This window comes from Cygnus atratus, chromosome 2, assembly GCF_013377495.2.
Source record: "Cygnus atratus isolate AKBS03 ecotype Queensland, Australia chromosome 2, CAtr_DNAZoo_HiC_assembly, whole genome shotgun sequence".
NCBI classification, from domain to species: domain Eukaryota; kingdom Metazoa; phylum Chordata; class Aves; order Anseriformes; family Anatidae; genus Cygnus; species Cygnus atratus.
In genome coordinates, this window is record NC_066363.1 from 114,433,089 (window position 1) to 114,499,868 (window position 66,780).

The window sequence follows — 66,780 nt, forward strand, 5'->3', positions numbered from 1 at the left end:
AGTGTGGTTTATTCTCTAACATCAGGTCTAGGGAATTCCATAATAGGACTGGACTAAATATCTAAAAAGGAATAATAAAAATAATAATAATAATAATAATAAAACATTAAATTTCACTGTTGTTTGATCATTTTTAAGTAAACTAAGCAGTGTTGTCCATTTTTATCTCAAAAATCCTCCACATTTCCAAGGACAAAAACTGATCTTCTGATCCTGTTGATGCCTGAATAGAAGACCTTCCTTATTTTCAAGCTGGAGAACATGGTAAACTCTTCTCCTTGCACCTCTGCTCAGCAGTGATGGCTCCACCACACTGCATCCCAGGTGTGGTCCTGCCCAAGGAGTAGCGGGGCCAACCTGGGATGCCCCTGGTGGGGGGCAACCCCAAGTCCCCCTGCAGAAATGGCACACAGGAGTAGCACCTGCGGCTTTGCAGCTCCAGCAGTGTAATGCTTGCACTCTGCCATTGCCTGGGCTTGTTGTCAGGACTTGGACTCACAACTGATTCTCTGAAAATGTCCAACAAATTTCGCATCTGAGTGAGGTTTCAGTCAAAACCTCAAGTAGCATTTGTTAACATAAGTGCTGTGGTTTCAAATTCAGGCTGAGAAAACAAACACTTATTGGGCAATAATTTTAAGAGACTTGTAGGAGAATGTGGTTTTATTTGGCTACATGCTGCCTCTCAGTCTAAGATGTATAGAGTAACGTGTTCAGTGCGTGGTTTCTTTTTAAGACCTACAAAAAATGCTTTCAGTCAACTGTTACAGTGCTAAAATAATCCACTTCAGTTAGCATTTTAGGTTGGGATTCATGTATTCAAGAGCTCTAAAAATTTTGCTAACAGGGCTGGTGGCCATGGAAATGGAGGACTGGCTGATCTGTCCAAGGTATAGCTCAGAGCTAGGGTGCTGCCTGTCTCCTCATTAGCCTTGTTTCCAATCACAACAAACAACTTCTTTTTACTCTTTTTTTTTTTTTTTTAGAAAAAAAAAAAGTCTCTTGTTTATCCTGTGGGTATGGAGTGCTTCCCCATACATCAAGAATGGTTTTTAAAAGCTGTGACTACTCTCTTTATTTTTTTTTTTTTCTTTCTTCCTCATTTGCCCCATTCTGTTAAATCTCCGTCCTATACAGCTAGGCATTAGTACGGCACATGCTCCAGCAAGAGCCCTGAATGAAACACAGTTTACACATACGTACAGGCTGGAGAATGATGGTGCCCGTCAGCAAAAAAAAAAAAAAAAAAAAAAAAAATCCCAGTGGGAAAAAATGAGAAACCTCCACCATCAGAGCAGATGAACAAGACAGTAGAACATGCACAAATTTCTTCCCCCTCAGATTTCTCACAGAGTCAGCAAGATCAGGCCAGCATTTGGCCGTTGTAATTCGCGGTTGAGTGCATTAAGTGAGGCTGACATCGGTTTTGGTGTAAGTTAACATGCCGGGCTGTGGCCTACCGTGCTTGAGGAACTGGTTCACGCTCACAGTGGTGAGCTGCCTGCCACGAGCAGTGAGGTGGGGCCAGCCACCCTAGTGCCGGCTTTCTAAAATGTCTCCACACTTATTTTAGTGTGCCTCACACTTATTTAGCGCTTCCAGAACTGGCTAAAACTAGAAAGCACAACAGGACTGAGAAAATACAGGAAGAGGAGATTAGGCTTTCCGATCTCAGAGTAAACTTTACTTTTCATTCTAAACAGAATGGAACTAGTTAAACAAGCAAAGCTGTTGTTTTGTCCCAGCCGGTTTGCCTGTCTGCAGGATTCCCTGTCGAGGTGTGGCTGTAGGCAGCGTGCTGTGGTTAACTAGGCCACACGCTTCACGGCCCCGCTGTATGTGCTCAGCCTGGCTGCATGCTGTGGTCACTTCACAAAAGCACAGAGAGACAATCCCCAGGCCACACTTGAGGTTGCAGACGTGGGCTTCTCAGCATTCAGAGAGGCTCAGATTTCAGCCCTGTGCTGTTGGAAACAGATTAGGCATGCCAGGGATGAAATATTTTAGCATCGTGCCATGTTTGGTTTCCTTATGTGGTTATACCCTTCAGACGTTAAATACAGTATGCTCTTCACCTAGGTTACTTGAAAGAAAAAAATATTTTTTGTTTGGTTTGTTGGAAAGCATGTATTTTGTACATGGATTTTGTATGCCAGTGTACAAAAGAAATGCAATATATATGCAATATATATGTGTATAAATATTAAAATCACTATTATTATTTTAAGTGTAAGGATTCCTATCAAATGTCCATTAGAAAAAATAAAATTAAAAATCTTTATCTATTACTAAGCATGAATGATTTCCTCCAGCAATATATCTAAGTCTTTTTGGTACTGAACAGAAATCCTTTCTTCCAGAAATATTTCTTTGTAATCAGAAGAACAAACGGCAATAATGTTTTATTGGGTCATTTAGCTCTGATAAAGGAGGACCCCACCCACCCCATTCCTCAGGGTAGACTCAGCCTCCGTGCTTTTCTTCACCAGGGAGGCACGCAGACCCATAGCAGCTCCTAGTAGTACTGGGCTTGTCCCAGCCCACTGGAACACCTGGGCAGGGCTCAGGGCACATTACACCTGCACTGTGTCCTCAGGCGTCATCAGTCAAGTGAGGACTGCAGCCCTGCGTCAGACGTGCAGCGGGTTGGACGTTTGGGGTGACAGCTAGGGAAAAACAGTGCTCAGCAAAAACACACCAGCAGGTTGCTTCCCTCATCAGCATGATGCCAGCTTGGGCAAAAATGGAAATTCACAGGAATAATTATGAAAGCCTCTAGTTACTGCTGATGTGATGAGTAATATAGAGAAGGTGATCATATCCTTTTGGCCAGCATGTGAAATTTCTACAAATGCTAAATTGATAACATTGTGACTTTTTTTACGGCCTTTTGGATTGTGCATGTAATGCACTAATGTGTAGTGTTTTAGTCTTTATTTTTTGCCTTGATATATGTAATGTGAAAGCCCATCAGATTCTTTGGGTTTTTCTTCTTCCAAAGCGAATGGAGTGTGTGTTCAATTTATTGTCGATAACAAAAACAGTTGACAAAAACCTATTCTCTTTCTCTTTCTAGATAGGTAATGAACTGAAAAACAAGTTCACAATTGCTGTCCTTTGTGCAGCCTTTACATTGCTTTGTACATTGTTTTATGGTGTGGTTAATACTAATATTTGATAATTTGGAGTAGATAGTTCTTCTTTGATCTATATTACCATTTCAAGTCTTTTTGTTGTTGTTGTATGAGACTGTATTTGCTTCAGAAAACTTGTCAGCTTCTTTCTATTTAACATACATCTACTGCCTGGTATTGAAAAGATAAACATGTTTGTAAAAAATTGATTTTAGTGTTTATCTGGTTACCACCCAATACTATCTCAGTCCTTATCTATTGTTTGTTTATTTTTTGTCAGTCTTTAATTGTAGTTGTTTCTTGTCTCACTCTCATGGGGCAGCTCTGAGGCTCAGGATGCTCTCTCTTTCAGCTCCAATCATACTATTCAACAAAAGATTTTACTCCAAGTGTTGCAGGGCATTCTCTATAATCTGAAGCAAAAATGGCTGATGTCACAAACATGATTAAAGAAGACTCTCAAGATATGACTGATCTTAGGAGATAATAAACTGTCAAAATATTATATCACGAATTTAGAATTCCATTTAATTATGGAAAAAAAAATGTTTAATTTCTACCTAAGAAGACACTCTCAGGAAAGAGTTAATTACCGCTAAGTCTTCAGTAACACAATTTACATGAGAAATATTAGCTATTTTTCTCTTTATTATAATTAGTCACCTTTATGCATAATAAACAATTTTGAGCCAAGCAGGACACTATCATTCACACCTACTATATAAGTATGATCACGTAATATGTCATGTTCTGTATTAGTCATTTAGACAGGAAATTCTTTGGAAAATAAAAAGAAAGATGTCTCCAGAACAATTTAACTCCACGTGCAGTCCTTCAAAATGTTTTGATCGACAGGCAAGTACTGCAGCCTTTATTCAGTCAAAATGACCATCAAAATTAAACACTCTAGCTTCTGTAGTCATTTTTCCCTGTGGAAAGCAAGCAGAAAATAATTGTTGTCATAAAGACATATATAATAATATATAAATATATAATTGCTACTTCTCACTTTATAAATGATTATAAAAGGAAAGATGTGGTAGAGAGTAATGAAATAGATAGTAACTACTTAATGGCACCTCCTGTGAACAACTGTAAGCACAGTGGGCCTTGTTTACTCATCAATTACACCTTTTTACATCTGCATAATACTATTGATTTTTTTGATTTTTTTTTTTGAAACAGCTCTTGATAATGAAGTGAATTGAGAAACAAGCCGACTCACTGTTCTTGAAAAATATTGATATGCATAATGAAACACTTTGGATTGCATATCAATTAAGTAGAGAGTAACCAGTCAAGACTATTTTTCTGGCATTTTCTTGGACTGCTTTATTCAGTCAAAGCTAAGCAACAGGTAGTATCTTGGTCTCGACTTAAAGTGTGTATGCCATAAGGTTATGCAAAATCTCTGCAGTTCTCTAGAACTTGATGATACACTTCATAATTTACCATATTTACAACATATAAAACCACATCAAACCTAATGAAGACAACTTACCCTTGTCCCTGCTTATGTTTTTCTGATGTGTGTATCATTTTACTGATAACAATTCCCTCAAAGATCATATAAAATACAACTCAGATCTGAAACACTCAATTGCCCTTTGTGCAGTAAAATGAGATCCAGGAGGAATGATCTAGCAAAGCAAATCTACCTCCAGCCAGTTTTGCCCACCCTTACTTATCTCCTTTTTTTTTTTGCAAAGAGACCAATGAAAATCATACTCTGTAAATGAACGTTAAACAGTAAATGTATTTCACCTTCAGAAAACTGTATGAACTAAAAGCTTTCTTACCAGTTTAGGCTTCCTTTTCCATTTTTTTTTCTTCTCCCTCCCCCTCCCTCCCCTCCCCCCCCCCTTTAACAAGATATGCAGATGTGTTGTGCTCCTAAACAAGGCTAATAGGTACTGAAAAGAGCAAGGAATGCTCTGATCCATGTTAGTGGAATGCTATGAAAACCAAGATGCAACATGCATGGTGATATATAAATGCTAGTAGTGATTTATTGATGTGATTTCCACATACACAAATAGTCCATTCAACCCACATCAACACATACAAGCACAAAATGCACGTTCAATTTTATTACTAGAAAACTTGTCTCTATGGGAACAAATTCTATTCAGTGTAACAACAGTAAGTTTGGCTTTAATGTTATTCACCAATATATGTAGACTTTAAATTTTAAAGGAGCAAGGAATTCCACCTGTATGAGTTACGTCAAAAATATACTGCTTCTGGATAAAAATACTTAGCTTCACAAAAATGAGACATAACCAGGCAACAAATATGCAAAATAAGCTGTAAGCTTTTGAAGATCACAAGCTGAATTGGATCCAAGGATTTCAACTAGTGCAGAAAAACAACAAATAGAAATAGGAACAACAAAATTATTATCCTGATAACCCTGATTTATAAAGAGAAGCACTGTCTGCAATATGTACAACACAACTTTCTGACCTCCTAATCTCTGATAAGGCTTCATTTCATGTGGTCATTTAAAAGATGCCTATAGGAGAGCTACAAGGATGATCAAAGGCCTGAGAAACTTGGCCTATGATAACAGTTTGAAAGAACTGGTATTGCTTTGCCTGAAGGAGAGGAGACACAGAAAAGGCACCATAACATTCCAAGATGCCGCAGGAAGAAGGAGGAAGTTGAAGTCTAAGTTGAAGTAGAAGTCAAAGTAGAAGAGGAGGGAAGTAGTTTCAAAAAAAAGTGAAAGGATATGTGGGAGAATCTCTACAGAAAAGTAAAGTTGTCTGTGACAAAACAGAAGAAGACCCTTTTCCATGCCACTTATGAGCTTCCCCCAGTCCCTCAGCATGGGTGGTGTGCCTGCCTAGCCTTGCTTCCTTACCTTTACTCTCCTGAACAACCTCTCCCATCCCTTCTGGAGAGGCAGAGCTCTCTGAGAGCACCACTGGCCTCCCTGTGGTCCCCTCCACACAGGAACAGCTCAAACCACCATGGCCCTTCCTACCGCTAGTCCCTTCTCTCATCTGAAATCACTCTGAATTAAGGATATATTTTCAAAGAGCCTTGAACTGGCTCTCTGTGAAGGCCCTGAAGGACTTAAATAGTGAAGTTGCTTTACTCGTAGGACACCATAACTTGCTAGTATGTTTTTGGGGAAGCCTAAAGCGTTATAGAAACATTAAGTACTTTACCACTCACAACAGCATTTTAAATACAGTTATATGGTCAGTTTGGTTTTCAGAGGGAAAACATATCATGGGTACTGGTGCACCTTACCACACTTCTTCAGTCACAGAAGCAATTAAAATTGAGGGAGAGAATAAGAGGTGGGAACTCCAGGGCTTTGAGCCTCAACTTCTAAACTCCTAACAGTAAATTCATCTGTCTAGGAAAAGAAAAAAAAAAAAAAAAAAAGATTCATTTTATTATTTGGCAGATTTAATCTCAGTAGGCTATATCTTCATGAATCTGAAAACTGGTCTGAAATGTGTATGAAAAAGAGACTTACTTCAAGTGCCTCTACATTTGGACTGACTGATTTCAGTGACAACTTTTTTCTCTCATTTCTAACTAAGCTTACATTACCTGTTCACAATAAATTATTTTCTCCCTACTGAAACACAGTTTCATTCTCTACTTCATGAACTCGCTACTCATTTTTTAAAGACTCAAAACCAGGCCCCACATTCCTCTGTTATCAAATACTTGTTAAACTCTTCCACATTTTCTGAGATTCATAAACTTAAAGAAACTTTCCTCTTATCTATGAATATAATTTTTAATGTGATATAATTTTTTAATTTTGCTTTCTTTTAACCAGGCCAAATTACTGAACTACATCATGTTTGAATCCTTTTTTTAGCTTTCTGAGAGATGCATAGTGGCCAAAAAGCAAAATTGTGAGAAACACACATTTGTTTATTTATTTATTTATTTATTTATTATTATTATTATTTGTTTTGTTTGAATTTGTTTGCTTGATTGTTTAGTGGATGCAAGAATCAGTATTACTCCACATTTTGAATAAATCACACGTTTCAATATGACTGCAACTATCTATATTTTAAACTTGAATTGCTGTGCTGTACAAAATGAAACTTCGTCTGACAATATTCTTCATTCTTCATTATATATATGTATATATATATATTATTTTTTAAGTGACAATGATTGCTCCTCTTCTTGCAAAGTAAAAGAACTAAAGGGGAAGAAATATTTACATCCTGAAGACGATTGACTGGAGATAAAATTTCACCAAACTCTTCATACATTGGTTATTAGATATAGTGGCAGTATTGAGATGATTAAATGATGTTGTTGAGTTAATCCACTGTACTGTGTAGAACAAGACAAATATTGTTAGCCTTTCACAGTTTCTTCATAGAATTTGGAGTAGTCACTGTTATCATCAGAAACTGATTAATAAGATATTTATATCTAGCTGCCTAGTTTAAATGCTGTTTGTTTGTGTGTTTGTTTTTCTGTCTTTTGTTTATAACTCAGAATGCATTCATTTTATGAATTTGTCCTAAATTTATCTCAGTGTAGATAGCCTCCTGATTTATGTAAATTGAAATGAAAGCAGAAGAACAAATAAATTTTTATCTGCATTTAAATTAGGGAATTAATGGTTTTCATAATTTATTTTTTTAACTATATTTATCTATCCAAACCCAGTAGAGTAGTTGGATTAGAGTATAAATATTTTCATGGGACAGTATTTTCAAGCATGTTTCTTGATTCATTTCTGTATCACAAAGTACCTTGAAGGGATCTCTCATTTTCTGTTGGACATAGAAATTAGCCCTTACCATTGTAAAATTATTATTATTGCATGTAATTGTGAAACCAGAGAGCCATATTCCATGTGTTAAGTCACATCCAAGATTTCAGCACAACTTTCACATTCTTTATATAAATAAAAATAACCATTTATGAAAATGCACATAACTTTTGGGTTAAAATTTTGGGGTTTTGTGTCTTTGGCATACACTTCCCATTAATTCTTGTATAAAATATGGTAACTTAGAAATAATTATCTCTAGGTTTTGAGAAGTCAAAAACATTGCATATTAACAACAAATGTTTCCTACTGTGAAAAGATACTAAAATAAATTTTACCATTCCACAGGTTTTCCAGCTGAACACATTCCATTTCCATCTTCATTCACACTCTTTCTTAAATTTGCACATCAAAAAGAAAGAAAAATGCTGTTACACCTGAGGTGTAATACTGCCACAACAGAAGTGGTGGTCAAATGATAAAATAAATAAATAAATAAATAAATAAACAAAGCAATATTTGAAAACTTATACTGATGCCCTTTTGCTTCAGATCTAGAAGGAATCTTTAGTGAAGATGTGGCATGCATGTATTTACGCCATCAAGGCTCTTTGCTTGCCCTTGAAACTAACTCTTCAAACAGATATGTGTCTCAGGTTCCTATCAAGGCAGAGTGGTTGATGCCTGATAACATCCTCCCTTTCTTTTCTGGATCCAGTCCAATTCTACTGAAGTCATCAGAAAAAAAAATATATATATATATATATATATAAATAAAATCAAAAACCTCTGGCTTGAGCAAGACGTTAATTTGGGCTTTCTTGGGTTTGTGGTATAGGGTGAGACTCAAGCCCTCTGTCCCATAATTAATTTACCTGCATTCTACCTTCCAATATTATAGCAAGCCAAGCTAGTACTGCATCTGGAGTGTGCAATTCTTTTATGTTGTATTTCAAGCAGTTCAAAGCAAAGTCTTATTTTATGTACCTGTGTGTAATTATAAAACTGAGATCATCGTATGTTAAAAGCAGATAAAATCTGTGTGGTACACAAGGATATAACAAAGGGTTTTTCTTTTTTTTTCTTTTTTTTTTTTTCTTCTCTTTTTTTTTCCTTCCTACTGGATAACAGGCTTTCTGTTTATTATATTATCTGGAATAAGGACTGTGTAAGATAGTGACTGGCTAACAAGGAGTTACGATAGTATTCATGATGCTTACATTTTTTCCCTTATGTTAATAACTTCAAAGTTATGATACACTGATGTCATAATACTGTATTATAAGATTTGTTTTAAAAATAATAAAAGGAAGAATTAATTGTATTTCTGATATGAGGAAAAACATCTTTCATAAGCTGAAATGTTTTTCTTATGGTTTATACTCATTTTTAGGCAGGAAACTTTAAATTTTTAAGCAAATTTGAAGGAAAATTACATAATAAAAATACAAGTTTTTAGTTCAGCTGGAACATGGCTTAAAGAATAGCAAAAGAATTGGGGCATTTTTTGTTTGAGAGAGTCTGAAAATTTAAGAAAATATTTGATATGTTTTTCTATGTCAAATACACAGTCGCTAATAGCACTGAAGGAAGTGATCAGATTCAGTCACCAGTTCAACAGTCATCAGATATGGACAGTAAATAAAATGTAAAAACAAGTAATAAATTAAGTTTTATCACATTCTGAATCATGTCTGGACCATTTTATCTGTGCTTTAATGGAAGAATATTTAATCACAATCTTAACACGAAGATTAGCATACTCATCAAGTCAGAAGCCAAACATTTAATAACAGTTTTTGAATGTCTATCCTCTTCATATAAAGATCATGAATGATGCAAATTTTGATATCCAGAAAGGATAATACTACTTCACAAACTTTTTCATCAGGAGGAAATTTCTCATTAAAGTAAGATATAGGATAGATGTCAGCCTGTTGGTCAGGGTCATCTCCACAAAAATCAGGCTTGGTGACCAGCAAGTTTTTAATTGTTTTTACAATGTGGACCAGGTCTGATAGGTTAGAAGGGTGTGAAAAAAATTAGTAAAGGAAACATTCAACTATCGTTTGTAAACACCAAGGTAACTGACAGCCAATCCTTGAGATTTATTAATGTGGGAAACTGTGTGAGATACAGCTGAATAAATGTGTGTTTACTACACAGACACAAAACATCTGAGCTTAGATTTTTTTATAGTCAGCAGAGATCTGGCCAACAGTTGATGCATGTGTCTTATCCTAAACTAGATGCCTACATTTGGTCAGAATAATTTTGCCCTGTGTGGCATTGATCATATTTACTGTACTTCCACTGAATACAAAAGTTGACTAGGTGACCCTAGTTTTCCTGTGTGACTAGCTCAGGTGCAGATATCTACATCACAGACACCAAAAGATGGATAAATTAATATTGGCCCTTGTGATATTGTGAACAGAGTTTTTGTGAGATTCATTCATATGTTACGCAGATCTAATTAAAGAGCCTGAGCAAGGCACAGTATAAAATAAACAGTTTAGGCTATTTTCTTGGAATATGAAAAACTTTGGGACATATCTTTCTTCTTAATTATTCAAAGAAGCAACTGAAATCACAATACATTCTCGCAAACTGTATTAATTACAGGGCTACTGTAGTCCATATTTGATATGAATAGTACTTAAAACATTGGAAGATCCTCTTTTCATTCCAGTGCAGCAGTGCAGGATTTATTTGAAAAACCTCTGATAGTTCAAAGAGATGGAAAAAATATTTTGCTCATTTCAGTTCCACATTTTTTGCTATAGCTGTGCCTCTAAGGCACATTTGAATATCTAACCCTTTTGATCCATCTGGGGGAATATATAAACAGAGCCAGAGTAACTTAAAAGGGGAGCTGACTTACCTTCCATTACACATTCATAGAGCTTTTTGTTATCTGCTTAACATGGCACACCCTTATCTGGTCCCTTGGCACTTCACCTGAACCAGCCTTAAATTGCCATAGAATTGTCTTAACCTTAGACTATAAAGGCTAAATTCAGAGATGATCTGTCAGATGTAAAGGGAATCCACCGTGAATCTTGAGTGGTTTACCCTGGCAAATTACATAAATTTAGATTACCTCTAGTGTTATTTCATCTCACAACTACAGTTGTTTCAAATTTACATAATATTTAATTCCTGAAGGTGGCAGTATCATAAGCAAATCTATATATAGCCTTCAATGCACACAGAAATCCAGAACATGACCATGCAATTATAAGCGTTAATTTAATAGTAGTGCCTATGAACATGTATAGGTGAGAGTAAATTCTGTGCTAGCATTAGGTTAGAGGTTTGTGCTGAGTACTTACAGTGTGTTTCCCCTGAGCTGTAAAATGTAAAAAGTACATCCTTTCCCTTTGATATCTTTTAGCAGTTCATGCTACTGTTCTTCATGAATTATCATAAATATTGCATGCCAGAAACATTTTTGCCCTGTTTCTTTGTTTCACAAAGGTCATTTTACATAAAACGCATATAGAAAAAGGAGTCACAATGCCTCTTCAGAATGTAAAATGAAATCTGTAGGGAGTCCCCATTTGTCTGAAAGTGGTTTTATTTGACTTTATTGTTCAAAGTTGCTGGCTATGTCTGCATAGACTGGCTGGTTAGACAACAATGTGGGGAATAAGAAGTTTCACCTACCCATGTCCCTATATATACAGAAGCATGAATCACCCTTTTCTACATAAACAATTTTTTAAAAATAAATAATTTTTTTTAAAAAATGTCTTTGATAGCAAACACTTGAGATTGTGCTGAAACCAGGGGGAATAAAAATCCATTAAGCTTAATGATTATGTGAGAAACCTTTGATTTAAGTAGACTGAAAAGGGAAAAAAGCGGAGAAGAGGTACAGGCCACTCTTGCAAAGTCCCTAGGACAGTCAAAAAGTCTGACTATGCTCCCGGAGGAATGTAAGCTTGAATCCATCCCCATCTCCTCAGAAAAAGCAAGCTCTTCAGTGAGGGTAAGTCCAGCCTTTCACACTTGGGTAAAGCAGGGCAAACCACCCCATGCAATGTGCCATTGCCACAGAGAGGTAAAGCAGTATGCAGGCATGTTCCCTGGTGCTTCCTCCTGGAAGAAAGAATTTGCATCATTTCTTAATAATGGCTACACCTGAATGTTGCAAACTAGCCCTCAGTTCTTCCTTGCCATTATCTAGAGCACACAGCTCATTTTCTGGTTTAACAGGACTCTTTCCCCCCTGTAGCACAGGCCTCTCGTTGTGAGGCCCCTGGAGCAGAAGCCTCCAGGTCTATGCCATGTTGAGGGACCTGGTGCCCCTCACCTCTCCCACATCCTGCTCTCTTGGGGCAACCAGGAACTGGCTGGCTCCACAAAGCACATACTTTTTAACTAGAAAAAGGAGAAAATATATCTAAAATGTTGAAATAGCATGAATAATACTTAACTTACCTGCTTGTCACATGGTTTCCACATCAAAATCCTTTGGAGGGTTTACCCCTGTCTTGCTCAGCTTTACATCTGTCAGTGATCAGACGGGTGGTGTGCTTTTTCCCTCATGTCAGAACCCAGATTCTCTGCATTTTCACATCCTCCGTCTTCTAATGCTTCCCAAACCTGACTGAACTAGTCTAAGCAAGTCCCACAGGGCAATACTTCAAAAGACTTTTTTCTCCTTCATTTTAGCATTACAATTTACCCTCATTATTTTTAGTTCCTACAGCAAGCATTCCCTGGTTTAACAGATAAGACAGGAAGACTTTAGCTAGCTCTGTAAAAATGTGTAAGTAACCTCAGTAAAGTCAGGATTGTTGCTACTGAATCTTATATGCTGCTGTAGCATCTGCAAAATTAGCATAATTGAAATGAAACAGTTGAAATGCTAACAGCCTGTTATTTTTATTGGGGAGTTCCTGATGCAGCTTCTTTAGAATTTCACTTTAAAAAAAAAAAAAATCTGGCTCAAATGCAAATGTTAGAGGTCTACTGAATTGCCTGTGCTTCCGATACCTCCAAGGCAGAATTAGCTCATCTCTGGTGTGGTTACACTATAGCCAGTATTACATCTGGGGGATCGTTTTCACCAGAGACACTTTGCACTCCAGAGATGCTTGCAGACTGAGAAAATAGGACGTGTTGCAGTGTATCACAAAGAAAACTGGGGTTTCTAAGCAGTATTGCTTCAGCTAATGGCACGCATTACTTACCTGTCATTCTGAATAACCATCAGCATAAAAATAATAATTAGACTTAGAAATATATATAAAATGAAGAGCAAAATTTGAATGAAGTGGAAATGATGCCTATGACCCTCTAGTTTCTCTGAAATAAACTCAGACTTCTAGAAGAGCCATGGGTGTATCAGCTGTCTAAACGGGACTGTGCCCACCTGAGGCAGGCTCTCCCAAGCCTCTTCTGAAGCACAGCTCTTCCTAGGCACCTGTCTTGCAGTGGCATTTTGTCACCTGCTGCTATAGCCATTCATCTCTGGTGACTGTCACACAACAAAGGTGGGAATACCAGCTCCCTATACCTCCTTCTTTCTCTTTTTCTCTAAAAACCCATTTTATCTAAAAAGCAATACTCTCAGAAGCCATAACTGCTTTGCAAACCATTCAGATCTGGCTGAATGATAAAAAAATAAAAGGAAAGGAAAAAAAAAAAAAAAAGGGAAAAAATAAAAAACATTAACTAATTAGTTGCTGTACAAAAGCTTTTCCAGTGGTTGATTTTGATCCTTGTATTTTTAACTTAATTTAATGCTTTACCTTTTTAGAGATGATAGATGAAAGCACATCACATATTGAATGGAAATTAATCTGTATTTGGGAGGGAAAAAAAAGTCAATGCAAATTTTATGCCAAGAGCCTTGGAGCCTTTCCAGCATTGCCAAGTTAAAGATAAAAAGGTAAAAGGTTTTATGAAAAGGTAAACAGAAATGTACAAAATCTTTTAGTCATAAGTAGAAAGTTTCACCATTACATCTCATTGCTATGCCTCCAAAATATGTTGTTAATATTTTTCTGACAATGTCAAAGTAGCTGGAATTCATCAGAGAGATTTTCTCCAGTCAAAATTATAAACAGCACCTGATGTTCAAAGACATTGGAAGTACAATGCAGTCTTCATATCAAAAATCTTTTTAATGCACGTCTGTGCTTGATGATCTAATGCATGTAAACAGATACTTTCAATTTATAAATATTTCATTTTTGTAACCTACAAAAAAAACAGTGTGTGCTACACATAGGTTCATGTGTCCTAAAGCATATTCGTACTTCTGCTCTTACGGACTTTACTCAGACAAAGCCTCCAAATGAAGCATTTCAAATATATCTGAATTTCCAATTATAAAATAGATACCAGGCCTTCATGGGAACCAAGAGCTTCAGAAAAATGGTTTTTAAAACAGGGTGACTTGGCTTGGGAGTTTACTTTGGCTTCTGTCCAAGGAGAAAGATTCAAAAGAGCCAATTACACCTCCACGCCCACTTAGAAAGTCTGCAGGTATTAAGTTGTTTGTTAACTAGAGTCATTGCGTTAGTAATTTTAGCAGCATTTGTTCTTTGTGGAAGGCAACAGGCTCTTCCAGATAGTTTCAAAACATGGCAGGGCAAAACTTGATCTTATTAAAGCTAAGTTTCTACACATGCTATTTTTTCTCACTTTGCAGGTCTCCCCTACACTTTTCAGCCAAAATTGTTGTTAATATATCATTATCTGTGAAATATCTTTTTGACATTTTTTTTATTTTATATATTAGATAAAAATAATTTATTTTAGGGAAAACAAACAAACTCACAATGTTCACAGCAGACTCCAAGGCCTCATGGGCCTGTCTTCTTATGATTATTATTTTATTTTCTGCTCACTGGGAAAAAAAAATAAATAATAATAATAAAAAAAAGTACCTCTCTCCTCTCTCTTGCAGAAAAGTTCTGCTACTTTTTTTTTTTTTTTTTTTTTAACGAAAGAGAGAAACATGCTTGCACAAGATCAGTAAATCAGATAAATGCACTGTAAGCTTCCTTACTTCCTTAGACTTCCAAACCAAACGTTTCGGGATTACTTAAAGCTGAAGCACAGTTCTGTACAGTGAATGCCTTACTATGTTTGTGTGGTTAGAAAGCAAGGATGACCAAATGATTATGGTAATAATCATATGTTTCATTTGGTCCTATAGCTGGTTTACTAGGAAAATGCTGTTGGAACTCCAGAATAAGTGAAAAGGTCTAGAGCTGTCATCTTTCCTCTGTAATGAAACATCCCAACTGGTGTCACTGAAGGGCAAGGTTTGCTCCAGCTCACGGATGTATAACTGAGGGTAGAGTTTAGTTCAAAGGTAGCTATACATGTACCCTACAAGCCCAGCCTGTTCCTCTGGCTCAGTGAGACTGCTCAGATGAGGAGGAAAAGCAGGATTTGGTTTTGCAGAGGGAAACATTGCTTCAACTCTTACCATATTAAACCACAACGCAACCCAGAGGAAGTCTGCTATGCAGGTGTATGCAGTCCCTAGCAAGGGTAATCTTCCTAGCAGAGGACTCCCGTGCAATGCAGTGCCCTTAGTCTCCCATATATTATGGTGTCTGCAGACAGCTGGCATAAGAGGTGTAGCGGTGGCAACTGGATATGCAGGAATTGCAGGCACAACTCTCTCAGGCTTCCTTTGCCTTGCTTACTGCTGTGAGGTTGCTGTGCAGACTCCTAGCCCCTCTCGAGGAGCTCGGCTGTCCCTCGGGCTCCATCACCACTGCCGACACTGGCTAGGGCAGTTTGAATTATGCCAGCTCTCAGAGATGACTCAACCTTCTCATGTCCATGTCTCCAAGCATGCTCAAAATCAGCATATTTTGACTCACGTGTTTCCTAGGCCTAAAAAGGTTCTTCTGCCATTGCTGTGGATTGTGTGATTAGTTTCCAAGTTTGACAGAGATAAATGCCTCTTTGTTGGCTAATTTGTAATCTGCAAATGATAAGATTTCTTTTGCCTTGTCATAGCTCTGTGGAATTTCTTGTGAATTCAGCCACAGCTTAGACACTAACTTGTTTTGCAAGCTGTACAGAAGTGGGCTGGTAACATATCCAAATGGAGCATAAGCCTTGAGGCTTCTTTTCCAGCCAGCTTTGAAACTATCATATGTTTAAGGCACTAAAAGGCCTGTGGAGCATGAACCTGATGGAATGTGTGGTATTCATTATCTCTGGAAGTTTACATGTCCTTCTTGATGAATCAGAGCTACAAAGTGACAAAGTCCTGGACTCCAGTAAGAGACAAAAGAAGCTGCAGAGGAGGAAGAGCCTCTGCAGTTACACAAGTTGCTCAAAATCTTGAGTTCACCAAGCAAAGATTTGGTCCTTCATTGACAATAGTTTCAGAGATGAACAATTTATTGGGCTTCTTGACTCCAGAATGGTTTATAATAACTGCTGTATAAAAGGACAGTATTTCCCATTTAATGGATAGGTCAAGCACAGAAGCCAAAATGTAAGTAGATGTCTGATCCCGTGTCAAAGAAGAGTGTAAAGAGAGGGAGCAAGCCACATGTACACCCTAACCACAGAATCACCCTTCTCTCTTTTTAGGAGTCAGCTTTACTTTTGTGTTAAATGTCCACAAAGATCTACAAATTACTTTGAAGAGAAGACAGGAATGACCAATTGTTGCTAATACAGTTTTATTTGCAAACTATTTAGGAGTTAAGAACAATTTATTGATTTATATATTTAATTTTAATATAGTCCAAATGGCAATGGGATACAGGTCACTGCAAAGGCTGCTGAAGAATTCATTTAAACATGCAAAAGACAAAGTTTAGAGTTGGACCTACCATGCAGCTTGCCTAAGTCATGTAACGTTGTTTCTATAGTCATATGATGTGGAATAACTTTTATAACTGGAGAAATATCTGTACAGTGGATTTCTTCAGAGGTATGGAAAGCCACCTCACCGTAGGCCTCTAACTGATGTTCTGACTTGCTAAGTGTTGTCATCCTGCACTCCCTCTGTAGTCACTGGGAGGAGATAAATATGTCCAACAAGTAATTCAGATCTTGGATGCTCTGATTCATCCTCTAGAGGTGATTTCCTCTCTGCTGACTTAACAAGGAGGATGTGCTCCTGTTTGATTTTCCAGAGTTGGGTGCATAAAGCTAAGTGAACTAAATATTACTGCAGACTAGCCAGGGGGATTCTAGTGTATTTTTCCCTCTTTGTTTTCTCTTTTCTTCTGGAAAACAAATTACACAGGATTTGTATTCCAAAAATCTTTATTCCTTTCTGCAAATGAGATAGATCCCCACAGATACAGGCAGGGGATGATTTCGTTTTCTCATAGTAGGGAGACAATAACGATTTTTTTTATTGTTATTTTCAACTGCACCAAGACTTTACCCCAAAGATTTTAGGAATGGTTGGAGCCAGCCAGCCCCTTTTCTCTTTAGCCATAAATCTCATGCTTCTAAAACTGGATTTTCCAGCCTTAATGATGGACCCAGTTTAGATGGTGGAAAGAGAGAAAAACCCGCTTCCACCTCAGGTACACTTGTTGCCTTTCTGGGTACTTCCTTCAGGGAGCAGTATGTTCTTCTAGGGATTGCTCTCATGATGAAATTTTGCACAATGAGGAAAGGAGAAGGAGAGCAAAGCAGACTGTGGCCTGGCATGTGTGGGAGTTACGGAAGGTAGAAAAGAAATGGCACAGGTCTGTTTGGACACAGAGACTAATGTCCCCTCATCAATCACTCTAACAAAGACAAAAAGTTGCTAAGAGTTTTTGAATGGTTGTTGCCCACATCTCACACTTCTGCCTTCTCGATGTCTGCTGTTGATATAATGTAATCAGCCATATATATATTTAAATCTAATTGCACAGTTCAGATGCAAAGAAAAGGAAAACAAGGCGTTCTTGACTAAAAGGTGGAGACTGCTTAAGTAACCAGAGACTGATGAAAAGGTTTTGCAGCTGGGGATGTCTTTTTCTAGGAAGAAAAGAGAGTTGAAATGAAAAGAGAAAAAAAAAAAAAAAAAAGAAAGGATAAAAAAAAGAATAACTGTTGGAAGGGCTGCTGATACCACTTATAATAGGGAGCAGAGAGGTCCACAGGTATTTTTGTGTGCCGTAATTGCACGCATGAGGGGGAGATGTTGACATTAGCAGGCTCTTTAACTTCAGTAAAAAAAAAAGCCAAAGCAAGACTAAGAATCTGAAATCTGTATTCTAGAGAAATACAAGCTGTAAACACTGTGCAAATTTTTCATGTGGAAGTGTAACAAATATTAAACAAACAACCAGGGGAAGTGATGGGATCTCCACCTACAAAAGCTTATGTCAAGACCACACATATCTCTGAATTATGTACGCCAGGTATATTTTTGAAGTATGTACTCTGTTTCTAATCCATGGTAAATGAAATTATTATAATGGTCCCCTCTAGCCTTAAAGTACATGAACCACTTGTTCTAGTGTAGTAACCTAAAACAGCGGGCTGAGGGGAGAAGGAGTTTATTATACCAGCTGTTGCCCCTGTTCTTAAAACCACACCCCAAAGGAAAGGTGCTTGAGAGGAAATTGGTGCAGTAGGTTAATGAAAGGCAACAGTGACCAATACAAATAGAGGATTCAACTACACTGCTATCTGTACTCGTACTATTTGCACCAGCAGTGGCGGGATGAGCAGTAGAAGAAGCATCTGAGAAATCACAGCTGAGGACAAAACCTGGGGTTTAGGAAAGTTCTTCCAGTGGAGCTAGAGATTTTTGTTTTGCTTGCTGTGTCTGCCCAGAGTCACTAGCCCAAGTATTGCCATTCTTGTAGGATACAGGAAAACATATCAAGCAGAAAAACTTGTACAAATCAAATGCAAAGCTTATACACTACAAAATACTTATCTGTGGATACTTCAAACTTTTCCGTATCTCCTCCTCATATATAAAAACTAGTTGAACCTGCAATGCATACCTTTCAGAGAAAAATAATCAAATCTGAAGACATTTAGGAAGCTGTGAAGGTTTCCATGACTTTTCTTCAAATCATTTTGAATTTATAGCAAAACCAACTTGAGAATGTTAATTTTCTTCCAGGAAATCTAAAGTTCCAAGTTTATGACAATTATATCAGTAATGTCTTCCATAGATTTACAGTGGTCAACAGCAAAAAAGATCAGAAATAGCTATTTTTTTCTACCGAAAGATTGGCTTTTTATACATTGTAAATCATGACTGAATTTTAACAGGATTCTTAAAAAAACTGTTTCAGCTCCTAATCTGTGCATTTTCTGTAAACTGAAAAAACTATGTTCACTGAGGAGACTGACAGCCTGCTTTTTGCTTTCATAGCAATTTCTACACCAAACTACTGGCTGTGTCACTGTCTTTCTCAGCAGTTTCTTAAATCAAGTTGTACCAGTAGGGTGAGGTTGCTTTATTACCCTTCTTGTAACATTTTTGACAACTGTTAAGAAGAAGGATATTAGGTTGTTTTAAAAGGTCTACTTCATGCAGAAAGAACCAATACTGTTTATAACATCCAAAGTTCTCATATTAACTTATAGGTGCCTAGTCCCATTATCTGAAACGTTCAGCATCATTTATTTTAATATAGTTTTCTTCTTCTTTTATTTCCTATAGATTTTTTACATGTCTTGTTTTGTCTGTTGTTACTTTCAGGACTGAAATATTTGAGCTTAGAGGAGTAAAACTGTATTTATTTTCAAGAAAGCCTCTGTTACACACTTCACAGAAGTTGGAGGATTTCTTGTTTGTTTTCCCAGTTTGCTATTACTCTTATTACTACCATTACTACCAATACAAAACATTTATTCAGTGCTGTAATTTTTATAAACAAGGCTAAACCCAAACTCTCTTTACTAAAGAGGTTTGTCATTAATTAACAAAAGGATAAACTCGGATCACGGTCCAAGGGGATTTGGGGGGTGGCAAAGGGGAATATCTATTGTTAGCAGAGTGGCGGAGCAGCATCCCATGCATTCCTGCCCCGCTCCCAGTCGACCTGAAGGCAGTGCTTTGCTGCAGCGTGCCTAGGGCTCATGCCCCCTTTAAAGTTAGTTTGGCAGACTTGCACGTCTCATTACACAGCTGAAATGGTGGATGAGGCATTCTGACTTGCCGGAGTGCTGCTTATCACCTTGGATGTGAGGTACAGAAACTGTTTATCAGTTTCCTGAGTGACTGGCTGTTTTCTTAGGTGTGTGCCTGTACTCAGCGCGCTATAAGGCCGCACCTCTCCGTTCTCACCACTCTCATTCCCTGTGCAATTATATGTGCGTCGTCATACTCTTGAGAAACCAAAGGGACAACTTGCTAATATCATGACAACTTTTTATTTTTTTTTTAGGTCGAGGCATCAATTTTATATCTAACAATGACTAAGACATTTTGAGTGTTTAATCTTTCCTTCTTCTGACAACATCAGAAGTTATTATTCATTACAGTCAGAAAGGCATAAACTGCCAGTAATGATCATAATAATGAATTTTGTTTTCAGAGTAAACTGATTGAGTGGAATCCAATATTTGAAAACTTATAATTGTTCTTAACATCTGTCTTTTCCTTGGCTTCACTTTCTCATCCTATGTGTATGAAGAAACCCAAATGGTTTTAAAGCATTTTTGAAACCCAAAGAGCACAATCATTGGTCAGTGTTTTTTGTTGTTGTTGTTGCTGTTTTGTTTGTTTGTTTTTAATTTAGAATGAGAGTCACTATTCTCTCCAGGTCCAGGTTCAGTACATCCCTTGCTGAGGGGTATCCTAGCTAACTGAACTGATGTATGGAGCAGGAGGAACGATGGGGGAATGACCTCATGTGAATTCAGTGAAATAGTAAACAATTTAATGTTTTCTGATGTTACACAGGTGTCTCACTCATTGTTTGGCAGGTGCAAGCTGTTTATACATTCTTATTATATTCACTAATTTGTGAATGTATGTTCATGAATGTATGTCATGTATTATGCATGCATTAGATATACCAGATGATCAGGAATAGCACCTGAAATAACTTGTGTGTCTTCCACAGCAGCGAGGAAGCCCTCCTAGACAGAATACCAGAACAGGAAGCTCAAAAGGGTTGTAGAGGTCTAAGGGGTGAAGATCCCAGGGAATGGCACCTGTCAGAGGAGGACCTACACAGCATCTATCCATCTGGAATAAACCTCCAAGAGACCCCTGAGAAATCACTTTGCTCATCACCAGTCCATGCCACTGGGAGTGCACTGCAGGTGCTAATGAATAAGGGTCAGTTTTAGATTTGAATGGCTTTAGTATGAACCTCTTTATCCAAAATGCTGTGCAAACAAAATTAGAATAGTACGTATCTGCAGGTTTAAAATGGTTTTCTAGAGGCAATTTTCCTGTGTAAATCACCAGAAAGGGGAAAATAAGAGGAAATAGTAGATAAGGAGAATACATATTTTAGATTTTCTATTATACTTAGAGTGAATTTTCAAGAAACTTAAAGTAAGCATGAAAATGAAGTGTGTCCTTTAGACAAAATACACAGGCAGAGTGATCAAATGGCATCAGTTATTGTCATCCCACTGGCTTCATTAGGGCAAAGCTCCCCTACTGCTATAAGTCTTCATGCAATATTATGGACAACTTTGTGTTGGCAGGGATGGGTCTTACTTCTGTTTTCTGTGAGTTTGGAGTTCAGAATTACATAGAAAGGTGCATTTCCTGTGTAATTTACACATTTTCAATGTTTTTAAACATTGAAACATTTTGTAACAAACTACAATGTTTTTCTACTCTAAAAATAAAAACATTGAAGTCTTTAAAGGGGAAAAATGACTGTAGGAAAAAATATATATATTAATCCTTATTGAGGGCTAATCACTGTTTTTATTATGTGAATGAGAGTCTCTTTAAAAGTGCAAGAAGGCAAGCTGCTCAGAACTGGAAATGAATGAAATATTAGAAAATGACTGAAAGTTATAATATAGATATTGTCTCCAATTTGGATCCAGTTTGGAACTTTTTTTTTTAACCAATTAGTTCTGACAACCTGACAACTGTTTTTTGTTAGTTAGTTAGTTAGTTGTGAGATTGCAAAACTTCAGGAGAACACTGTGGAAAACATTTACCACTCATGACTGAAAACACTAGGTGACCCCAAGAGCAAACATGAGCAACTGCTGACTATCTTCAGCAATAGTCAGCAGAGTTTCGGCCATGGCAGACTCTGCTGACTTCCCCACACCAGTGGACCTGGGCAGAGCTCTGGTACTCCATGCTGGTGGAGGGATTCTGAGAGCTGCTATGAAAGGAAGGAGCTCTATTCCCCCACAGCTTCCACCTATTTCATACTATGTGTCTCTAAGCAGGAAAAGAGCTTCATGGATCCAGGGTGACTGGGGGCTGCATGGATCCAAACCCACTGAAATCAGGGAGGTAGGCTGTAGAGCTGAGATTTGGAACAGGGCTCAGCTGGGAAGCCCTGTTGCAAAACCTTAGGAGAAGACTAAGCTTGGAAACAGCCTAGATAAATAAGTCACCTGGAACAGCCATCTTATTTGAAAGAAGGATCTTTCCAGACAGTGCACAAGTCCTGCTTGTTTCTCACCCATCTCCACAGAACAGAGGAGTGACCCCTGCTGTGGGCACAACACAGATTCCCCAATTATCCAGACTGGTAGGTAGAAATGTATTTCTGACATGCTTCAGGGGAGCAGGTTTTCAGTTCCCATCGCATCCATGTGAGCAAAGGAAGTGAGGCGAGAGGAACATCTCACTCAGTCTGCAGAAGCAGCCCATCGTCAGCGAGAGCACTGGAAGCTGTGGCTGCTGTGGTAGGTGTTATCTGGGAAAACTGAGAGTACACAACAAGGAGTTTCAAGAAGCACAGTACAAAAAAAAAAAAAAAAAAAAAAAAAAACATTAATCACACTGGAGAGCGATAGAAACAGAAACTTTGCCAGAGGGGCAATGCCTTTCTTCCACGTTATGTTGACCAAACTAGAAAATTAGTCTCTTGAGATTCAAGAAGAAATAAAAACAGGATTTATTTTGAAATGCAAGACAGACACCTGGATAACACAGAACTTTATAACAAACCTAAATCTCTGCATTTTATACACAGTTAATGGAAGTTAATAGACAAATCAGTATGTAAGGAGTATTTAAAAAGAGAAGCTTTAATAAATGCCAAAGCTGTTGTTTGCTTGCATGGAATTTCAATTGCACCATGTAATGCTGGTAATTGTTTCCTTCTAATTAGACATGTAATAGGTACCCACCCCAGTCTAGATGTTCTTCAGCAACTTGTCTGAGATGTCCATGAGCCAGATTGCAACAGGAGCTGACACAGGAACGATGGAGCAACACACACAGTAAGCCTGTCCATAATTAAGTGACCACTGCAGTACCTGCCACATCTTCAGTTCCTGCACAGTTGTAACTCAGGCCTGAATAAACCCCATCTGTCTGACTAAAAGTCCACCAAATGAAAGCACCAGGGCAAAAAGCGTAAGGTTAAAAGCACATTAAATTTGATGTCCTAAATAACTGAAAAGAGTCATCTCTGGAGGCTCATTTTTGAATTGTCTTGAGCACATGACACATTACTGGCTATGTATATATTTGTGCTGCTTAAACTAGGCAGGTGATATGAATCTAGGCTTTGGATGAATATAAAGGAAAGCTGATCCAGAAAGCAGGCCTGGTAGGTTATGGGAAATGGGCTGCATCATTACCAACAGCAGATGCACAGCCAAACTTACTAAATGCTATTTAGTCACTGGTGATCCACTTCAGGCTTCATGGGGATTTATTTATAGCATTTAGAAATGTAAGTAGTCTCCACCATCTGTTCTCTGTGAAGCATTTGCAAGACCTAGCTAGGGTGACTGTTTCAGGTCTGCTGCTACAGTGTTCAGCTGTGGCAGCTCAGAAGAATAAATTGAAAGCATGATTCACATAACTTAGGATTCGATCTTCATGAATCTGTATTCAGTCCTCTTGTAAAGAACCTTCTTGCTCTTCTTGATTACATGAATTTGGGACACCCACCTCACCTACAGAAACAGATTTTCTCCCATGGGACCTGTTCCAAAGTTCAGCAAACTCAAAGAGATCCTTTCCTGTGAATTCAATCCTCTGGGTCGGTCACTTCCCAGAGACGGAATCCAGAATGACTGGGAAGATAAAACAAGCCAATCTTTATTTCCAGCAGCACACCATATTCAGCCTTAATGGTGCATAATGACTGTCATTTACAGGGAAGGATGAATCTTGATTAAAAGAAAAGTTTAGCAGCCGTTCTTAGAAGGTATGCATTTCATTTTGTTGTCCCCATCATTCAGTAGGATGCCAGTGAGTGACATGGAGAAGGTGACTAATGAACGACTACTTGCTGCTTCTCATAACAGGGTACATTCAGTGAAATAATCAGTCCTCATGTTTAAAATAACAGAAGGGAGGACTTTTTCACATTGCACCTAACATTACATAAATCTATGGAACTCGTTGCCAGAGGATGTTTTGGTGGCATAAAAGTGTTAAAACAAATTAATGGAAGAAAGGTGTATCAAATACAATTAGACATAGCCATACGGATGCAATTTCCAGCTCATGAAGTTCCTAACCACCAATGACCCTTTTCTGGGAGTTCCTTTCTGAGCTGGACTATTATACTAAGCAACTGCTGTTGGCCACTCTTGAAGGCAAGCTGTTAGGCTAGAGGGAAACTTGGTCTGATTTCTACATGTAGTGATGTGATGCATACTCATGTCATTATCTCTACTTAACACTTTTTATCCAGACATCTTACAAATTCAGTGTAAAAGCACTGAAAATGCAAAGATCCCTGGCCAGATATAATACTTCATAGGCCTTGTTTGAGGCAGCAGAAGAGTTTGGATGCCGGTGTTACTAGTGCTCATATAAAAACAGAAACTAGCAATGCTATTGCATTAAGGAAGATGACGTGTAATATGTTATATAAATAAAATGTAAAATTGATATTACATTATGGAAAAAATATTTATAAATAAAATTTAAAAAATTATAAAAATATTTATATATATATACATTGTCTTTTTCCCAATAAATTAAATAAAAATTCTGACATCTTAAAATATTTTTGGTGGATAATGTGGAAATTTGTGATCAAAAAGATCACAAAAAACAAGAGCTAGTTGGTCAAATTAACACTACTTAGGAATTCAGTATTTTCCATTGATCACAATATATTGAGATACCACCATTCTCCCTCTTCAGAGAAAAAAGAAAATAATCTTAATGTTACTCAGTCATTTCATGTCTAATGTCTAATTTTAAATAAACCACTGTATTAGAGAGATGTTTTTGCTTTACAAAATATCAGGCAATGCTGATATTTTATTGACGTTTGCTGAGCCATATGATTTCCACTTTCTCATTGCCTCAACATTCAGGTGCAAGCTACACCACAAAGATCTGCTCTTAATAAAAGACATAATTTTAACATTTAAAGTGTAAAAGTTTAACATTTAACATCCATCTGCTCCAAAATAATTTGGAGGGGCAGGGCAGAACCTGAAGTTATTATCAACGCAGTAATGACTAAGACAGCAAAAACATCTAAGCAAACAGCTACTTCTTGAGGGACCCAGTTCATACTTGAATGAAGATGGATTCAGAATGGCTTTTTTCTATTAGTCATGCAATCCACACAACAATCACTGCCTGAGCAGTCAGATTAGACAAGAAACTGCATGCTTTGCTTGTGGGTCATCTACCTGCTCTATACAATCAGTTGAAAAGAAGTGATCACACTCCCAGTAGTGTCATGACAGCTGGTTAGCTAGTTCTATGGATGTGTAAATGCCTCCTGAGCCTCAGCAAAGCAGTACATGAAGACTGCTGACCATGCCCTGCAGCAGTGTGTACAAATATCGTGTTGTTTCCATCTGAAGCCTCTGTTGAGATTTCTGTAATCACTTGCAAGCATTACAGAAAGGTTTCCTTTCCCTCCTCCCTCCTTTCTTTCCTCTTCCCAGGAAGAAAAGGCAGTCAAGAGATTAGCTGTCCTCCCACCACATGTGAAGGCATTGCATTTCACCCAATGAAAGTTCCTGCTCCCTCTCGTCTATCTCTGTAGCAGTGTGATCAGGAGGAAGAGCATGCTTGTCTGTGTCTCATACACACAGAGCTTGCGGGTGGAAACAGACAACCAGAGCTGTATGTAGGCTTGGAGGAAGAGATATTATCAAATGGTGCTAGAAACAGAGGCAGGACACGACACCATACCAGGTAGCCTGAGCAAAAATTTCATTGCTAATTAAAAACAGAAAAACATGTGAATGTGTATGAAGTGATAAGTTTAAAAGCAATGTGTTCTGAGATATGTCTGGTGCAAGACAATGCAGATTAGCATGGAACAAATTTGTTAAAATGGCTTTTAAAACCTACAGGTAAAAATCCTGAAGATGTCTCCTCCAATGTGCCATCCAGAGCTAATGCTCCTGTAAGAAAAAGCATGCCAGTGTCATTGTAGATGCCTGGCTTTATTGCCACTCCTAATACACAGCCCTCCTCACACTCATCACCTTCATCAGTTCCTGCCTTCAGCACCCTCTCATCTGCCCATCCTGCTCAGCAGCTTTCCTTTGGTAAAAGTGAAAAAAAAAATAATAAATAAATAAATAAATAAATAAATGGGAGCACTATGCTCCAGGGAGGTTGTTTGCCTTTAGGTATGTTAAACAGCAAGGCTGGATAAAAATATAACATTGTTCAGTGTTTTAGATACCATGGATGTTTTAGTACAATATATTTAAATTAAGATGGAAAGTTTGCTCGTGTGAGTTTAGAGATTCTTTCCTGGCTCATTTGGAGCTGATCGTGGGCTTAGAAAATATATATAAATATACATATATAATTCACATTCCTGGGATTGGAGTATATATATATATACATATATATATATATTCCTATAAACACGTTTTTTAGAATATATATCTAAAAAATCCAAAGTATCCTGTCACATTTTTCAATTTTTCAAGCTTATAACACACCTTATCCTTGCTGTTTAGTTCTCTGGTTCTTAAGTGATATGAGTCTTTGCATGCCCTCCACCTTTGAAGACAGAACTTCAGCAGGGTATGTGAGGTAACACTGCCATCCAGAAAGCAGCTTATTCTGAGGTAAGATGAGAATTTTTAGCTGCAACTGATATCAAAAGGGTAAATGCACATTCTTGAGGTCTTACTAGCATCATCACTGTAGGAGTGTGAAATGTCAGCATAGATTTTACTTTTTTATGTGAGAGAATAAACTGCAAAATTGAAGCAAATACCCCACATCTCAACAACACTAATGTTCATTGAAATTATTCCAAAAGCCTAGAAAAAAAAACCTCTTTACTATGCACAAAATGTTAGCAAGTAGCTGAGAGGCACGATGGCAGTGAGGAAGTTAAATTTTTCCTTTATACCCAGGTACACTCTTGCTCTTCCACTTGCCAACAGTCAAACCTGTTGAATGTGATACCTAAATTTGCACCCTCTATAGAAGATTCACCTTTAAATCATGTAAGTGCAGGGGTTCATGCTTTAGATTATCAAGCCAACATTTTCTTTATTCTTTCTCGTGGCTGATGAAGCTAGATGCTTAAAATCATCTTATTCCTTTTGAAGTGATGCTGTGATGTTGTTACCCAGTATGGTTTTCTAATTAGCAGGTCTGATTTTTAGCAACACTAATCTGGTGATGCTTGGCACGTTTGACAGTTATGCCACTTACCTAAATGCTTGAATGTGATTTTATAAGCCTATTACTTGGCAAGAGCTTTTGGAAATTTTGATTGAAGCTGAGCCTTGACTTATCACAGAATCAGTCCTGGGTAGGTCCAGATTGCTCCTATACCTTCTGGAGCTTCTTTCTTTTCTTGCTTCTTTGGCTTTTTTTCTCCACCAAATCTAGGATCATAGCCATTCTTTGTTCCAGCATGTAGGCTCTCTCCTTTATCTGTATGCAGGATAGCTCATGAGATTTCTAATGGAATTTCAGTTAAACAAAATACACAAAAAGAGCATGTTTTCTAAATGAATATTGGTGTTTCACTCTTCAGCCACTGAAGAAATGTTCAGAAATAATTCACTATTCAGCCTAATCAAAATGATAGAACATATTTCATTAGAACAGACTCTTCTTTATCCACATTGGTTTAGCCAGCCTACTATTCCCAAAGCCTAGCTTTAATTTCCCTTGCACACACATACCTCCTGATTTGGCATCTGTGTATATAATATAAACCTTTGACTTTATTTAAATTCCAGAAATGGAATTAGATACCACTAATTATCTTTCATGTGATACTGATGTTTCAAAAAACTGGAATAAATAATAGAATAGATAGGAATGATAAAACTGTTGTAATTTAATATAAATAGTAGGCTTTTTTGTTTAATGAGCTATAATGGCTGCAAGATGTCTGGAACCAAATGTGTATGCATATTATATTTTAAAGATAAGGAAAAAGCCTTTGGAAAGTACTACATCCTCTCTGAGGGAAGCAAAGGGGCAATGTTTCTGAAACACATTTCCTTCTCTGCTCTGCGTCTTTGTACATACCAAGTACATAGCCATGCATATATATAGAATCATAGAATCATTAAGGTTGGAAAAGACCTTCAAGATCATCTGGTCCAACCATCACCCTACTACCAATGTCACACACTAACCCATGTCCCTAAGTGCCAGGTCCAACCTTTCCTTGAACACCCCCAGGGATGGTGATGCCACCACCTCCCTGGGCAACCTGTTCCAATGCCTGACTGCTCTTTCTGAGAAGAAATGTCTCCTTATTTCCAACATGAACCTCCCCTGGCACAACTTGAGGCCATTCCCTCTAGTCCTATCGCTAGTTACCTGTGAGAAGAGGCCAACACGCCTTCCTTCCAGATAGCTGTAGAGAGCAATTAGGTCTCCCCTGAGCCTCCTCTTCTCCAGGCTGAACAACCCCAACTCCCTCAGCCACTCCTCACAGGACTTGTGTTTCAGGCCCTTCAGCAGCTTCGTAGCCCTTCTCTGGACACATTGGATATGGATACATGGGACATAATATCACCTGAATAATTAAGTTTTATATCATTCATATGGCTGAATAAATAATTTGTTCAGAAACTGTGGTACTATACTGAGCTATATAATTTGAAGTGGAGAAGAAAGTGAAGCAGGATTAGAAGGGGAGAAGTGGATTTTAACTGCTTTCAAATATTGACTTGGGATTGCAAACTCCTTTCTAAACTTGTGAATTCCTTTTCTGTACTGTGAGCTCCTAGGAATGGAGATGCTGTTAATATGATTTTTTTAGCAATGAACACAATGGAGCCTGTTGCCAAGAGCAGCCTGTGGGCATTCTCTGTGTGCTGCTGCAACACACAGATTCAATCATACATGTTATGGCAGTGATTTCACTTTGGTTTGTATGCTCAGTGTAATGACAAATAGAGCATTGGCCTTTAATAAAAGGCATACTTAGTGGCTTCTGATGGACATTTCAACTGACATTAGTCTCTTCAGTTCTGGTAATCCTTCGTTATTTATGTAGCTGTCTACACTTATGTCGCAGGTAACACAAACTTCCCAATAGCTTTTAATGAAGTAAGATGTTTTGTAAGATAATTCCAGAACCATAATGTTTTTCCTTCACATTTTTCTACAAACCTATGTTTTACTTTTTCATTCATTTTAAGTGGAGAGACTGATTGCTCTCCAGTATTTCTGAAGTCAAACATATCAATGTCACCTTTACTTCTGAATCTTTCCTCTGCAGCGCGAGTTTGGTTTTTTGTCTCCATTTCTACATCAAAATAGAAACTTCTGGTGAATTATGTCCAGAAGGTTCAAACTGCTGAGGAGACATTGGCACAGCAGAGGAAGGTACATCAACTTCACCCATTACCAAAGAAAGTCAGACAAGTTATGAGAAAATAATAGTGTTATGAAATGACATTTCTTCAGATAAAATGGTTAAGCCAATACGCTTGATTAACAAGAAGGAAGTTAATTATACATTGCAAACAATGCTTAAACATTGTGAATATTAAAAAAGAACATTAATATAAACCATCTATTTTGCACTCATATAACCTCTACCTACTGTCCAAATTGTACAGGTTTACTTTCTCCTGTTTTATCAGAACATCTGAGTGTTACATACATAATGGGGCTACACATACACAAATGGGGCTACTTCAGAGACCCAGGTTGCCAAACAGCCTTGGGTCTCACTGAAGAGAGTGGGAGGCCCTGTGTCTGGGGCATTAGAAAAAAAAAAAAAGGCATCAATCAGCAGCAAAACCCAGAGAAAGAAATGAAGGTGGCCATAGACCCTATCTTTAAAGGGATAACTTGAGAATCCACTGCATATTAACCTTGCCACCTGAGAAACAATCTTTGATCTTTATGGCTCCTGGCTTGTTGTTGGTTTCTAGAGCCTCTTTGATATCTATTACCCTCCTCTTCAGTTCTGTCTTTCTAGACAATGAAGATAGTCTAAGTAAACTCACTGAGAGAAAAAAAAAAAAAAAGTCTGTTTATCCTCTTTTCCTCTGGAGGTACAGTGGATGGTTCAGTAGTAGAATCCAGACAAATGCATAGATATGCTAGATCTTCACAGCTCTTCCACCCATACCCTTCTATAGCCAAACATTTTCTCTTGAGGCTCTGAGGGAAATATTAATTCTGCCTCCTTTCTGAATTACTTCTTTCTCAGGAGATAATAAGGGATAACAGGGGATAACTTTAGGATTAGAGACAGACAGAGAGGGCTACTTACCTGTAAGACTTTCTTGACCTTCCACCATGTCATAGGAACATTAACAGTGACTTCAGTGGTGGTGCTCGTCATTCAGAAGGATTCATTGCGATAATTCATTCAGGCAAGCAACACTTTACTGCAGCTAAGCCTAGACACTACTGCAAATTCTAGAATCATTCAATTGGGCTTCACCAGAAGACAAAATTCACTAGTAATATAAATAGATTAATAAAATCATATAAATAAATAAATATAAAAATAAAATTTAAAATAGTATATAAATAAAAGGAAAATTTTACTCCAGACTGGGAGAAGAAGAATAAGAAGACAGCCAGGACATGTTAACTGCTTGAAAAAGTAGCAGGTGACTGTTTCCCAGGTCACCTTAAACATTTTTCCATTGCTATTCACTCCAAAGTTTTCATAGAGAAGATAGGCATCATCTCAGAGTGAGATTTCATGACTGCATTGCTCTAATCAGTCTAATTTCCACATACTTCATTTTTCTTTCTCACCTCCTACTCTCTGGATCATGTTTAATTTTTCTACTTTTGTTGTAAGGCTGTCTTTCTGATTGTGCTCATAGGCTTGACCCACACATCTTCAGCAACTCAGAAATGACCGTGTTATCACCACGATTACTATAATAACAGATATGAGCATCAACAGTAAGCTGAAGTGAATAGGCTGTAAAAATCATCTATTCTGAGGAAGTTGAGAAATTGCCTCTTACACAATCCTGTCTAAATCAATTTTAACATCCAATTTCATTATCCACAGAGAAGGACTGATAATATAACGCAAGATGTTGTTAATCCGTCTGATAACAAGAGATACTTACCCATCCTAGCAACTATTTTTGTCAGAGAGAACTTCTTTTAGACTGAAATGGATACTTAGCAGTTGTAAGTAATCTTAACAGAAGTCCATACGCCAGAAAAATTTTATCACCAACAAAAGTGATCCTGATGATATTCAAATCAGATTCCCAAATCACATCTTAATATAAAGTATATAACACAATATAGATCCATATATCATAAGGATTGCAAAGTCTGTCTGTGTCTTATGTTTCAAGCAATTCCCAAAATCTCCAGCTCCATAAATTTAAAATAAGGTGTATCAGAGGTAAGTACACTGCCATATGCCACTTGTCATATATCCTAAAATGCAACAGGTGAGACAGATTTCTGTACCTGTTTTGCTGAGTTGTTTCAGACAAGTCACTTCATCTTTCCATGCCTCAGGTTCCTCATATTAAAATAAGGCTAATGGAGTTGTCTTCCTCATACACTGCTTTGATAGAGCTAATGATATTTCTCATTTGCCTTCTCTTGGGCATATATATGCTATTACAGAAACTCTCTTCTTTGACCTTCCATATAGATCTGAATATAGCATTGACAAAATAATTTAAATCTATGTTCCTGCTTGCTTCCCAGAAAACAGTTTAGAAAAGTCCTAGGCTGGCTTACTTTTTCAAAATGGAGGTCTGTATGGACTTAGGAATGACAGATCCTCCAGGTAACTGCTGGAGAAACACGTCCTTTAATCAAGAAGATAAGACTGTAGAGAAAAGTTTAATTATATAAGTATTTTTTCTTTTTTTTTTTTTTCTTCCCACACAAGAGACTCACTCAAGGCTATGTCTGAGAGCCATTTCAAACTTCAATTTTAGGGTGTGTTTTTGTAGTTATCTCAGGTAGATCCAAGCCCTTTCTACAGCTCAAAGGCCATCCTCTTCCCCTGGTTTGGCACCATTAACCCTTCCTCCTTACCATCATATGTTCTGTAGGTGTAGTATCATTAGAAAGTGCAGGTTTTAAGCCACTTAGGAAATCTGAAAATAGTACACAGCCTCTCAAACAAAAAGAGTATTCACATGTTCTTTACAGTCAAGGGTATTGTAAAATTGTATAAATACATACACTTAGTTCAGACAGAAAAATTGTGAAAACATTTAATGAAAACATGTTAAGTTTTAACATAAACTTCTAGGAAAAAAAAAAATCAGAGTGAAATTCCCCCGTGAAATCAGACTGAATGAAAGCAAAGAAAAACAAACAAAATAAAGTTAAACTGAAAAATGCATATTAATAAAAAATAAAAACTTTACAAGATTTGATCAATATAATGAAACTGGAGAATAAAGCGAATAAACTAAAAGTGGTAGAGTTAAAGAAAGCTAAATATTTTCTTTTAAAAATTCAGTTAAGATGTCTACATTAGTCTGCTCTGTAACAGTCTAATAAAGTCATAATGAATTTATAACTAAGTCAGTTCAGCATTAGCATTCCATATCATACTATGTTTGCTTTTAAAGACACTTCATGTTCTTTTCATGTATTTTCTTTTTATAGTAGAACTCACGAGTTAAGATTGTGAGCTTGAGCCTAAAAACACAGAAACATTAACATCAGGAATGTGCAAAAACACCTACAACATAGGCTGAGACTCACAAGTGTCTGCTGGCCTTATCAGGTGATGAGCAGAAGGAAATATTTTGTGCTCCAGAGGAAAAGAGCTATTGTCCTGGAGTTGTGGTTTGCCTTACTTAAATGCTCTATGAAAAGAAAATATAGGAAGATCACTAGCTGCCACCTCATTTTTCAGAGTCCTTTAACACTTGCAACAGGTAACCTCATCACTTGGCCTGAAGGTAAGGAGCTGGCAAACAACTCTCCTTGAGAAAGGCTTTTTGCCAGCCTCCAAACTGAAACAAGTGCTGGCAATGGATTTATGCCAGCAGGAATTTCTTATTTGCAATTCAGTTATCTCTTCATCAATGGTGACTCCCTCCTCCTTCATCTGTGACACAAACAAGCTAAAAAAGATTCATATAGCCTTTTCTTTTGTAGTCGTATTACACTGTAGAATAATACTGATTCTTCAACCCAACTGTAGGGAGAACAGGCTCATGGATAACTTCAGATCGTATTAATTTGATTTTCACGCATTTTGCAAACGACTGGTTATGTTAATCAGTCTTTTTCAATTGAGAGCACTAACATAGAGATGCCGTTAACAATCACAGAATATTGTCATAAATTTTGTCAAGTGAAAATTTTTATCCCATTTTGCCATCCAGATGAGACACAAACTGTTGTACTTGTAACCATCTAAAATTTCTGTTGAAATGCACTGGTGCAGAGCAAAATCACGTTACTGTTGTTTCTGCTTTTATATATATATATCTTACAACACTAATTTACAACTTTCAACTTTTTTTGAGCATCTCCCTCTCAGTGGACATCTTACAGATTCTGAGAAAAAAATCTGCCTTTTTTTAATGAGACCTGGCCAGTTTACAAAAGGTCTACCCCACCATGTTAAATTGTTATCAAAATATCCAAGATTCAAAAATACCAATGTTTTATCAGAATAAGAGAATATCTCTAGCTTTTCCATGACAAAGGTATTTCTTATTACTTCATCATCTAACTTTTGTTATTTCATGTTCTTTTTTTCTAAGTGAAGTGTTTTTTTTTTTTCTCCTGTACCATGGAAAATGTAAAAAAAAATGGTTCTCCAATGTCTTTGGGTATGAAAATAAATTCTATTTCTGGGCAGGAGGTAGAGAAGTCCTTCTGACCGTGGAGAAAGGTGCAGAGCGGGTGATGAAATGGTGAGAACAGTGACTGACCCTTGACTGGAGGACTAGGTCACTGCTGGTCTGGGGCAAGAACCCCCTGAGCCGCAGCAGAAGGACATGCATAAACCATATTGAAGACTGTGCCAAAAGGTGTTCAGGAACAAAATTTTTTTCCTGTGGGATGATCAGAAAGTCAATTCCAATGTGTGTATACATCTATGTGATAGAAGGCTGTATCAAATATAGATGAAGTGAGTTTAAAACTGGCTGTAGGCTTGGGCTGATGTTGTAGCTGTCATGTTTAAGAGCTTACACCTTATTTTCAAAAGTGTCTCAAGAACAGTCTTAAAAGTAATGAGACCACCACAGTAGGAAAAATATGCTTTCTAAAGCACCTGAACATGTTAGCTACTTTGTGCAAATGGAGGTCGGTAGAAGCTAGGCCAATTTGCAATATCAACAGGATGAATTTTTAGACACCAAAACATGTTTGAAAATCTTTCTATGAAAAGTGAAATTTTAACTTAGTACATTATATGCTGGTTGTATTTTGAATTATGCAGTTCAGTGATCCCATTGATCCACATTGATCCACATTGATCCCAGGCCCTTCCCTCTGCTGTTCTGTAAGGTGCTGAGAGGGTTGACAGGAAGGAAAAAAAAGTTCTTCATAGAAAATATAATGGAGAGAAAGCCTCCCAGAGCACAATATGTCTGTTAGGTGGATGCCACCAATTCTGCCATATCAACCCCAATGTTTGCAAAGGATAATGGTCAATGGTTTAGGAGTTCTTCAAGCTAGATCAAATCATTGTAACTTTTTTTGGTCATTTTGCTTGGACTAAACCATTATTAGCAATTGTTAATATGCAAATAATCCTTTTCAAAGTTTGACCATTTGTTTTGAAAACCCATTTGAAATTTCATGCAACAAGTTTTCCCATTGAACAATTGTTCTTATTTATCCTCTCTGATAAGTCCATGTGCACTGTACTTCATAATAAGATATGTCACAGAGAGATACAGTGTAATAGCCGGTGGGGGTGGTGGGTTGTTTTCACTGTTGCTGGGACTATTGCTATTGTTTGAGGAATTTTATCATCTTTCATACATCAAATTATTTTTTCTTGTAATAAAAATATTGACACAGCCAACATGAGATACTTTTGTCTGGAAAAGAATATGCCTATATTACATTTGCAGGAAATAACTTCTATTCAGTGGTCAAAATGGAAATACAGAACTAGCAGAAGCATTTTGGCGTAACACTTTCAGCCTTTCTTGTTTTCTGAAGTTTTCTTACCAAGTCTCCTATATAATTTTCACATGCTGTGATATATTGATAATCTAAATAAAATATTTTTTATCTGTCTTCTTTCAAGGATACTCAAAAAATAGTCTACTGATCCTTCCCTCCAATGATCTGTAGAGAAGTTTGAGAAGACTACTCATTTTGAAGCTGTGTTTGCCCTTCTTCTATGTATTTCCCCTGTATAAAAAGTATAGACCTAACTCTGAACTGCCAGAACATTGGCTCACTTCACCTACTACTGCAATAGTAACACAAATATTTTTCATGTTATTGCACTAATGATGATATCATTGGGATATGAAATATTAAAAACATATAGAAAACAATGCTACGAATTCTGTTAAATGAAATAAAACTCTAAACCAAACAGATGAAAAACACAGAAAGGAAAATGTTTTTAAAATGATATCTTTTGGAATATGTAACTCAGCAAAAGTTCTGAAATAAGCTATTTTGTTCCATAAGGAATATGTACATTCTACATGTGCAACGAATAACTTTTCATTTTGTCTTTATCCAAAAGAAAATTTCAGATTGTTGAGAATTTCCCAGAAAAGGGAAAACTCCAGGTGGTATCTGTTTAATATTTCCTGCCCCAGTTCCCTCACCAACTCACTGCCAGGCACGTTGTGCTCAGTGGCAAAGGCTGAGTGGCAGCAGGGAGGTGTGTGATAGGCTTTGGCAGCCCCAGCCAGATGTAAGGCTGCAAGGCACCCGTGCAAAGAGGCATGTAGACGTGGCATGCTCGCAGCAGAAGCATGGGGCTTCATCCCAGTAGCAGCTGCATAGCCCCAGAAGTGCTGAGACCTCTTTTCCCAGCTTGAGATTAGTCCTGGGACATGCCCAGCACCTTGGTGGGTTCAAGGAGCAAGAGAATGCCAGTTGTATTGCACTTTTGGGGGATAGAGTTTGCACCCTTCTCACAGGTCTACCAGCACAGCAGATGCCCACCTTTATCTTTCCCATCATGGGGCAATTCCCAAAGATGCAAGGAAGCACTTACAAAGCCTCCAGTGCAGAGCAAAGGGGTACGCTGATGAGCAAAGATTTCTCCATCCCACACATATTTGTTCTCGTGCCATCCAAAAGGAGGCCAGAAATGAGCTGTGCAGTACATCCTTCTTTTGCACTCCACTGCCTGTCAGTTGGAGCAACTCTCCAGTTTCTTTGGAGGCATGTGTACATCTCCATGCCAGCTGTGTCAGCAAGAGCACAACCCATAGGAAGGGAGAGGTATGGCATGAGGAGACTTTGCAGGTAGTGAAAGCAGAGTCTCCTTTCTCTGCTTCTGAATACTCTTGTGGGCTAATGAAGAAAACACTTTTTTTTTTTCTTTTTCTCAAATTAATGTTACTTTTTTTAATGGCAACCTGTTCTGTTCTGAGTACTGCACTTCCGCTGACAATGTGAATAGAGCTGACTTCTCACCTGACAGTAAACAAATGGACGTGTATTTTAACTCAGACTAATCATTTCTTCAAGTCCATGATCTTCACAGCAATATTCATGAAGTTCCTCTATTATACTTGGTGTAAGGAGAAAACTGGCAACTGCATTTAAAGCAATGATAAGTTACCATTTTAATGATTCCTTATGTTGTGAGTAATTTATAAATCACTCAGTATCTTCCGAGCAAAGCTTGCCTTCTGTTTTTAAAACGTACCCTTTTGTATCCAACAAAGGGTTTCAGTGCAATAAGCATTAAGGTGTGTCTCCTAGCTTTTACCTGCAAGCAATAATGATGTTGTCAAGCGTTTCAGGTGAGACCAGCCCAGGATTTTGGGGTGGGGAAAGACACTCTGTTATACAGCATCTTCAGTTCTTCCCTCAGAGGGAGGCAGAGACACCTTGAAAGGCTGAGTATAAGGACATCTACCAAGTGTCTTTTTACATAGACATCAGAGTTGGGGGGGGGGAGGGAAAAGGAATAGACCTGTAACCATAACTCAGTTGGACTTGTATCCGAGAAGTCAGATGCAATGGATTGGCTCCCTCACCGAACAGCTGCTTTTCTGTTCCTTTTATTGGTAAGTCAAATTTTAAAACAATATTTGTAAACTTTATGATTATGCCAGTTGAATCTCCTCAGCAAACCATTACTTTTCACAGTGTAAACTAACCTGAACTTCCCACCCCCCTGTAGGAAAAAAAAAAAAAAAAAGTGAATTTAACACAAAAAAATAAAGCTGTGATTGTTTTAAACTCAGTTTCTGAAGATTCTATACAAGTAGCTTAGGTTTTCATTAAATGCTGGCAAACATTTCTTCTGATTATGGCTTTGCAGTCTTTTGATGCTTAATATATGACTTTCTGTTTAATGCATGAATTTTCAGATTAATATTGTTTATGGGGACAGTTTAAGGAGTTGCTTTTATTAATAAAAATCTTATATATTTTTTTAAAGCCCCAAAAAACTGATTGGATACTATTTGCTTCTATGTCTTTATTTGTCTGATTGATTGAGGGAAGATAGAGAGCAAATATTATTTCGTAAACTGATTAGCTTCAGAGCTGAATGAGTTTTATGGCTAAATTCCAGAAAAAAAAAAAAAAAAAAAAAACATGAAATTTAGTGAAGATTGTAGCTGAGCAAAAATCAAGACTTGGCCCATGATTTCACATTACAAAGAATTCCTACCTTGTAGTGTGCATTTGTGTCAGAGCAGCCATGTGCTCAGCAAGTGAATATGTGATGAAAGTGTTGCTCTTTGGGTTTGTTATTCTTACTGTAAAAGGAAAGTTGTGGGTACGGTCAAGTGGAATAGTTGTACAGTATGTTCATCAAGGCACAGAAATTACTGAGAACGGACTTAAAAGAATTATGGATGCCCTTCTACTCCTGCTTTGTGATTTTCACATGGATTCTTCTCACTCATCTGTGCTGCTCTTTTAAAATTATGTAGAGGTTTAAGGCCCTGAAGATTGATAAAGTTAGAATTTAGAGTATAGTTGCATCCTTTAGTGTATTTCACTTTACACAATGTATTAGTAAGCGCAAATGTTTTTTAAATCCTTATTATTGACACCTCTGGAAATGCGGTAGTCAGGGAAGAAGGGTTTGTTGTTAGAGCGTATGAAATCCCAAGGCTTAAACAGTCACAGTTTGGCAATCAGTAAAGTAGAACTAAGCAGCGCAGGGCAGCTGCCAAGCAAACAATGTCAAAACTTGGCAAAAGCAAGTTATGGTTCGGATGAGTTTCTGCTTGTTTAATGCAGCATGCAGATCTGTGAGATTGACCTGTTGTGCATGATGCTAACAATGCTGGATTTTTGTATAACATTACTGACTATTCGTTTTATTCTGTTACTTGGTGATGCATAGTCCTGATGTGTTGAAGTTCGAAAAAAAATTAAAAAAAAAAAAAGGAAAATGTGAAAAAGTTTGCTGTACTGTATTTAAAATCTGTCTGTTCAAAAGGGCTTTTACTGCTTTATCTTCTCTTGTCAACTCTGGAGCAATTTTCATTCTTTCAGTATATTATCATTATGATTGTGACTGCACTAGGGCATGTCAGGAAAAAGGAGTGACTATGAAAACTGCCACTACATTTTGATGAGTACCAAATATCTGAACTTTTACTACCCAGAGGAAACAACTGTTGTTCTTGTTGTGTGCTTTCCTGCACAGCAGTGTTTATGGTGGCCTGTACAGCCTAACTGCATCTTTCAGCACTGTACAGAAAGCTGATGGGCAAACCATAGAGAATAACTACATTATAAATTACGTATATGATTTTAGTGCATTCTGAGAAACACTCTTGGCTTTCAGCTTGGTTAATCTTTCATGAAAATCACCTGTCTCAATAGTGTGTCTGCTTAGTATATTGTTAATAAGTTGTATCAAATAAAATGGCTGTGGAATTATACATATTTTAGCACACTAACACACTTTCAGAAAAAGAAATCTTACAAGCTCTGAAACTAATAATTTTCCATATGCATTTCACCATTGGTGGGACTGATTCTGCAACCCTTGCTCATGTGACTTCAAAGGTGTTATTCTCATGAGTAAGGGAGTTCTGCTTGTGGTACTTGCACAGACACGTTTTATGGAAATAACCCGTTTGATCAGGTATGACTCTCCTCCTCCCAGCCATCAGGTGACTGGTAATAATTTTAAATTCACCACATCTCTCATATGCACTTTTGTCTGGCTACATTTTCCCACGTGTTATCTACTTTTTTTTTTTTTTTTTTTCCAGTTGTTAGGCTCTGGTTACACCTCCTACTTGTAACTTGGTTGCATATAAAAATATTAAGGGGCCAAATAATCTACTTGCACTTGCATACCAAATATCTGCAAGGATTTAGCCAGAAAACTGCAGGCCCTTCTGCAGAAGAAAAAATATATATTATAGAAACAGAAACTAAAACAATTTTGCACCAGAAATTATCACACAAAATGAGTTTCTTAAGTTTGCAGTTAGATTCCTGAGTAAAAATGGCCCCTAAGCAAATGTGTATTTGCAGCTGGAGCACTCTAAGCCATATTAGAATTCAGGTTTTATTGAGGATATTTATTGAGGAGAGCACAATTAGAGCATGTCTAATTTAAAAAACTAAAATTTGAATGATAATGGCTTACACCCTGTATTGAAATTACTTTTCTATTCATTTTTCTAACGGTTAAGCTCAGATAATGTATGGAAATTCATTATTTCTGTATGACTTGTCCTCTGTTATATTTCTCAGTAGAAAAGAAACAATCTCAGTGGAAACATTCCCAAAGTGGTTAGTTCTTTGAGTAAATATATTTTAAAATAAATACAACTTTAGAATTTATTCTTCTGAGTGACATGAACATTATTATATTTCTGTTGAAATAGTAGTGGGTCCTCCATCCCAAGTGCAATACAAAATATTGACTTCACTTCCTAAGACAGGAAGCAACAGAAACACCTAACTTTTGCAGAATTACAAAAAAAATTGACAGAAAAATGAAAAACTACCCTGAAAAAAATCCCCTTAAAAGCAAAAACACATTCATTAGTGACCTGCAAAAATGAAAAGTACAGACAAAAACTTATCCTTGTTTTGATTTAAAAGTGATCATACTGCTTCTTTTTAAAATATGAGTTTGTTTCTTATATTTCAGGTGTGCTTCTTATTATTTAATGCACTGATTTATCTTTTCTCAAAGAGGTGCAGAAAGCATGAAGAAAAGGGTTAATTATTTCAACCTTTTGCTAGACAGAGTTTGGCTGAGTAAGACGTAAAAGTCCCGAAACGCTGACACAACCAGAGCTACCATGGCACCCTGATGACTCACATAATATATGTGAGTTCTCAGCACTCCTCCCATCGTGGCCAATAACAATACCGCTGTTGACTTCAAAGAGTGAGAAGCAGATTCAATATGAATAATGCTGGGAAGATGTTACAGGCGTGTTCAGTCATTTAGATACGAGTAGGTGGAGGAGGGAGGATTCCATAATTGCATATAATATTGCTTGGCAGTCAATTAATGATTAGTTAATTTTTGTTTGCAAATTGCTTTGAAGGTGCAAAGAACTATGCACATCCTATGGGCCTAATTCTCTTCCCAGTTACATCAGAGTAAATCCAGCATAAATCCAGTGTGATTCTAAGGCATCATTTTATATACAAGGTTCATAGAATAAAATACAACTTTCAGACAGGCTACTGTGAGAATGACGGTAACAATAAATATGTTTTCTGCTTGCACCTCTCTTAGTCCACACCAGAAACAGATTGTGCAACTAGCTTCTAGCTTCTCAGCAGAGTTTCCATTTTTTCAGGGTCTCTCAGAGACTAACAGGACAGGGAATTCTGGTTTCATTCTGGTCAGCTTGCCTGCCCCAAGGTCCTTAAGATGCATCTCACATGTTTCAGTGCTTTCTATTGCTTTAATTATCATTAAGCACTGAATCTATGGAAAGTATTGCATGCAGGCACTCAGATACTAGTTTAGAAAGGAAATTTGTTCATTATCTACAAGAATACCAAAGTTAGCTGCTAGCAGACAGATGACAAGATGTACTTCTCCACTCAAAATAACACTAGATAAAGAGTTTGCATCACACAGATGTTAAAAATAGACAGCTGGGGTTGGGGGGGAGCCTTCTAACTGTTGATATTAGTGGAGAACTAGAAAACATTAGGAAGGCAGAGGACTTTTAATCCCTGTGTCATGTTGGATAGATGTCACTTCAAAATTGTCTAGGTTTATCTGGTGAATGAGACAACTTCATATGGTGTATGCCTGCCCTCCTTCCTATAATACAGCTGTAACTGAGAAAGACTTGTTGAATGCAGACCTCAAGTTCATTAGATCAGCATTTTCAAGAAGCATCACAAGCTGTACTAAGGACTTTGGATTCAAAACTATCAAGATTTCTTTAAAGAGCTTCCATTAGCAGCATGTAGCAGCAGGGTCCTTTGTCAGTAAGGGACAAATGTGGAAATACTGGGCCTTAATTTACAATTCCCAACATCACTGTTGAACAAATTCTTGGCATTCCCAGTATCTGTGCTCCAATGGATGAAACTCCAGTGTAAAAAGGATATTTTCATTGCTTGGAAGCAGAACTCCCTGTAGACTGAAATCAAGTTTTTTAATGAATATTTATGTCCTTAAAGAACAGAATTCTCCACAAATTTTTTCTTTACAGAGATGCCCAACACAGTTTTTCAGGTAGCCTTGTTAAACACAAGAGTGACATGACCAGATGTGATATGTTAGTTTCACTGTTAAATGACAGAATAGGCCATAGGATACAGTCAGCAGACAAGATTCACTGGTATTGCATTAGGAGGTGTATACCCATACTTTTCTAGGTCAAGACAATTCCTTGCTTGCATGCCAGAAGAGATTTCAGCCTAAGGGTGGAGAGGATTTCACTGTACTTGCCAAAGGAGTCTCTGTTGTGCAGGTGGGATCAACTGATAAGAAACGTTGAATCAGTGCCATTTCTGGTGGACCTCGTCAGTCAGTCTCTCTGTTGAGGGTGTAATCTGCAACTTCTACTCTGCCATGTTTTCCCAAGCCACAAGGGATTTAATAAAAGCACAGGGTTTAAGTTCTACTGAGGTGAAACCACTCCACAGTTTAAATGAGTCTGATATTGCAGATTGCCTTCTCTGAGGTGAGTAATGACTCATATGAGTCCCATTCTGCAGCCGAAGATTTAAACAGTCACCAAGACATAAACTCAGATTAAAAGCTGTATTGATGTTCTGAATGCAATATGAACATATCTGTTTCCTTTCCAAAGACCTAATGCAACTTTGTAGTGATTTTCCTGCAGAGAACTTTTCTTAACAATTTGTGTCAACAACTTGCTCAAAGAAACAAACAGAAAAAAAAAAAACTTACTCTTACTTCAGTATTTCAGTATAGTTACTGAAGTACTATATGAATAAGTACTTCATATTACTTATGAATTGTCCCTTAAATTTAAATGTAATATATATAAAAAAGAGGTAGATCCACAGCCCAAACACCCTCCTTCACAGGCATTAGAGAAGCTTTTACATGAGGTTTCAATGAGTGTTCTTGGGAAGATCAGTTCATTAGAGACATCGTTTAAATGAAGTTGAAGGTGCTGTTCAATTATCTTTTGTATGTAAGAGATTGTTTTAATATGAAATAAGTGGAAAAAAGTCTGTGCTCATCTTCTGGCCTTGATAAAACAACAACACAGTACGTTTAAAGTGTGGAAAGTCCCATGAGGTAAAGATACTACAAACAGAAAAGCCATCTCACATTATATCCATGCAATATCTGTCATAAAATCTACCAGGCAAAAGACATCAGACCAAGAAACAAAACAAAACAAAACTTGAACTGTACTGGGAAATTACAAAAACATGGAAAATTGAAAACTACAACCATTCATCACGTTTGGTGAGAAAAGACAAACTCTGCATTGCTTTTTGAGTCACCTAGATATTTTGTTTTCTCCTAATTATGAATGAAGCCAGAATCCAGTCATGCAGATCCCATGTTTTTCAACCTTTATATCTGAAGAGAGCAAAGGTAGATCCTAAATCAAAAGCAGTGCTCTCAAAAGGTACATTGACCAAGTGAGCTTTATTGTCACAATTTATTTAGGAAGAAGATTAATTAAACAGTGCTTTCTTTTAAATTGTGCTAATCAAGAAATTGATGAATCTCTATGATTTTAAAGTAATTACTCATTGCATCTGATTCTGTAAACGATATTTACTTGAGCCTTTAGCTGCATAGTTAGACTTCAAATTAAAGCCCACTGAACTCCATGAAAATCTGCCTGATTGCAGTTGGTTTTCCATTATAACTGGAATCTCTTTAACCTCAGTGAGGTGTTTGAAGAAAACTTTTTGTTCCTTTTGGTTAAACTGTATATTGAAGTATTACAGGTCTACTGTGGACTCTCTGAATAAGATACAACAACAACAACAACAAAGAATAAAATACACATTCTTTAGAACAAATCTTGCAATCATTTCTTTCTTCAGGTGAGATTGTACAATGTAAAAGTCTGTGTGAAAGCTGCATTTTAATATAGGTATAACCTGTATGGCACATCTCTTCAAACTGAAAGTGCCTTGAAAAACAGAAATCATTTTAAAAGCATTAACTTTCAAAAATTAAAGTGATATATATAGAAAAATAAAGGAATGGTGCAACGTAATTTATGGAAATCCTTCAGCTACAACCTAGACGTGTTATTACAATAGATTTCAGAAAACATACTGCTCCTGCTCTGCAATTTAGTAATGTATAGCACCCAAGTTTTGGTTATTGATTTATGTCCTGTGTGTTTATATGCTGATCATCTTATCATTCTTGCAGGTATTCTTGGATTTCAGCACAGGATTTCATGTAGAGGTAATATATATTTCTTTAGAAATCAATTTTCTGATAAAATGTAATGTAACCAATGTAAAAATGACATGGAAAATGCTAAAGTTTTATTTCTGAACTCGAAGATTGAAAACATATTTACATAATAAACAGTTACAGGTAATAGTAACCTGCTCATCCTCTCAGAAATTCTCCTGAACCTATATGAATATCTCATATGCAGAAATAATTTTAAAGTACACATGTACAATGTTAGAATTTGGGACCTGCAGATGTATTAAAAAACACTTTCTATAAATAGCTCTTCTCCTCCCTATTGTGGGAATTTCTATATGTCTGAATTAATTTCAAATGTATTGAGGTTGGTGGTCATATGATACTGGTACTCTATGTCAAAGGTAAAAGAATGGAGTGAAAATGGAACAGCAAGATGGAAAACCTTCAGAAGACAAAAACGTGAATGGATAAAATTTGCTGCAGCTTGTAGAGAAGGAGAAGATAATTCTAAGAGGAATCCAATTGCCAGAGTAAGTAGAAAGCACAGCAGAATTGTTCACTGACAAGGAAGCTTTTTCTAAAATAAGATAAAAGCAGAGAAATTTAAGAGCACATTTGCTTAGACTAGTCAAGGCAAGGAATGTAGAATAAAAGAAAAATGGTACAGTATTTCCAGGTCTGCTGACAGTCTTATATGTGAAACCACACAACTGCTGAGGAGTGATCAAAGGCTTCCTAGACCACTGCAATCAGGCCCCTTCCTGGAGAGCTCCCACCATAGTCTCTTTATTGTGCAGTGTCTGTACTAGTTTGAGATATTTTTCTTTTCTCTCTCACTTTGAGAAATCCCTGAACAAGCACAAGTTAAGGATGATGCCTGACTCCTGTGAACAACAGAGCAAAGAGTTTGAGCGCCACAATACAAGAAAGACATAAAACTATTAGAGAGTGTCCAAAGGAGGGCTACGAAGATGGTAAAGGGTCTGGAGGGGAAGACGTACGAGGAACAGCTGAGGTCCCTTGGTTTGTTTGGCCCAGAGCAGAGGAGGCTGAGGGGAGGCCTCATGGTGGCCTGCAGCTTCCTCACGAGGGGAGTGGAGGGGCAGGCGCTGAGCTCTGCTCTGTGGTGACCAGGGACAGGATCTGAGGGAACGGCATGGAGCTGGGACAGGGGAGGGTCAGGCTGGGTGTTAGGGAAAGGTTCTGCACCCAGAGGGTGGTCGGGCACTGGGACAGGCTCCCCAGGGCAGTGGTCACGGCACCAAACCTGCTGGGGTTCAAGAAGTGTTTGGACAATGCTCTCAGACACGTGGTCAGATTTTGGGTAGTCCTGTGTGGAGCCAGGAGTTGGACTCAATGATCTTTGTGGGTCCCTTCCACCTCAGGATATTCTGTGATTTTGTGATTCTTCTTCTCCCCCGTCCATACCCCTTCAGCCACAGTGTAATACTCCTGGAAGTTTCTCTCCCCTAACATCCTCACTTCACCACAAGAAGATTTAAAGGAAAGAGAAAACCTGTCCAGTATTTAAGTGCAGACATAGCTATAGGCTGCCTGTTTTTTAGAAGAGCCTTCAATTTGTTCTATAAATTGAATCTTGTGAAATGTGGTTAGGAGGAAGACTAAACTTATACAGATTTTTTAAAGGAGACTAATTATAGAAAAAAAGAAAACACTGCAGATGTTCTCAGGAAACTGGTATAAATCATATTATGTTATAATATTATGTATTATTGTAGATTCGATCAGATTGTGAAGAAAACAATCCAATCACATACAGCATCTCTGGAGTTGGAATTGATCGTGCCCCGTATGGAATATTTGTTATTAACCCGAGAACAGGAGACATTAATATAACAGCAATAGTGGATAGGGAAGTAACCCCAGTATTTGTTGTAAGTACTCCCATTTTATCTTTCCTTTAAAATGATGAATGCAGGGTGGTGCAGGGGGAGCACAAGGAGAAAAATGCTCTAATTCATTTGTTTCAGATTGTAGCTTTGCTTCCTTCAATTCTGGTTTTAAAATGAGTAAATCTCTTTATCTAGATACGCTGCTTTGCTAAACACTCAGTGACGGGTATAGATTTGGAACCACCTCTTGAACTTCGAGTCAGAGTTCTGGATATAAATGATAATCCTCCTATATTTGCACAATCTGTATTTACAGGAGCTGTTGAAGAATGCAGTATGGACAGTAAGTAACTATGTTATTGCCTATCATAGTAAAGTTCGTGAAGATCCCATAGTACAGTTAATATAAACCTAGGGTGTTCATTCGACTTTTTTTTTTTTAGGCAATGACGTACTTTTCCCAAGGCTACTGCAGAGGAAGGAGCAGGAGATGCTTCTCAGAGTGTTATTGGAGTAGGGCCCAAGATCGTTGCTTAAAATTAAACAGCAATGCTTCCCCCTTCCTCCCACACACCAGTGCTGAATATTCTAGTTCCTAACTGTACCATCATGAAATTCATTTAGATGTGACAACTTAAAATAAATTGGTCCATTTCTTCTCATTAAATAATAATAACATTACAACTGCATTTATTTCCTGTGAAGGTATATAAAGTACTTTTTTTTTTTCAGCCTGAGTATTGAAGTTGCAGTAGAATATTACTAAACAAGCCCTTTCTTAAACACCTAAAATGGTTCTTTTCACCAAAAGCATTGCAAGTATCATTAAACATGAGAATAACACTGAGTGTGTTACACTCATGTCCTACCTTCTAGAAATTCTCATTTAAAACTGTGGAGATATCTTCTGTGAATATCTTCAGGCTCAAAACTTACAATTTTTACATATTCCCTATGGTGACTTTAAAAAGTTCAGTGAAAATCTACCTTACTCCATCTGACCTTAATTTGTAATGCATTTTACAGTCATTCACGTTCAGTCATAATCAGTACAAGGAAATTAAACTTCCATTTTCTTCATAAATGTCAACAAACAGATAGCTTTCTGTCATTTTTATACGCCAGGTATTTCTGATTTCAGAACAGTTTTTTCTGATTTTTTTTTAATTGTTATTCTTAGACACACTGGTGATGAAAATAATTGCATCAGATGCAGATGAACCTAATAACTTGAATTCTAAAATTGCCTTCAAGATAGAGAGTCAGGAACCTTCAGGCCCACCAATGTTTGTTATGAAAAAGGCTACTGGAGAACTCCATCTGGCAAATTATCTTGACAGAGAGGTAACATTTCCAAAGTCAAATAACATGATGTCATGGTGTGTGTATGTTATGAGAGTGACAAAAAATAGAGAGAGAGTGAGGAGAGACTGAGAAGGTGTGTTTTCTTTTTTTCTTTTTTTTTTTTTATGGGTAAATGCATTTCTTCATATATGTTAAAATAAAATATCTAAGGCAAATTCCCATATTAGGAAACAGTAGCACAACATAAGTATTTGTAGTTTATAAGATGTGCAGATGCTTGTAACATGGTCATTTCTCTTTCTGTGACAGCAACACAGTAGCTACACTCTGGTCGTGAAGGCATCAGATCGGGATGGAGCTGGAGATGGAATTTCATCCCTTTGTAGCTGTCATGTGAAAGTTATTGATGTCAATGACAACTTCCCAACTCTTGCTCAAAGCTCTGTAAGTGTTTAATATCAAAAGCAACATTATCATTAGAAAGCACAAATCCATTTCTGCTAAGCTGCATCTGCAAAAATTTGAGGTGATGCAGCTCTTCAGATCTGCAACCAGAATCACAATTTACACAGAACACAATTTTTTATTTATTTATTTTACTGTTAAAGTTAGTTTTAGCTGAGGGAAGAGCATTTTTCAAAGAATTCTCTGTGGTCAACTGTATCTCCCTCACACTACATACATTAGTGTTTGCTAATAGGTATTTATCTGTCATTACAGTTTTCAGCAGCTATTTCAGAAAATTCACTCAGTTCAGAACTGCTACGAATACAAGCTCTGGATGCTGATGAAGAGTTTACTGACAATTGGTTAGCGGAGTTTTTCTTTATATCTGGTAATGAAGATAATTGCTTTGAAATTGTTACAGATCCAGCTACAAATCAAGGAATCCTTAAAGTAATTAAGGTATGGATAAATAATATGATTCAGCTGTTGAAATAATCATCTTAAAATAATTTTAATTCTTAAATATATATATATCACTAACAGCAATGACACTGAACCATTTAAAATAAAATATTTAAATAAGATTAAAGTCCAGGAAGTTTTATTTATTTTCTGATTTTCCATGTTTTATCTTTTAGGAACTGAATTATGAACATATCCGAACTCACTCACTGAGTATCGGTGTCAGGAACAGAGCTGAATTCCACCACTCTGTTATGTCTCAGTACCAAGTCATCGGAACACCCCTCATAGTAGAAGTAAAGAATGTGATTGAACCTCCAAGGTTTAATCCATCTTCAATTATCTTTTTCGTGTCACAAAGAACGAGGGCAAACTATGTTGTGGGAACATACACAGCATTCGATGAGGACACAGGGACTACTGCAACCAATGTTGTGTAAGCTCTGATCTGCTTAACCTACTGGATGGAATAATTCTTTTAATTGAGATTTCAATGAGATTAGGAATAGGTATTCTCTATTCCAGACAAAGAAGTAGAAAAGGAGCTTGCAAAGGGTACTGTAAAATAACAGGAAAAAAATAATAATAATAATAGCAATAGAATAATAGAAATAGAATACTATGTTCTTATGCTATGATTGCTTTTGTTTCCTGACCTACTTTCCTTAGCCTTGTGCACAATGCAAACAAGATATCATTCTTCTCTCAATCTGTAATTTAAATAAATCAAAACAGATTTTTTATAAACCAACTTAAGAACACAGAAAGAGAATCTGCCTGCATATATAAAAAAGCAAGCAGAAAACCACAATAATGGGCAATATTATACAATCAGAACAGAAGAGGTCACTAATAGGTCATTCTATAGTTTAAAAAAAAATGGTTTGACATTTATTTCTGATGAAATTCATGAAAGTTAATTAATAAGAATAATTTGTTTTATTAACCTATGTAGAAATAAATGTACCCAATTTAACAAGGTTTGAAAAGCTTTCATAAAACAGACAAAAATATTAGCAAATACAACCACGGTATATTGTAGGAAGAGTTGTGGATTTAACTACTGATGTTATTAAAGCTTTACAGGAACCAGACAGATTTTATTTACTTTCAGACTATGATAGCACTTTCAAAATATAATGAACTTTATGCATTTCCTTTGTTGACAATTATTTTTTATGGTGTATATCTTTTGACATCTACAAGAATTTTGTTTGAAAAGGTTAAAATACAATGGCATCTAGCATAATCTAAAGAAAAAATATTCCAAAGTGACAAACATTATTTGCAAAATGAATATATAGCAGACCACTATACCATATCGAGTCCACATTAATTGGAATAATTTATTCCACCTACATAACTAGGTCTGCATTTGTACTGTTTCATATTCAACATAATTCTGAATATTTTTCTTTAAACAAATACAGGTATAGGATAGGACGTGATCCAGGCGCCTGGTTCAGAATCAATCAAAACACTGGTGAAATCACACTGAACAAAGTTATTGACTGGGAATCCTCCTATGTATCCCATGGGCAGTACAGAGCAGAGGTTCTGGCTATTACTAGAGGTAAGAAAACAGATTCGGTTGTCTAAAATAAAATACTCTTTGTACATTTTTTTTCCCGTTCCATCTTTTCCCACCTGAACTGCATTATTTACAGTATCAATATTGCCTCCTGATTACAAATACCTTCTTTTTACAGGGGTTCCTCAATATACTGCTACTGGCACCATTGTGCTTACAATGCAAGGCGTCAATGACAATTGCCCAACTATTAATACAGCATTAAGGAAAGTATGTATGCATTCCCCATCAGTGGTCATCACAGCAAAGAGCATGAATGGTGATCTATATGGGCTCCCCTTTACATTCAGCATACATGGTGAACCTCAAACTACATGGATTATCAGATCAATAAATGGTAAATTAAACTACATTTTATAACAGAATAAATCATAGTAATTACCTCCTATCTAAGATTACAGAGTAGGATACGTTTTCATAAGAAACAATACAAAACAGTCATTAAAATCCATTCTTCTCACTTAAATATGATTTTATATTCATTTGAATCCAAAGAGTTGCTCTCTCTATATATGTTAGCACTGAATGAGAATTATTACATGCATTTTATCTAGTTATCATCTTTTAAAGGAAACTAAAAATATGTTGATAAAAATAGAACAGCAAAACTGTATGTGAGTGTGATAACTACGATAAGCAGCTTTATTGGTCTAAACCTAACGAGGCAATTCAAAAGCAAGTTGATATTTTTTTATTTCTATATTATTTAATTCTATTAATTATTTTTATTCTAAGTATATGACAAAGCTCTTATATTTATATGAGAGCAAAAGTTCTTTGTAAATTTTATTTTTATGAGAGCCTTATGAAAATGGTAAATAAAGATTACAGCTTTTGCAACGTATGGTACAAATTCTGCTTGCTTTTTGATTAATCAAATCTCATACATTTCTAAATGATGGAATTTGCATAATTTACTGTATGTATAGAAGGCTTTATTAAACAGTAAATATCAGATTTGCAAGTACCTTTGTAACTCCCGTTTGTCCTAAACAGACACAAATTGATAATTTTAAATATTTTAAAAGAATTGAAATACCTTTTGAAAAAAAATAAAAAAATGTAAAAAAAATAAAAAAACAGAAAGCATAACTAGCATGTAAATTTTTAGTGAGAGAAAAGAAAATGTGTAAAGCTTGCAAATTATGTGTTAACAATTTTGGGAATAAAAATGAGGAAAACCAGCAGTAGATATAAAAAACTGCATTTGCCCCTTTTATATTTCTCAAGTTAAAAAGTGATAACTAGATTGATCTGGCTCAGGTTCTCCAAATGCAAAATAAATAAATAAATAAATAAATAAAAATAAAAACCAAACAAACAAATAAAAACCACCAGCATAGATCATGCTTCAGCTTTGAATAAGTACTGTAGATGCATAAGTAACTGAAGATCTAATCCAAACACTTAGTCTGTACTATTAACATTATTCACCAAAATTATAGATTTGAGCAGTTTTTAAAGTCAACACCTTAATCTAAATATTTTTCTCTTTTTTTTTTCCCCTAAAGCTACCTCTGCAGAATTAGTGAGTCAGAACATGGACTTCTACCTTTATAAGATCTATATTAGAGTAAGAGATAGCCAAGGCCGAAGCTGCTTACAGCCGTACATAATTCCTCTACAAGCTTGTCGCTGTGACAGTCGCAATTATTGCAGCAGTGGGGCCACAAAAATAATTATCATCGGTGGTGGTGGTAGTCCTGATGGTGAAAGAGTTAGTTGGACTGATAGGCCTGTTACTGACGTTGTGACAGACTGGGACACTACCACTGAAACTCTTGAAACATATACATCTGATGAGGAAAATGGTTATGCTATCACATATCGCCAATCTTCTACTACACTTAGTGGTGCTGCCATTGGCCTGATGTTTCTTGGTGGCTTAATATTTGTTCGTAAGTATTAAATTTATAATATATATATATATTTTAACCTTTACAAAGTGTATTTTTTATTCTTCTAAAGTAAGGTGACTTTTTGGTCAGTTGTTAACCCATGGGCTCCCATGTGCAACTTGACAAAACAAAAACACAAACAAAAACAAAAAACTATAGGAATTGTATGGATACATATAGGATGTATGTACATGTATGTAAACATATGTATGTATCCTATATTCTACATATATATATGTGTTTCATTCAGAAATAATTCTCTCCATCCTAAGAGCTAGGGTATTCTTCCTTAGGTATTCAGTTCTCAGACTACCATGAAGAGTTGAAATGTTTAGTAGAAGATTCAGAAGATTCTGGCAAAAGCTGCCTCTATTACTTTACAATTTACACTTTGCAATTTGAACTTCAGTTAAATTACTAAAACAAATGGGCAACTATCAAATTGGGTATGAAAAGATGTAAGGAAAGCATGAGTTTCCTTTGAACTGTAAGACAGATTTCAGTGGTGGAATGAAGAAGATCATCATCTTAACTTTTGGCCATTGCTGCTAAATATGACATCTGTTAAAAAACAGTACTGTATACAATAAAGGATCAATATGTGATTTTCAATATATGAGCTTCAGCAATTACTTCTCTGACTGCTGCAGTCAGATGTGATTGCTCTTCTTTCGTGGCATTGGCATCAAGCAGTCAACATCTGAAACTGTCCAGTGCAGAAGTACTGACTACAATAACTATGAGAACCTGACTCTTGAGGAGGGTGATCGTATTGGTTTTTGATCTCTGATTAACTGGGAATCAACAAAGACAAAATTTTGAAGCTGCAAAGAAGACTGTTTTGTTTCTAGTTCCCATTTGGTTAATTCTCCAGGAAAGGCCATCTTTCTGCCTTCAGAAATCTCCTTTCCTAGTCGGTGGTCTGGATTCATTATGTCCTTACTCATGTAATGTGAGGTAGCACTGTATACACTTTATTGCCCTTTCTCTTTTTCTCTTTGTTTCACTTTGACGTTAAATTGGGAGTTTTAGATACTTTGGCTAGTCTGCTGTAAGCAATTGTGTCTCCCCAGTAACTCTGCAGCAATATTAGGTTTTTAACTTAACTATCTAGGTTAATAGCCTAAATACAGCCAGAATGAATATTGCAGCCCCTTCCTAAAATGAGCAATGCTTTTTTTTTCCAGTAATTTCCAACACTGAATTCTTGAAAGAAATAAGCATAATGCACCACACTGTGAAACCTGACTCACTGTCTAATCATTCTTTAAAGCCAGGCGTTGAGGGTTTGACTCTTGCTTTTCAAATAAGCATCATATATAGGTGATGGGAATATTGCAACTGGAGCGTTAGCTAAAGATCACTGTAGCCACATGAATAGTACCCTATTGATTCTTATAAGTTTATTGTTACTAATATGTATTTCTGAAAAGAAATTACAATGTCTGAAGAGAAAAATATATGCTTATGTGTCAAGAATGAATATCACTGAATGCTATATATAGCAAGACTGGTTCTGTTTGTTTAATTTTCTTAAATCAACATCTTATATTCATTCAGTTGAGGCAGATCAAAGTCTGTTCCTGGATGTATAGCCATAAATTCAGAGTAACAGCCCCACTCCACCCCAACTTTACTCTGCTGTAACTGAAGGTACAAATTATTCCGAATATCCAAATGCATACATTTTCAAAAGCAGATAATGATTTTGAAAGGCAGACTTGCAGGCTGATTGGTTTGAAACATTTCAAAAGACCTTTTTTCTAAAGTTCTTGAGCACCTGCCCTCTGGGTAAAACAGCTATTCCTATGAAGAAAGGATGTCCTAAATCCCTATTTCTTGTTTCTTCCCTGTTAAGTGATTCCAATTCTGATGTCAATGAGTGACTGTTGTGGCTGTGGACCTGGAGCTGCAGCTGGAGTTGGAACTGGATTTGAACCTGTACCTGAATGCACAGAAGGGGCAATTCATCCATGGGGAATAGAAGGTGCACAGCCTGAAGATAGGGTCAGTACATCCCATGTTTCAAAACCCTGCAGTAATTTCTGTTTACAGAAAAGACTCCATTTGTCGAGAAGCCAGAAAGTGATCATATTACTAAGTCATCTTGTAAAAGAAGCCTGGCATTGTCAGCCATTGCCAGGCTGGTATGAAAGGTGATTCTTAATTAAGATTTGCAGATGGAGCTTGTGTGCCTTAAGTTGTTTTCGGTTATCTTGGCCCAACAGTCTGATTTTACTATTCCCTCAGCTGAAGCGTAATTTGCAAGCTTTTCCAGTGCAAGCTAGGGCAAGATAACACAAACCATCTTCACTTACCACCTTTTACCTTGAAACTGAAAAATCTTTTTTTTTTTTTTTTTTTTTTTTTTTTATGGGAGTGGTAACTCTTAGCTGTCATTAACACTTTAAAGTGGTAATTCCTTAGCATGATTCACAAAGTCTTGACCTTCATAAGGGAATTTCAAAGTTATCATTCAAGGAATCAAAATGTTGTTTTCCAGGATGTCTCACACATTCTTGCCCCAACAACAGCTGCTGGAGGTGATTTTGGTGAACCTTCTGGTAAGAATATCCAAAGATTTTCTATGTGTGCTATCATAAAGCTGTCTTTCAGCACTTCATGTCTTCTGGTTCAGGGAGCACATTGGTTTCTCAGCTACAACACAACCCTTCCAACTGTACCTCTGCAGATAGTCAAACTGATGCCAGTAGGACTTCCAGCATGAGTGAAGGGTCTGAGGCTTGAGCCTTGAAAATGGGCAGATACATTTCTTTTGAAATATTTGCTGAGACTTTCAAATCTCAGGCATTTTTTTCTTAATCATTCCAGCTAGTGGATGGAGGCTTTTTTCAAGATACCAGTTTTAGCAGAAATGAATCTGAAGACCAAAATAAGGAAATTTTCTTTCATAACTCAGTGGTGGAAGGTTTGTCCCTTCCCAATTTCAAGGCTTCCTTAGCACAAGGGAGAATAGGACTTACCAAGTAGCTAGTTAATTACTGCCCATTTGTGCACAAACCTAGATAGAAAGCTGGCACACAATATAAAAAATATATGTTTCTGTGATAAGGTTCCCCCAGGAATTTGGTGGCCATAGAGTGTAAGTCTATCTCTGCAGTTCCGCTTTCTCTTTTTCCCTCTTCCTTACTCCACAACAGGAAGTAAGGATGCTGGCACAGATCCATTTCCTCTAGCTTCTGACAGGAAGAAATGTCACTGTGCAAGCAACGACTTCTCAGATGAGCACTGATTAGCCAAAAATGTTCTTATCCTTAGACAAAAAGATAAGAGAACATTTTGGGTCATAAATATGAATGTGTCTTTGTTCTCAGGGAAGTTCTGCTGCCATGGCAATAGAAATGTTTAAGACTTTCGCCTGTGATTTAGTTATTTCCACTGTTCAGTACTGCTACAGTGAGAGCCCCAGGTTCAAATCCAACAAGAGACCAACAAGATTAAATAGAAAAACAACAGAATTTGGCCTATATTTCTTAATGCAATCACAGGTTGTCAAAAAGACTACTACATGTAATTGTTTTATTATATTACATGCTAATATTTAAGACCACGCATTCATTGCTATAATATATGAAAAAATGTGGAGAAGATAAAACTCTGAGTGTATAATTTTATAATTTAATATAAAGGTTATTTTCATTCTGTATTACTAACACCAGCAGTTATTATGATCAGCTATTGTTCTCCTGAATCCCCCTTAACAATCTAAGAACTAGAAAATTTGAAAGGAGTTAAAAAGCTATTTCTTTTAGTTAACAGTTTCAGACAAAACAATTCAACCCCAGGGGGGTTATAAATAAGCATCCATGCATTTGCATAAATATCCATAAGCATTATCTTATTTGCCAATGCAAATCCCATGGCAGCATATGCGTACACCAGACAGAAATCTCTCCAATTAAACAAGCCAAACACTGATATTTTAAAGCATGTAAGTCTAGCTTTAGCATCACAAATAAAATCAAAGTTTTAGATGTCTGCTAGTATGCACTTAATTTTTATTGCAGTTTTAGTGTTTGGCACATGTGTGTGGATCTGTGCCTGCAAATAATCTAAAATATCTTTAGAATTTCAGTAGTTTCATTATACTATTTGCAAAAACAACTGGAAAATTCTGTGAAAATTTTCACAGAACACAGGAGAGAGAATTTTTCTTTTCTTGTTCTCAGATATATATACAAACACATATGGAGGAGGAGGAGGAGTATGTCATGGTGTTGAAGAAACTACAGGGGTTGGCTATGCCACTGGTACTGGTTATGGAACAGCTGGAGGAGTTTCTGGAACAGGGGAAGTAAAAGGGTCAACGGGAGGAACGATAAAAGAGTATCGAGAAGGAGGTGTGAACATGGCCTTCCTAGACAACTACTTCTCTGAGGTAATTATGTGGTCTTCTTTGTGTTGTATCTGTGAGTCTGCTGTTACACTATCCTCCCCAAGTGACACTGTGAAAATACAAAATCACAGGGTCATGGAATCTTAGGATCCATAGTTTGGAAAAGACCCTTAAGATCATCAAGTCCAGCCATCACCTAACAGTACCAAGTCCACCATGAAACAATGTCCACAATGTTTCTAAGCACCACATCCTAAGCACCACCTCTTAAATACGTCTAGGGATGGTGACTCCCCACTTTTCTGGGCAGCCTGTTCCAATGTCTAAATACAAATAACCATGCTCAACTGAAACTCCCATGATACGAGACTGGTGTAAGAGCAAAGCTCACTGTACTAGTTGGAAAAAGCAGGACATTGATAATACTGCTTTTGAGTTGTTGGCATAGAAGTTTTGATAGTTCAATTCTGTAATTCTGTTCATTTCTGTAAAACTGATGGACACACTGCAGGTATGGGCAGTAATTAAATTATTTCAGCTTCATAAGTGACCATCAAATGTATCTATTTTCCACTGTTTTCAGTGTATAGATATATAATATCATTGTGAAGTTGTTCACAAATACTTTTTTAGAGATTGTTAAATGTAGTAATTTTAAGTCTTAAGGAACTCTGAATACCAGTTCACTTTCTTCCATATTTTTATTGCCTTTTTTGTTCTGTAAAAGACTTGTGAGATGCAAATGACATAAACACACAGTTTCGAACTGGGAAAATATTAAGTAGACTTTACATACGGGATAAAATCCTATGGAGTTTACATGATTAATGGATTTATTGGATATAAATTGGATTTAATGGATATATTTTTATAATTATCATGAACTGTGATGCATAATACTATAATTGCATATGTCTTCAAAAACAAAATCAATTCATTTGTAAGGATTACTATATTTCAAAATCTACTCAAGATTCAGTGAGGAAGAGCACAGAGCAGTCCTGAAGACCTGAACATGGTTTTCTCCCAGATTTCCCTGCCTGGTCCAGGAGCACTATGTATTAATTGTCTGCCTGCCATAGCACCACCCAGATTACCCCTTCTATTAACTATCTCAATCTCCAAACCCTCTGCCTCTCCCTCCTGGGCCTTCTCTTCTGTCCTTTCCTGCATCCTCCAACCTCATCCCTCCTTAAGTTTCTCTCTTTCTTGCCCTGTTCCTCCTCATTGACCACTCCATCCCCAACTCCATCCCAAATCATTGATCCCTATCCTACTCAAAATCGATTCTCCTCTGGACATACCAAGCCTTCCCTGCTGTGGCCAACCCATAGTCCCTTTCCTTCTGTCCTGGTTCCTCTGCCATCCTGCTTCAGTCTTCCTTGCCATCCTGCTTCAGTCTTCTTCCTACTGCTTTGTCTGACTACTGCTGCCCAAAGAGTATGTTCGTTCCCGTTTACCCTACAATCAGACCCACTGATGGCAGACAGATACCACTATTCCTTGGCTGTCTTGGCCAGCTGTGTTTGTGCTGTCCCCTCGCCCACTTTGCTAACAATTTCAAAATTTTAACATGGGGTTCTTTTATCAAAATAAATCACTTTGGATGAGATTCTCAAGACAGGAAAGCAGGAAATACCTAGGAAAATTATTGCCAGGATATGCCACATTTATAAAAGTCTCAAGTCTCTGCAGTATTTGTCTTAACCAAATCTGAGATGCTAAATGTTTGCATAAACAATACTAAAATATTAGTAACATTTGAATAAAGCTTATGTCGAGGTCACACAAATTTTGATTTTTTTTTTTTTTTTTTTTTGGTCTTGAGATGTTCTGTTTTTCAAGTCATCTGGGCCTTACTGTGGTTGGGGAGACCTTACTATAGCTTGAGTCGTCACGGTTAACAACCTGACAAAAAGTCACTCTGTTCACCTTTCTGTTTTTTCAACCTACAGAAAGCATTTGTGTATGCAGATGAAGATGAAGGTCGGCCAGCAAATGACTGCCTATTAATATATGATCACGAAGGAATAGGTACTCCTGTCGGCTCTGTTGGATGCTGCAGCTTTATTGGAGAAGATACAGATGAAACGTATTTGGATACATTAGGACCAAAATTTAAGACCCTGGCAGAGATTTGTCTGGGCAAGGAGATCGAACCTTTCCCTGATGCCAACCCACCTTGGCCAGGCATTAACGTCACCTTTCCCAACCCTGAATGTGACCTGAACCTCCCGCCGCCTGGAACCACCATCCTTGTCAACGGCTCTGCACCGATGGCTCCCCCGGTCGGCACTACCACGGTCGTTACCGAAAACACCTACACGTCTGCATCTACCATACAGCCCCCACGGCCCATGCCTGATCCTTTGCTCCACGGCAACGTGACGGTGACAGAGACCTACACCTCCAGCTCTCCTTGTGTTGACCCACTGCGCGCACCCAACGTTGTTGTAACAGAAAGGGTTGTTGGTCCCGCGTCTGCCTCTGATCTGCGTGGCATGCTAGATATTCCCGATCTCACAGACGGGTCCAACGTTATCGTCACGGAAAGAGTCATTGCACCTAACTCCCGGCTTCCGACATCTCTGAGCATTCCTGATTTGGTAGATGGGTCAAATGTGGTGGTGACAGAAAGGGTGTTCAGGCCTGCCTCTGGCATGCCAGGCAGCTTAATAAATATTCCCTCAGAGTTATCCAACGCCCACAATGTGGTGGTCACTGAGAGGGTAGTGTCAGGGTCTGGGATGAGCGGCCTAGCGGGGGGAAGCCTGGGAGGGGCAAACCTGGGGGGCCTGAGCAGCACAAGTCAGATGCTCAGTGCTGACTGCCACCTCGGCCAGGCAATGGGCACAGCATCCCCTGGCACCTCCCGGAGAAGAGTGACAAAGTACAGCACCATGCAGTACTCCAGCCAGTAAGGCTTCTGCCAGCGCACCTCCCCACTGAAATTGGCACTTGCATCGACATTTGTTAGCTGCCACCGAACAAGAATATCATCATTATTTATAACTAGCAAACAGCACTGAAATTTCAGGGCTTCCTCCTTGAGTGAGGATCTCGGAAGGGTGCCCCATTTCAAGGTCAAAAACTTTGTCAGTGAAGGGAAAGCTGAGGTGAGCTCTAAATTTATCTCTTTCTTTCCACAGACCAATAAACTTGTACAAACAGACACTAATGATTTTAGAGAGATCAGATTAGTAAACAGAGCAGTGAGAAGGGATCCACATACAGTATCAGCATGAATTAATGTCAGACGAAAGAGTGTTAAAATACTATATTGGTGAATGATCTCTCAAGACAAGCAGACTTGGGTTAATGGCCCCTCACTGGCAAGACAGGAAAAGAATGCAATTAGCAATTAGTCAACATAAGACTAAATAAGCACTTTCAAACACATCACTTTACTTTGCATGTAATTTCAGGTGCGCTGCAAAATAGCACTTTGAATCATTTCTGCTATCACCAGCAACAGTTATAAATAATAATCATATAAACACAATGCGTTTTCATAGCTTTCTGAAGTTCTTAGTAAAACGTGCTCTTTCATGACCTACCACGTTGCTATGCTCATGGCCAAGAGTGTGGCTAGGAATTTGCCACAGCTGGAGCTGCAGCATTGATGCTGCAAACCAAGAAGCTGTTGGCTTCATCTTTTTTCCAATACCACTACAGCTTTACTTAAATCTAGAAGGACGTTGGTGAAAACCAGAAGCAGTTAATCAGATTTTTGTGCCAAAATATGCCTACCAGTTAAGTCTCCAACATCAGGTTACTTTACGAGAACTGTAATATAACATGCCAGTTCTCTTCTCAAATACTGCCAAGAAAACAAAGTCTTAGAAGCTTTGTGATGTGGGGAGGCAATAGCAAGTATTATAATACTGACAGTGGTAGCTGAAGGCCTTCGTGAAAAGAGAAAACCCTTGGGAACAATATAAATTTGCTAATACGCAGCATGGAGAATTGTTATTTCATGTCAATGTATTTTGCATTGATATTTTGAAAGTTTATTTGAATGTGTTAATTGAAAAAGTCTTTATGATTCTATAATCTTAATTAAATCTGGCTTTTATTTTCCCACAAAAACAGCTCTACTGGATTCTGTTATTCTAATAATACTTTAACATGCTTTAGATTATGATCTGAAGGAGCAAAATGCTGAAAAGTAGTAGCTATCTCATTTTACTTCTGTATCATATGTATAGTAAGCATAGTGTATACAACAACATCACGTTGATGTAAATACAATAGAGTTATATGGAGGGATTGTTTGTTGTTGTTGTTGTTGTTGTTTTGCTAGATCACCAGATCAGTAGTTTTCCCTCAAATTTTGCTTCTTCAGCGTTGATGGACAGGTTAGTGAAAAGTTTAAGAGTTGTCTGTGAAATCCCCACTCAGTAAAAAGGAGAAGAAACCTTCAAATCCAGATTAATTCATTTCAGAACTATATGACAAGTTTCTGAGTCTTATGTCATAAAAAAGCTTTTTGAATGATACTTTCTGAAGTGCAACTATATCTGCTGTTAAAGACAAGCTGCAGAGTCTGTGCTACAGCCATTTACACCAGTGCTCCCCATGATTAATTGACAAATTCAAGGCTACCTTGAAAAAGGTCCTTCCATGCCTTCAAGCTTTTTCTGAAGCAACTGAGCATGCTAGATGCACTCCCCTGGTAGCACTCTAAAGCAATCTGAAGTATTATTGCTACTTGTACTTCATCCTGTAGCCTTGATTATCCTAAGTATCACTAAAATTGTGTTGACTTCAGTGGAATTATTCTCTATTTATGTTAGATAACTACTTTAAGTATGGCTTCTAGAATCATTCTTAAAAGAAGGTAAATAGATACTAATATATAAAGTTGTATGCTTTTATATGTCTGATTTTAAATCCAGATATTATTTACTGAAATTCACTAAAACCCTGACAAGCTCCTTTTCATTTCACTAACCACCTATTTATATATAAAAAAAAGCAAGTATTTGCAATATGTAGGGCTCTCTGTGCATTTAGAGAGCGTATGCAATTCCATTAGAGATATTTTTAATGTAAAAAAAAAAAAAGTTTTTTGTAAATATTTAAATAATCATCTTATGCAAATCACAAATATTTTCCCTAATTGTGCTCCAAGGTTATAAAACCACACTGCAGGAGCATGTGCTGAATCCTTTCTGCCCCCTCAAACAGGAATGCTGTGTGAAGTATGGGTGCTCAAGCTGAGTCTGGGCTCTCACATGTCTAGAAGTAGAAAGTGGAAGAACTAATAGTGAAAAAATAAAATAAAATAATTTTAAAAATCTTTTTAAAAACACAACTTTAGGTTATGTAGTGGTTCTCTATTTCGCTAGCACTGTCTTTTGGTAACTTTTTAACATAGTTTAAGAGCAATAGTTTTTTATTTTACATTTCTCAAAAGCTTTCTACACTTTCTTAATATTGGTTTCTCATGATCAGCAATCAAACAGCAACCACAGAATTATTCCTCAGCGCACTTCCAGTGCATTTCTGATTATTAATCTTTATTGCTGTGTGATTTTTACAAACTTTCTTACAATTGCTTTCTTAGTGAGACATTGAAATTTTTAGGTTATTACAAATTGTGGAACAAAAATGTATCTGAAGATGTGAGTGAACAAATACTCGGTTCATTAAAATTCAGTGCAAATTCTTTTCCTTGCTTTATTATTTAAAAATAGCATATAGGTTAATCCTGACTAACAGATATTAGTTCTGCTTTTTTTTTTTTTTTTTTCCTTCAGCTATATCTTAGAAACCCACTTGCTGCCTGGCTTTAATCCTGTTGTTTAGTAAGGAAGCATGAATGGTTTTCAGGAAAGAAAAATAACTCTAAATAGTGATCTTAATCCTGCTATACGCCATTCAAGCCAAAAGCTCCTGAAGTATCAGCAGTGTGCAACATCAAGTCTATAACTTTCTTTACTTACTTGGATTTTGGAGAGCAGGATCCTACAGTCTTCCAAAGGCTTATTGAGGTCTTGGCAGCATGAAAACCATACTGTCATATGGAAGTGAATAGAGCCACAAGCAGGGGATCTTGTTAAATTACTGTCTTGGGAACACTGTCTGAATTTGTACTGCAGGTTTCAATTCTTTTGCTCAGTCCTGATTTTGTGGTAATAAATAACACATTTAAACTGCTGTGAGTAGCATATTGTACTACTTGCAATATGAAAAGAGTACTAAATTTAAGCAAAAATCCAAAAGAGCCTAGCATTTTGCTTGAATTAACACAACAGCATAATTCAAATGCTCCTTCCTACCAAGTAACCAAATGCAGCATTTTCATTCTATCTAAAATACAAGTAATAGCATAGTGTTAGCGTGTTTTCATAAATAAAAATCTAAGAGTTTTGCTTGTAATAATTTCTGAATGGCTCTGAAAAAAATACAATAAATGATCATTTGGAACATTGTGTTTTAAGTAGACTGACTCAGGACTCTTTTTTTTTTTTTTCAATCTAACAGTGAAAAATGTGGTTTCCTTTAAAACTGAAGGTTTGTACAGGAAAAATCCAGTTTTTGTTTTCTATCCCAGAAAAAAAAAAAAAGTTGACAAGTCATTGCATCCCAGTGTGAAATTATTTCATGTGTCAAAATTACTAAGATACTTTGTTTTAGGTTGGCACAACAGAACTTTGTGTCAGGTCCCATGGGAATTACAGTACAATTTCCTCAAGTCATCAGTCTCTGCGTTGTTCTCTCCCATTAGATGGCCTTTTCTGTGATACCCTTCTGTCCTGCAGCTCTGAATCAGTGCTTCAGAGGATCTGTAGATTAACGCTGGAGTACAAGCCACAGAGAAGAAAGAACAAAAGACACTTGCATTACAATATTTGGGCAGCACAGGCATCTCAGGTACACTCACTGCACACAGCTCAAGCTGAGCCTATCCAAGCAACAAGAATTTGATTCTAAAAGTAAAAACAGCACATTTTAACATTTCTGAATCAACTTTCTAAGGTCACAGGCAAGTATTCATGATAACAACTAATTTTATACAGAGATTTTTCCAAAAAAAAAAAAAAAAGAAAAGGGGGGGGGATTTATTTGAAGACAGTAAAATATTGCTTTTAAAAAAGAATAACATATTTACGATTAAGTGTAATTTATCATTTTATATTGCATTAACATTTTAACATACTTTTTGTTAATATTTCATACAGCATGACTTTTGGTACTCACATACCTCAGGTAATGATTTAAATATTTTTTTCAGGAAGTTAACTCAGTTAAAAAACATTGTCCATCTTCAAACATACATCAATGAAATTGAATCAATCAATTGAAACAGATGGCACTACTCATTCCAATAGAGATAAATTATCACTTATCTTCTGTGTATTTAGAAAGAAAACCATTTGTTACGCACAAACAACTTTTATTGAAATCTATGAGAGTGTATGTACAAGTGGGTCATCAGATATAAAGTTCCTTCATATTCCAAGCACACCAAAATTTAACAAAAAGGAGAACAAGGACAAAATTACAGATGGTGATAGTTTTGAATGCACTTTTGTACAATGCTAAATTCTTGTTGGCTCTGGTAGCTAAACAGCATGTTGGAGTTCAGGATACAGCATAATAAGGTATGAAATAGAACAGTTATGAAAAGCCAGTTTAGGATTTATTTTTTTTTTAAAGCTGCTTAACAGACATCCATCATGTACCCTGACCTCTGATATTCATCGCACACTGTTGGGCCTACCTGCAAATTTAGTTAGCTAACTGCTTGGGCCTTTTGTTTTTTGTAAGCTGAGTAGCCTTGTCTGTGTGAGTACCTGGGAATGGAGTGCCAGCAGGGGCTAGGCTTGCGTGCACTTTCTAGATGGCATCTCCCATTGCCGTTGCCAGAGACAGAGTGCGAAGAAATATATCCATTTTACTTGTAAGTTTTATCAGTCATGCTTCAAAGTAATGGAGGGGATGTCTTCAATTTTATTATGCTCAAGTTCAGTGTCTAATACAAGAATTCCACAGGAGGTTTTTGTTTTTTTTTTCACTTTTGAAATGCTGGCTAGTCTCTGTGCTAGGAGATTTTCTGAGATTTGCACTTTTTGTAGAGGAATGATGTATCAAAAAATCTGAAATAGGCAAGTATTAATGGAAAGCTGTCAGTCTTAGCACTGATGTTAACCAATAAGCTTTGCACTTTCTCACATTCATAGCTGTGTAACCATTAAGAAAAAAAAAAAATGAATACAGCCCTTCAGCCCTTAAGCTTTTTTTTTTTTTGATATGTCTGTGGTTGTGGTTTGGTGATGTTTTTGTTTGTTTGTTTTGTCCTTTGCATTTTGGCAGCAAAATCAGCGTGTATTTGCATTCAACAGAGTAATAGTGGTCTCAAGGTGGTGAGATGAACTTACTATAACCATCCTATGCAGAAATAACCATTTTCCCAACAGACAGAAAACTCCCTGGAGACAGCTCTTATTTTGTTCTATCTCCATTTGTGATTCATGGAGCAATTCTGTAATCAGTTTTAACAATACAATGTTACACTTAAAAATGAATTTATTAATAAGGTAAGTATATGATAACTACTTTGGCATCATCCTTAACATTTTGCTTCTCTAAGAAAATGAATGGCTCTATGTATGGCTGGAATTTAATAGTTTCATGAGCCCATTGAGTAATGAAATTGACAGGTCCAATGTGTGACAGACTTGCAGCACTTTGCTGTACTTCATCTGTGTGCTTTTCAGTGTAACATATCACCAGCTGTGCCATATCACACACCATAAATGCCAGGCAAAAACAACAGCAAAAGTTTAATCTCAAAACTTCCACCACCTTCATTACATACACCATGAATGAAGAGCTTGCAGGACAAACTTAGCATATATAGTGAATATCTGAGTACAATATATCCTGATTTCCCTCATGTTGAGGTAACAAAACTTTTAACTATGTAGAGAACAGATCTTTCTTCCCCAGAAGTGAACTGTGGCTGAATGTTTAACATTAGGTTGACTCATTAATATCCTCATAAGGATATTAAGCTCCTGAAACTATGGATTAGGTTTCTTCCTCATTTATCCTTAAAATAATTTCTTTGATTAAATTTAGCTAAGATTAAAGTATGCAAAACAGGAAAACCTTTTGACACAGCCACTATCAACTGTGGCACGTGTTTGGCACTCATATTTAATGACAGGCAGGAGACTTCTTCATGGTATTACTTTATTCTTTTGTCATTGGTGAGTACTTTTAAAGAAGGTCAGCCATTTGAAATCCGTTCAGTACAAACATAATGAAGTGAAGAGTGAATCTAGGTTCACAGTCAAATGTACATGCAATATTCAAGAGAACAGGGGCTAAGGTGCAACATTCATCTAACACTAGGCAATATGGGAAATTCATGGCAACATATATTCTTGTTTGGATTTGTAGCTGAAAAGAGAATAAAAAGAGGGTGAAAGAATATCTGGACCTTTTTTATTGGTAGTGTTTGGGCAGGGAGAGGAAAAAAAAAAAGAAAACTTATTCTGGGAAATATTTTAACCATCAGCATGATACATTCAAGTCATTGCAAGAAATGCTGAGTGTACACAGAGTTATAGGATCAGTCTCTGTATCCACTGTTCGTGAATGGACAGCACCTGACTGCATCAGATCAGCAGCAGATGCTGAACAGGAAAGCCTGGAGGTGTCAACGGGTCATGGTGTTTTATTCAGAATCCAGTTGATGCTAATGAAAATAGGAATGGAAGGGACTCAACACAGGATCAGCTCTACTGCTATCTTTCCCAATGGATGGCCATCCTGATCTTAAGATCTTCCACTAATGAGATTTATCAGCCTCCTGGCTGATACAACTCCTTTAATCACTACTGGAAAGTTTACCTGATAGCTTACTTAAATCTTCCTTTTTGCAATTTAAATCTATCATTGTCTTCCTATCTCTGCAGAGGTATAGAGCACGAGCCTTTTTTAATGTACCTTTCAAAAATCTGAGACAATTACCAACTCTGTGAGGATATGAAAACCAAGTTTGCCTTTATCTTCAGATTGACAGGTTTATCTTTATTAGGTTCAATCATGTGACTCTGAGTGCACTTCTCATTTTTTAGATCTAGGATTTAGAAAATTTAAGAATTTGCATAGAGACTGTGTTCTGAGGTATTTTGCTTTTCCAGCTAACTTGGAATTGTTTTTATTAGTATGTTATTATGTTATTACTATTAATATGAACCGCAGATAAAATTTGTTTCAGCCAATACACATTCTCATTTATGCTGCATTAAATTTTTAGGGAACTATAGTTTTTTTTAGTGTAAACACCACTAAAGACATTGTATTCCAAAGCATTTCTTTTGAATATTTAGTTATGCAAAGTGCCTTCGTGAAAAGAACCACACAGCTAACTCCATAAGAGTGATTAATATAAAACCCAATGCATAAAGTTCTACAACAACAATCCTTTAGGAAATCTTACAACTAATGATGGAATTAATTTTTATCCCATACATATATT

General features: G+C 37.0%; 1 protein-coding gene across 1 annotated transcript; it reads left to right on the forward strand.

The window, feature by feature from the left end:
* Nucleotides 1–37,542: 37,542 nt before the first annotated feature.
* On the forward strand, nucleotides 37,543–59,203 carry LOC118251231 (desmoglein-4-like). Its single transcript, XM_035553160.1, has 16 exons — nucleotides 37,543–37,590; nucleotides 44,361–44,396; nucleotides 44,771–44,899; nucleotides 46,109–46,264; nucleotides 46,418–46,565; nucleotides 47,403–47,566; nucleotides 47,837–47,971; nucleotides 48,248–48,433; nucleotides 48,613–48,872; nucleotides 49,867–50,009; nucleotides 50,146–50,364; nucleotides 51,539–51,925; nucleotides 53,784–53,932; nucleotides 54,429–54,489; nucleotides 56,116–56,324; nucleotides 58,238–59,203. Exons 1-16 carry the CDS (start codon nucleotides 37,543–37,545, stop codon nucleotides 59,201–59,203), a joined length of 3,396 nt encoding a protein of 1,131 aa, XP_035409053.1.
* Nucleotides 59,204–66,780: the final 7,577 nt, after the last annotated feature.

What these genes read in the sequence shown, in the direction of transcription:
- LOC118251231 (XM_035553160.1), top strand. Translation starts at nt 37,543, where the DNA reads ATGGATTGGCTCCCTCACCGAACAGCTGCTTTTCTGTTCCTTTTATTG. An exon ending in AGAGGAATCCAATTGCCAGA is followed by an intron (nt 44,900 to 46,108) that starts GTAAGTAGAAAG and finishes GTATTATTGTAG; the next exon opens with ATTCGATCAGATTGTGAAGA. An exon ending in GAATCCTTAAAGTAATTAAG is followed by an intron (nt 48,434 to 48,612) that starts GTATGGATAAAT and finishes TTTATCTTTTAG; the next exon opens with GAACTGAATTATGAACATAT.